At 41.7% G+C, this 72089-nt stretch overlaps 3 protein-coding genes across 3 annotated transcripts in view; all 3 read left to right on the top strand.

Moving 5' to 3' along the window:
- The first annotated feature begins 40309 nt into the window (after positions 1 to 40309).
- Positions 40310 to 49057, top strand: dera (deoxyribose-phosphate aldolase (putative)). The gene is made up of 9 exons (XM_071917289.1): positions 40310 to 40429; positions 41891 to 41988; positions 42783 to 42930; positions 43976 to 44071; positions 44243 to 44377; positions 45349 to 45477; positions 46755 to 46867; positions 47274 to 47423; positions 48502 to 49057. Exons 1-9 carry the CDS (start codon positions 40399 to 40401, stop codon positions 48556 to 48558), a joined length of 957 nt encoding a protein of 318 aa, XP_071773390.1. The 5' UTR covers positions 40310 to 40398; the 3' UTR covers positions 48559 to 49057.
- Positions 49058 to 67193: 18136 nt separating this feature from the next.
- On the top strand, positions 67194 to 69159 carry mgst1.2 (microsomal glutathione S-transferase 1.2). Its single transcript, XM_071917272.2, has 4 exons — positions 67194 to 67324; positions 68235 to 68367; positions 68474 to 68565; positions 68676 to 69159. Exons 2-4 carry the CDS (start codon positions 68251 to 68253, stop codon positions 68920 to 68922), a joined length of 456 nt encoding a protein of 151 aa, XP_071773373.1. The 5' UTR covers positions 67194 to 67324; positions 68235 to 68250; the 3' UTR covers positions 68923 to 69159.
- A 1215-nt stretch (positions 69160 to 70374) lies between these two features.
- The window catches only part of LOC139925769 (microsomal glutathione S-transferase 1-like), a 2643-nt gene continuing 928 nt past the window's right edge, over positions 70375 to 72089 (top strand). Inside the window, exons 1-4 of the mRNA XM_071917271.2 lie at positions 70375 to 70443; positions 70975 to 71120; positions 71228 to 71319; positions 71466 to 72089. The exon at positions 71466 to 72089 is cut by the window's right edge and continues 928 nt beyond it. Coding sequence (XP_071773372.1) covers positions 70995 to 71120; positions 71228 to 71319; positions 71466 to 71712 — 465 coding nt within the window. The 5' untranslated portion in view covers positions 70375 to 70443; positions 70975 to 70994 and the 3' untranslated portion in view covers positions 71713 to 72089. The remainder of the gene's footprint in view (positions 70444 to 70974; positions 71121 to 71227; positions 71320 to 71465) is intronic.

A 72089-nucleotide genomic window follows, 5' to 3' on the forward strand; every position in this document is an offset into this window, starting at 1 on the left:
GTGAAACTCTTTTTCCTTGTGCGCAGCCCCATTACAGTCAAGCTTTGGCTTTCTCACCATTTGGCCGCTTATGAGACAGGCCTGCCTACGGGTTGTCATGGCAATAAATAGTGACAATGGTAAAAACAAAAGATTTATTTACAACTGTATATCCTATTGAAGTTACTCTGGCAAGGAAACGCCGCAGTAAGACTACAAAGACAAAGATGATTAGTTGGTGTAGAGCGCTGCTCTGACAAGCAGGAGTTGCACCGTCCGGACTTGTATAGAATAGACTCGAAGGGGGAGAAAATATTATTCAGCATCGTTCCCTTCAGCGTTTGTGGTTTGCTTCCCTTTCCACCGGTCAGCCGGCTCCTCTCGCTCTCCCAGATTTGGAAGCCAAACTGCTCAGCTGCCCTTGAGCTGTCCTGCTGCCTTCCACACAGCTGCCTCTTTGTGTTTTCGCCTCTCTGCAGCCACATCCGAGGCAACTCACACCCAGGACACACTCATACCCATCTCCCCTTTCTGTGCCCACGCAAAAACCTCAGCCCGGCCCTCGCCGGTGTTAAATGGAGGCTACTGTGAAACTAACACCCGCCGCCGTGACCCGGCCCCTCCGCACTTAAATGTGCGGAAATGACTAAGTGAATGGGCGAGGATGCACAAGTGCCGGGGCATGAGTGTGTGTCGGTGGTGGTGGTGGTGGTGGGTGGGTGGGGGTTGATGTAGTGCGGAGGGGGAGAGGAAGTACTCCCATCTCATACAAGGCTTTGCTGCTCTTGGCTCCGGGTCAGACACCGAAGGCAGGTGCCAGGGAGTCGAATCAGAGAGTGGGGAAACAGAGAGGGGAGGAAAGTCTGGCAGAGGTGATGAGCAGCACGATTGGGAGTTCGTCCAGCGGCTTTGAAAAAGTAGCGGGGAGGCCTGGAAACCCCTCCGACAGTGCCAGAGTGTGAAAAGTTCTCCCTTTTTGAATGTGTGCGTATGTAAGGCAGGGGTAATGGGGGTATTGTGATGGGAATTCGGTGTCAGACATTAAAAAGCTTTTTATAGCCTCGGCATGCCTCGCAGAGAAAATATTGAACTTGGCCTCCGAGGTTCTCCGGGCAAGAGATCCTCTGGCAGCATTTGTCTCCAGTGTGAGTCAGTGGATGAATCAGTGCCGCAACAACCACTACCTCAGTTTGGTATCATATGAAGCCTCATTTGCAAAAAGAAAGATGAATGCGAGCTCAGTACATAACAGAACTTAAAGTGGTAATCCGTGAGTTACTCCTTTTTGAAATTTTGCCTCCGTCTTTGGTGCTAAGCGCTCATTGTTGTGGTGTTTCTGCACTGGACTTTCCAGAGATCACCTGTCAATCAAACAGTGTGGGCGGTACTGTGACTTCTTCTTCTTCTTCTTCTTCTTTAATGGCAAATTACCTCCTCACCGGGGTATCATCGCCACCAACTGTTGATTTAAGATTTAAATTAAATCCTGTAGATGTAACCAGCTTGTTGCAAATATTTGAAGATATGATTATCGATGACATTTCATCGTCATGATAAAAAACTGATACGAAGTTGAAGTCCTTAATCCCGTTCTGTTCCAGTTTTTGACGTAGTATGGGCATTCAAATATGACATGTTCTATTGTTTCCTTCTGATGGCATTGATGTGACGTATTTTTCCTTGAATTTCCTGTTGATGAAGTTTGAGTTTATAATGTAAATGCTTTCAGGAACTGGCTAAAGGCTCAATCACTATTGCAATTTATGTATTTATGTGAAAATGTTGCTTACTTTACAAAAGGGCCTCTAGTTCTGCTGTGCACTGAAAGCTCAGTACCATTTAGAATGGCTCATTCCTTTAGCTGGGGAGCGCGTAAATTCTTGCTGTTAAAAATACACATGCATTCTTATGCACATGACTCAAGAATGTAAATATGTTCTTGTGGCAAGACATCTCAGATCAGTAATTCTTACACTGAGGCTGTAATGACTAACATAAGTTGCAGTGACTTTTTGGATTTTTGTTTCAGCCTTGCAAGTATGCACTGCTGTGTACTTAGTGTGCTTGGAGGTTGGTGCTACACCGTCCTTCTGATCCTTCCCCAGGCTATCTGTAAGAGAGGGAGAAAGAGAGACAGACTGAAAGGGGTTTGGGGGTGGGGGGTGGGTGGGGGGTAGCTTTGCCTCATTCCCTACATTCTCAACCCCCCAGCCTCCCGCTCCCCTCAGCCAGTTCTTAGGCTGCGAGGCTGAATCCCCCCCCCCCCCCAACCAGGGGCGTCCGTTCAGACAGGGACTCCTGCAAACACCAGGAGGTTTTCTGGGACCACAGCGGATTTCCACAGGTCACCTCTGTGGTCCCCCCACTGCCCCCCCCCCCCCCCCTTTTTTTTTCCTGCTGCAGCCTCTGGAAGAGCTTTAATCATTTCGCTCTGAGCCTTCAGCTACAACAGCGGTGCCGCTCGTTACTCCGGAGATGAGGATGTAGAAAGCGGTGGAGGAGTTCATAGCTGCCAGAGAGGGGAGAGAACATTCTCTTCAACACATGTCGCTTAGTAGGTGCTAGAAGGGAAACTTGCTCAATAGTCAAAATATACATTGCCTTACAATAATAATCAGCAACATTTTCATATAAATAAATGTCTGTTTTTCTACTGTCTATCACCAATTGATATAACAATAGTGATTCAACCTATGGCCAGTTCATGAAAGCTTTTACATTCGCTGTAATAAGCACCCGGTGTTGTGTAGGTCTTCCTGGAAAAATCCTCTGGCGCACAGGAAGTGATGCGTTTTACATTTCCAGTTTGAAATAAATAGAAGAAGAACTGGGTAGTCAGCATGAGCAGTGATAGCCACCATGGATGAACAGACAAAGAAAAGAGCGCCACCTACAGAAACACAGACTTCATCAACAGAATATCCAAGCCCCGCCCACACTGTTTGATTGACAGGTGATCTCTGATTACCACTTCAGGATTACCAGTTTAAATAGTACTATATTAACTTTCCTGTAGTATGAGACAAGATGTGAAGTGTGATGTGCTGCATGTTTCTTTAAATGGAAACAATTGGAAACAAGTAGACATTAAAACTTCAGAACTACAAATGATCATATGCATTTGTAGTTTTTTGTTATTATACCCATATATGTTCCTAACTACTTTGGAATTTTTTTTGAGGATTTTTTTCAATTTCACACTCACCTGTGGAAGACACATTCACATGTGCGCTGTCATTTTGCCACAGTGAACTGCCATGATGAATTTGTGCAAAGATCAAATTCACATGAATTGATATCAGTCTAAAAACAGGACCAGACTAATAAAGACCACTAGCAAACAAATGCAGTCTGGGCTTCTGTGGGTAAATTAGAAACGAAGAAGCAGAGTTCCTCTTACCAAAATATCTCCAAACACCTAAAAGTAAAGCAGTTGTAGTAGAGTTGGAGTAGGAGAGGACTTCTAGTGCAGACAGTAAAATCAAAGAGAGCAACTCTCAGCAGTGCTTACTGTTTGTTTTACACAGGAAACTACAAAGCTGGCCTGTGGCGTCCTGGTTGTGTGTGCATCTGATGGCTTGGCTTTTTTTTCCTCTCTCTTCCTTTTTCACAATGCAGCTCTTTCAAATTCCTAAAATAGATATGGACATTTGTGTCATTAGAGTATTTCTGCTGCTACTATTATGAGGCAGGAAGTGAGCTGTTCCAGGCAAGACAGGTTAATCCATAACATCTGCAACGCTCTGTTAGAACGAGGCAGAGCTGAGTGCCATGCATGGATTCCTTCTTATTTCAAAGCAGCCATGCATGCATGCTCTGAAACAGCCACGGATGCATTTGCAACAAATGGTTGCGAGGCACTAAAGTTGCACACATTGTACATGAGTAATTCCACTTGAATTAGCTTCGATTAAAACAAAAAAAGCAAAACTTATTTATTTATCCAATGATTTTTTTTTTGTTTTTGTTTTAAATCTAATAAACAGAACAGGAAACAGTTGTGCCAGTTGTGAGTTGTGGCTACCAGCTTACTCAAAAGGGCCCAGTGTGCTGTATAAAGCAAAAACAAGAACAATAATTCCAACACTTGAACAACCAAGCCTCCAAAATCTGAATGGAAGAAACTAAAAGCTGAAATATTGCATCGCCCCCCCCCCCTTTTTTTTTTTTTTTTACTTTTCTTCCTTTTCCCCTTTGAGAAACTCTGGGAACTGATTTCACTTCAAACAGCGGAGGCTCCTAAACGGAGCCGATCCAATTTGTCTGCGCCTTTCTTTCCTTCCAGAGCACCCCCCAAAAACCTCCCAACAAAAGGCTGCTTGTCCTGCCAGGAATTTTCCACATTCCTCGCAGCGGCAGACATTTTTCTCCTCTACAAAGGGCCCTTCGGCAAATTCCCCCTAATCGCAGGGTTTAGTTGGGCCCTGATAGGTGCCATTCATAACTCTTTTTGGTGGTGGTGGGGGGGTGGTTGGTCCAGGGCTAAAGGGGGGTGGGGTGGGGGATTGGGCAGTGGACAGGGTGGGAGAGGGGTGACTTCCACCAGGAATCTTTTCAGGATCGACTGAAACAGTGGAGACGTTTCAGGTAGATCACAAAGCCGGTGCTGCTGGCTTCAAGATCGTTTCTATCGGTTTATTTCCACCAATTCTACCTGCAGCAGTGGAAAAGCGGTACTCAAATCCTTTGCTTAAGTAAAAGTAGCAAGACCATAATGGAAAAATGCTGCATTAAATGTAAAAGTTCTGCATTCAAAAGTTTATTTCAGTGAAAGCATAAAAGTATGAGCAGTAAAATGTACTTAAGTATCAAAAGTAAAAGTCCTCATTCTTTCAGAGTGTTAAATTATTGAAGCATTAACCTGTAAGAAGTATTTTAATGTTGTCGGTCTAACTGCTGGAGGGAAAGTAGAAAGTCTCACAAAATGGAAATACTCAAGTAAAGTGCCACGAACTCAAAATTGTACACAAAAAGTACAGTACTTGAGTAAATGTACTTAATGTACTGTTACTTTCCACCTCTGCTGAACACAACATGTGGCCTTTTTAGGTAGTTTGCATTGGTCAAATGAATGTTTGCTGTTGTGAATTGTTTTCTTCTGCGTGTTTTCTGAGGTTAAGCAGTGATTAATCAAGTCAAGAGAAGTAATGGATTGGATTCAGATAGGCTGTAAGCTTCTTCCTGTGTTGGTGCTTGTGCCTAAAGATCATAATTTCTCCATCCAAATGTCTGTAAACCTTCCACATACAGTTGCTCTGATTTGGAAAGAAAAAAACATGATGCAAGCAGGCATTGTCAGCAAAATGTTAAGACCTGCGTGTTGGAACAAGGGAAAGTGTCTGATGTGGAGACACCCAGACAACAACAGGCCGTGGAAAAGCTGTAATCAGACTCTTCCACAGAAGACGACGTGACAGTGACTCCCGAGGTGTTGCCCGATTCCAGATCATGTTTAATAATCCCTCCCTTTTTTTTTTCTTTTTTTGAGCTGCAAACCTGGTCGACCGCTCGCGTATGGAAGTGGCCCGCGGGGTCAAGTTTAACGACGAAGGGGGGAGCGGAGCCTTGTTGGTCCGCGGGGTCAGGAGCAAGGTCGCAGCCGTTACCACCGGCCCCCAGCAACTCCAGCAGATTTATTTTCTTGTTACTTCCACAAAATTGGGTCTCCCAAGAGCTGTAAAAGTAACAGTTAAAAAAGAGAAGGAGGAAAAAAAGGGAAAAGTGTGTACAATTTTGCCGTTGGTAGGGGGCGGGAGGTGCTGATAGGGCGGTGTGAGGGAGTGGAGATGCGACAAAAAACACTAGGTGGACTCAGGTGTGGCTTCATTAGCATAATACTAAACGATTGGTGTGGAGTAAATGCGTGTTGTCCAATCAGGAAGCTGTTCACACCAAAGATGAAGTCAAGGGGGATTACACACTACCTCATTCATTTTCATTTTCCCATTCGTCCAGAACAGTTCACTGTAAATACAAAATAGGTGTTCTACTGTTTTTTTTAGACTTCTTTGACTTAATTCATAATTGCATACTTATTTGGATTGATCCAGGCATGTTGCCATTTTATACCATTATACATGAGATTTATTCCTCCAAATACAATTGTATAACAACTTAACAACTGTGGAGCAAGTGGAGTTGGTAATCATACTGATGTAAACTATCTAGTGGATGTTATTAAATGTAACTCCTCTTCTGGTTCGTTCTCTTTTTCTTCGCCCTTGAGCTGAACTCCCATTGGCTGGATCTCTGTCTTGGTGAGCCTTGCACGCTTGGTCAGATTATCCTTTAGAGTGAATGGGTTGAAGATTCCCGACGCCTCCAGACCAGTCAGACTAGTCGTTTAGTCTCAACTGCTCTTGTCGGGCAACATTTGAAGAGTCTGGTAGTGTGACCTGGGCCATGTCAGAATTAGGTTTGGGCCCATGACATCAGCTATGCTATCATCTATTTGGTTTCCATGTACCCACTCTCATAGAACTGCTTTTATGTAATGACTCTGACCTCCTTTTTATATGTTGCTGTTGTATTCCTTGTTTTGCTTGGTTTTACTGTTGATTTTAGCTTAGTTGTTCACTCCTTTGTGAAGCACTTTGTATTACTAGGGGTTTGAGCACGTGTTCAACAAATATGTGTGCAAAAACACTTTAAAATTGTCCAATAGGGAGCGCCACAATTTCGAATCATTTATTTCTCACAACCAAATTTACCAAATCTCATGAAATTTTCTCCACATATTGAGTGGACAGGTAATAATAAAAAAACAAAATTTGGGGCAAATTACTTCCTATGACATTTTATCTTATAACTTACACCTGCGAAACTTGTTGAGCTCCTCAGTAATCCTATTTGGACCATTTGTAAGGGTTAGTTTTGTCCCAATCAGTTAAAGTAAGGCGGAATGGCAACGATAACAACCAAGTGTCTCATAGACTTCCATTGTATTTATAAGTCAGCCACTGACAACAGTAGAAACTACATTCAACTTTCTAAATACTCATTATCAACTGCATATTTCAAAATGACAACTTTCATAGTTTGAATTACATAATGCGTTGATGTCAACGAGTCGTATCCACTTTCATCTTCTTCATCATCATCTATCTTAGGCATTGTTTACAGCAGAATCTTTTTTAAGTGCTAACTATGATAAGTGTTTCTTTCCTTACCCTTCTTTTAAAAATCATCTCCTTCAGCATTATTTTTACATTTGGAAAGACACTGTTTATTGTCTTTTTTTGTCTTGGTCTCGAGTAGGACTTGATTTGCTCTGGTCTCCACCCTCTTTGGACTCAAACTCGACTGGACCTGGTCTTTGAATAGACTTGGACTCGACTAAGGCGGTCTTGCCTACAGCCTTGGGTTTGACAATTGCTGGGACATTTCACAGTGATCAAACAGCCCAGAGAACTTCAGGTGTGGCTCATTAGACTAGAGTTTGTACTGAGCCCCAGTGGGCCCATCCAGACAGACCAGCACTGAGACAGTAAGGATTAACACAGGTTTGTGGCCTGCTGATGTTCGGTGGACGGGAGGCCATGAGGAGAGGGAGATCTCTCTCTCCCTTCACTCAGCATCCTAACCCAACGTGATGAGAAATGACTAGGACGGCCTGTGGTGCTTCCTCTCAGTCTGTGGAGTAACACTCTCACACACTTGGAAAACTCTCTGATTCCTCTCATCGTGTGGGGAAACATAGGCTACTGATTAGCTGGAAAACTTTAAAAAGAGGTTGATGGTGGAAGAAGATTGAAGCACCTGTCCAAACTGCTGCTTATCATGTTATCTTATCATGTACTCCTCTGTGAAAGGAGACGTTTGATACGGTGGAGGGTGAAATCTTTGTTCAGGACTACAGGTTGTTTGACAGCAGAGAACCTTAGACGTTTCTGGTGCAGACATGAATGTTTGACTATAGTTTACTCACTGGTCTCTTGTTTTGATCCTAAACACTTTTCTTTGGTCTGAACCATAGTGGAAAAGTTGACTGATTCAGTTACTTCTGCAAAGCATGATGGACATGTCTGCTCTCTTTGCCGTAATGAACCTTCTGGTGTTCATACCAGTTAAGAACACATGAAGAAACAGCTGAATATGAGTGTCAGTCCAGACTTCATTTTGTTATGCTAGGCTCTCCAAGCATGAGGAACTGCTGGCTATCACATGTCAACATCCTTTTCCTTACACCCATAAACCCTGTAGCAGATTTGCATTACGCTCTCACTCCTAACGAACCACACCGCAGTTCTCTTGGAAGTTGGAAGAGGACTGACACTTGCATTCTCATGTGTTTCAGTGCTGCGAGTTCGAATGGCATCGCTTTCACCTGGCCAAATGAACCAAACTAAAGGAGGAAACGCTCCAGAGTTCAAAGGGTAGACAATCATGTCCGTGTAAATCATGTAATTTTTGGTCAGTCAACCATATCTAAACATATATTTTGCATTTTCATTAGCCCATCCTGAATCCCGTTTTAATATTTGGCTGTCTCCACTGTCTCATGGCACCTCTAGTATTGAAGATCTCTTTAGGGATCCAAGTAATTTTTATTGCCATGGTGTTTTTATCATTATTTATCCTCAAAAACAAATTAGGCCATATGGCAAATATTGTGACTTCCATCACAATTAGCACTAACAGCTGCATACATACAATAAACACAAAAAAGGCTCTAGTGAAGCCATGGGTAATGCAGTGTCCTGCCCTGCTTTTGGGGCTTGGTCGCAGTGTTTCCCACAGGTTGACAATTTACTTGTGGCGGTGGTTGTTCAGGATTAATTACTTGTCCTTACCTACAGTGAGAGCGGTGTGTCCAGTGGAATCCAACTGGTGATCAGGGGCAATATGCAATGAAGTCTCTGCAATGCATGTTAACTTTCTGAGTGTTGAGCAATTTTATGAATGTCAGATTAAAGATTTTTTAATATTCAATTTACTGTTTACAGATCCCGTTACTAACACATGCGAGTTTGGAGCAAATTGTGGAATTTTAAGTTTCACTTTCACTTTCACAATGGGAGGCTCTGTTGGATTGAGTATAATGCTATTGGTCTACTGGTCTGTACATCGCCAAATGACAGACATGACGTGATGCACACATTAGGCGCAGCGTTAGAGATAGATTTCGCCACAGATGAGCCTATGTATGGGAAACCTTCTTATGATATTGATAGAATCGACATTACCTAAAAAATTACAATTCACTTGTTTCATATTTTGCTAACATTTCCCCGTTTGAATGTGATTGTACCTGGCTATCACTAATATATAACCGGAATGCATGTTCTGTTGTCAAATTCTCTCCCGGAACATTGTTCTGGTACATGACAATGCTATCGAAATAGTCTTATGACAGGAATTGGATCAACAATTTGTTTTCATACCAGCATACTGGAGGTATGTCAGACTTATATATTTAGGCATATATGGTATGGTGACTTTAAAGCAAAATCTAAATTTTTTGGATGGCATAGGTATTATAGGATATAGGTATTGGTGTTGAGGTCGGGTTTGATACTGGTCCACCGATGCTGCAAACTGTAACTCCTGGAAGTCTTGGAACTTCACTTCACTGAGTCAATCTTCTCCCTGGAAGAGCCTGTCAGTGATTTTTACCATGGATGGTGTATGGATTTCTCTGTGTATCTTCCACTTTAAAGGCCCATTTTGGAATGCATGTCTAAACTACAAAGGCCTATATAAATGCAGCCAGGGCCCAGGGAGGATTATCTGATGGGGGTCTCTGACTGGGCGATGCCTCATTCCTCAACAGTCAACTGCCACTTCCTGTCTCACTCCTATAAATCTTCAGTCATTCCCCTGGTCTTCTTGCACAGGCACGGCCAGTCAGCCACTAGCCGGCATATTTAGCTGGGTGGTATATAGTGGTAGTGTAGTGCCAGATTATCCCCCATTGCCCCACCCTAACCCACTTGGTAACTGTTACCCAAAGGCAAAACAAGACAAAAGGAGTATGGGGACATATATGGGGAGTATAATCTTGATCTCATTAGAGAAGCATTTATTAATGAATAGGTTTACAAACATGGCTTCCCTATCACTGAAAGATTCCCTGACAGACGGTTCACCTCAACAGACTCTGCATTGAAGTGAAATGTTCACCAACTGAATGTGCTCTATTAGGCAAAGTTGTTAAAATTTAACAGTGTAAATGGTAGGCATTCCAGGTTTTAACAAGCCCCATATTTTACACAGGATTTAATCTGAAGCATATTCCAGTTAAATATCATGAGGCACTCCCCATGTTCGCTCACATACCCATTTGAAAAGAGTTAAATTTGCTTGTGATAAGATAGCTACAATCGCAGGGAGCTTAGCTGTTCTATGCTGTACTGTGTGTACGTTGTTAGTCAGCACATATTATTCTCATGACAGACTTTTCATCCATGTAGCCATTGTGTTTGTGGAGGGAAGGTTGAACTTATTTGGCCAAATTATCCATTTGGCTTCAAAGGAGGTCCAAAGGTTAGCGGTCCCAGTAACGGTTAACCAGAGCAAACAGCAGCAGCACCTTTCCCATCGGATAATTAACACTCAGACTGCAGGGACACCAGAGCAGGGCAGCAGGGACTCCTCACCACTTACACTAACTAACACACAGATAGACAGACAAATGACAGATACATAGGCTACATACATGCATGCAATGATACATACAATGATACATGCATGCATGCATGCATACAGTACATACATACATACATACATACATACATACATACATACACACATACATACATACTGTATATACATAGATGAAACTTTTATCCTCCCTATGGGGAAATAACATGAAAATACAAATAATAGTTTGCAAAGCCTAATCTTATCTGTCAAACCATGTTTCAATCCAGCCTCCTGATTTTTAAAGTTTATCATGAAAAATGCGTCTTTCCAGAACCTTGCCTAGTTTGTGTCAACACATTATTGTGATTTGATGTAACAGGTTAGAGGCTCAAAATTTTCCCTTGAAAATTGATCTAAAAATAAAGTATGTGTGTACTGAATTGTTTAATATTGACTTTTGTTAGAGTACTTTCCCTGAACCCCTGCATTGTCACGTGTTCAGACTTTGTAACTTGATCTTGTAACATAGTAGTAATTTGTTGTAAGAGTCTTGTAATAGATAATCATTATTGGCTGCACAGGATAGAAGTTCATTTTTTTATGAAAATGAAAAAGGCGTGATACCTGACAGTAAGATCTAACAGTGTTGACTTCATGCCATGAAAATCCTAGAAATACTAACTCATGATTGGTTGGATGCTTCTCTTCACCTAATACAATAACTTTTGTCCTTTTTTGGATAGCTTGAAATTGTGATGATTTGTCTCAGGATGAGTGATTGTACTGGTATAAATCAGGTACAAGTAAAATCTAACATATTTTAAAAATCAAGATAAAAATGTAATCGGTGTGCAAAGTTACACTAATTTCAATGTTAATGTCTTTTGCCATAATGCCTTAATTCAGTGAATTCAGAGCCCTTGTTTCTAAGCAGCATACCTGTACTGGCTGGGAGATAATTGATTACACCAAGCAAGAGCAGCAAAAGAGCAGTCTGCAATTTACAATGCTCCTGTAAAGCCATATTTCATTCTAACATATCGACAATGATGGCATGACTGCGGCCTCTCTGCGACCAGTTAGAGAAACAGTGACGGGAATCGAGTCAAGGCTATCGCTTTCAAACGCGGCGGAGACGATGAGGCCGGCTACTGTGCTGACGGCGAGGCCCGGGGCGACCTCTCCGCGATAGCCGGGACTTTTGTGAATGGCGGTCTGTACGAGGCGCTTCGGCGGAGGAGAGTCATTTCTCGCTTTGATCAGAGGAAGACTTCTGAAAAAAGAGGCCGGTGGGTGGCTGCGGAGCCGAGGGCCCGGAGCGGGCCCGCATTCTTGGAACAGCGGAGGGATTGGGTTTCGGCGGAGACGGGGGGCGGGGAAGGGGGGGTCCCATGCCGCGGGGGGCTCCTGCGAGATACTCACCTTCCGCTAGCATACCTTTAGCGTAGCCGAAGCCGCCCACGCTCCCTCACGCAACAACACCCCCCCACCCCCCACCCCCCTCTCTCGCAGGCCTGAGCAGCTGCTGGGGCCTAGATGTGATTCATAGTGTCAGGCCCAGGCGACATCAAAGAGCTGCCGCTGCCTTGTGAAAGACAATGCTGTGATTTCCCTTTTGTGTTATAGGGGAGAGGGGTTTGGGTTAGGGTGGGAGCGGGAGGGGTGGGAATGGGGGGTGGGCTTCTACATAGCGAGAGGGGCTTCTGTACTTAAAGGGATTGGGTTTCAATGATGGTTATTTTGGAATGCTTTGTCCCAGATGCGCTGCAATCGCAAAGGTAGATTTTATTACTTTCAGACTGCCCATGTCAAGGAACGGGACTCTTCATACTCATACTCATAATCCAGTACTGTAACCAGTGGTTGCGTTAGACTTTCTCGTTGTCCGTCATTTTGACGGACAGGGTCGTAAAAATTCCGTCATAATCTATTATTACCCGTCATTGTAATTTTCATTTTTTTTTATGATAATGAGACATAGCCTATTTAATAGCATTTAATTTTCAAAAACAAGCGATCACAATAACATTTAATATACAGAAGAACAAACTTAGATTATGCATTTATCATAGGCTACTATAAAGCAAGGAATCTCTGTCTGTCTGTCTGTCTGTCCTTCGCATATCTCGAGAACCGTTCATCCGATCTACTTCACACTTGGTGGGTGTATTACTGGGGACCCAAGGACGTGCAGTGTCGGATTTTGTGCAATTTGGACACGCGACATGTTCAATATTAAGAAACTTTGAATAAACAAGCGAACAGCGCTCTGTGCAGCAGGGGCGCGAACGGGCACTGCACTAGTAAGAGAGAAAAGATGAACGAGCGAAGACACCGACCGTCCTAAACAGGCAAATATGAACGATGCAGTTTTACAGAATTAGACAATTACAATTAAAATATGAACAAACCATTTACAAGAAATTAAATTGAACTCAATTGACCTGCTGTAGCCTAGCCTGAACTCAAACCTTCCTCCTGGTCCGCATGGACTTAAACTGGGTGCTCGCTTGAGCGTAATCAAACGCATCAAGGGAGATTGCTGCAGAGGCGATTGTCATTAGGTTTTGCGTCTTTGCCTCGGACAGACGGCTCGTCATGGCCGTTTTAATTTTGTTCTGAAGGCTGAACCCGCGCTCTGCTGCCACACTGGAGACTGGAATTACTAGCGCCACTTCAGCCAGAGTTTTGAAGTCGGGGAACATTTCTCCCAGGGAAGTGATCAGAAGTCGGCAAGACTCTCTGAACGTGGGATTTCCCGATCCTGCAAGCACTCGCTTCACCGGCAGGAAATCCCGCAGCATGCGCTCCTTCTACACCAGGGGCGCGGCTGCTGCACCCCTCTGTGACCCGTAGTGGTCACAGACGCGCTCCAAGGAGAGTGAGATCAAAGACAAGACGAGTAAACAATAGCTAATTAATATGCACACTCGCCATCAACTGGACAGGGGGGTCTACTACAGGTGGTCTACATGTGGTTATTGACAGTGTTGCATGTGAATTACTTAACGTTAGGGTAGATCGCCCTCAGTGTAATCTGTCAAAATGACGCATGGCCTTCAGATTTTTCCGTCATTGTTAAAAAAATTCTGTCAATGACGGAAAATATTCGGTTAACGCGACCCCTGACTGTAACTACATTGTGTTTCATGTGATGACTTGGACAGTGGATTACAGTATAAAATGTATTGTGTGAATTTCATGTTCGAACAAGGAATTGTTCTGACATTGTTTTATAGATTGGCGATGCTTTGGCGCACATGATTTAAGTGATTCAGAGAAAATTAGTTCTGAGTAGTTTTGATTAGGGTTGGATTTTCAAGGCTGATACCGATATTGTGAGATTGAAGCTGCAGATTGGCAATATTTTGTGCCGATATTCAATAAAAAAAATATTCAGTGAACATTCCGGGGGAAAAGTGGAAAAGCCTCTGAAACAGCATTTAGACCATCATGGGACACTAAAACTCTCCATTGAAACCAAAACTAATCTCCTTAAGACATGGTCATCCTGTTTTACGGAGGTAAAACAGGATGACCATACAGTGATACTGCAGTTGTTATTGGAAACTACAATACGTTGGCATACATTGATCTATTTTCCTTCTATTTGGAAATATCTGAAATAATAACTCTTAAAAGAAATCCAAATCAGATCAACCCCCCCTCACTCACACACACACACACACACACACACATACATACACAACCCTAGCAGTGATGTGATCTGAGACGCATTACTTTCAGATTAGTCATTAATCATGTGTCCCAGTAATTAGCATTGTAATAACATACTTAAATAGACAACTGAGTTTAAATAATCAAATGAAAATTTGATTGTAGTTTTGAATTATTTCCTATTTAAAAGCAATAGGATGCAACAAGATGGAGGCGCTTTACAATCTGCCATCTGAAAACGTGATTGTTTCGAAACGTCCAAACCAATAAAAATCGAACCGAAAAAAAATCAACAAACGTTAACACTGTCCGGAGGTTTCTGTTTATCGTTGTACCATACTTTTCCCAGAGTATGTGTTATTTATATATTATTTGTTGTTGCAGCCCATTTAGAATGTGTGCATAATTTTCCCAATTTTTTCCTTTATTGCCGCTTGCATTCCTTAGCCGGGACCCATCCGGTGTTGACATGGACTCCATTACTGTGTTTCAGCCTGCTGGCATTCCAGCCGGAGCTGGCATAGTAAACACCAGCTGTTCAGACTGATCTGGGGTGGGGGGTGGGGGGGGTTGGTGGTGATGGGGCTCTGTGTGCTATGCTAGGGGGCAGTGGCTGGCTGGGCTGCGAAAGACCGGGGACTCTTAATTTTCTTTTTTTTTTTTCATTCTCATAGCATTTGGAGTCCTCAGCTGTCCGGCTCCGGGTCTGGAGCTACTTCCTGTGTGGTTGTGATCTAATGTAAAGACGCACAATCTAAGCCCCCCCCCCCCCCCCCCCCACACACACACACACACACACACACACACACACACAACCTCCATCCCCTCACATGCACTGTGAATTAGGGTTCAACTGATATGGGTGATACCGTTGCCGATATTTTTGGATTGAAGCTGACGATAGTCGATATTTTGTGCCAATATTCAATATCTTTTAGATTGTTTTGGGGGCATTTTTGCTTTATTGGATATATTTGGCAGTGGAGAGAGACAGCGAAGATGGGAGCAAGGGGGTGACACGTGAAAAAGGACAGATTCAAAGCCAGGACATCACATCTACATGGTGTGCAGCTTAGCTACTGGGCTACGAGAACCCGTAATACCTTCAAATTTGACAATTTTCATGAAAATATTACAAGGATTCAGTGTTTCCCCCCAATAATTTTATTCTTGTCAGGGTGGAAAAGCCTCTGAAACTGCATTTAGCCCATCATGGGACACTAAAACTCTCAATTGAAAGCCAGACTAATGAAATGGCCAATATCTGCTATTTAATTCAAGCTAGTGTGAATGAAGAGTTTCATGCCGACCACGTACCTGAAAACGGCAGCTTTCTTTGAATATGAAATGAATGCTCATATTAATGTGTGAACGCATACGCAGCAATACAACTTTCAAAGGCAAATGACAGCAGACAATCTGTCTTCTTAGTATGTGGTGGGCTGGAGGTGGTGAAGAGGTTCAGCCATCCTTAGTGAGTCCAGCTTTCTCTGGACGGAGCGCTCGCTCGCTGCTGTTGAGACACTTTTGGATTTCACTCTTAAAGGCATACTGAGCAGGATTTTCCCCTTGAAATAGCATAAAATCATCCAAAAACAGTCCTACTCAATCATTAGCAGTGTGTGACAGTGTCTGTGTCGGCACCTACCTGTCCAACAGAAAACAGGCCAACTCCGCGTCGCTCTTCATCCCCATCTTCTCCTTCAATACTCGCCAACAGGAGAAGCCAACCCCAGATTCACTTTAGTTTTGGAACGAGCCTTGTCTGCTTGGTGTTTCGCCTCGCTGTACTCAGGGAGCGTGCGCTTTGCGTCTTGTTGAGCTAGGGAGTAGGGGTCAACTTTGAAAGTTGTGTTTACAAGCCACAACTGGCAAAATCTTCCTCAGTATGCCTTTAAATTTCGACTTTGTAATTTAGGCTAATATGGCAGCTGCATATTTATATAGAAATCTTGCCTAGTGTAGCTTTCAAGTTGTCATGATCATTTACATGTTGTTGATTTTTAATGCCATTTGGATGTTTTTACAGTTCCTCAAGGAAGAGTCAAAGATGATGGTATTTTCAGTTATCTTCTGATATTTTTACTTAAAAATTCAAAAGGTGGTCACTGGTCATCGACCTCACTCACGACTCGCATGTACTTGCAATTACAGCCAATGTTTTGGCTGTAATTACATCATTTTGATTGTGTGCACTCTGTCATGTTCCTTTCCACATGATGCATGAAGCAGTTTAAGTCTGTCATGCTAAAATGGATCAAGGCCAAGGAGAAATGCTGATACTTCTTGATAATGCTTCACATGTACACTGTGTTCATCATCTGAGCTACAGCAACTTGACGTACATTGTAACCTTTCCCCTCTCTTCTCTTGCAGCCACAGCAAGTCGTCCAGAAAAAGCCTGCTCAGGTAGGAGATCTGAAAGACCGTGTACACACACACACACACACACACGTACACACACACACACACACACAGTCAGTACAAATGTTGCTCTATAATCATCATCATAGTTTTTGGTGTACTGAAATACAGACTGATGGACGGTGTGGTCCATCAATCTGTATTTCAGTACACCAAAAACTAGTAGAACCAAAACAGTTTTGTATGTATTCACTGCGCTGCACACACTAAGAGTTAAGACAAAAAACGATATTCCTTCAACCTGTGGATAGAGGAAAAGACCTCAGGGAAGAGTAGGCGGTGTGTGTGTGTGTGTGTGTGAGAGAGAGAGAGAGAGAGAGAGAGAGGTCATTGAAGCAGTTTGTATGGGAGAACAACCCGTTCTCATTCCCAACTTGTCCTATGTTGACTGTTTGTCACATCCCTTGGCGTCGCTATAACGACACTAAAGGTACCCTTCTGCGTCTGTATAGGACGCACCGGGTGTTCCATAGGTTCCATGGTAAAGCCTCTCGCTTTGTATTGTAAAGTAGATGTAACGATACAGTCGTTATAAAGTGCTATATTTTATGGAGTTTATTGAGATGCCACTGAAATAACTTGTTATAGGTTATGAGCCAAATGTATTTATTTATCTAGCAGGTGACATCAAATGGTAAATGCAAGCGATATTTTTTTTTCATTTGGCCTCGAAATTGATCTACAACCATACTAACCTTTTTTTTTTTAAATTAATATTAGCACCAAAAAGCTCAAGCAAAGAAATTCATCAAAGCGGAATGCCTTATTTGGGCAGAAAATGTACGCCAGACTGTGTGTTCCATGGTCCAGGAGAGAAAGTTGCAGGCGTCCAATACTGCCGCGAGAGGCTTTACCATGGAATCTATGGAACACCCGGTGCGTCCTATACAGACGCAGAAGGGTACCTTTAGTGTCGTTATAGCGACGCCAAGGGATGTGACAAACAGTCAACATAGGATGAGTTGGGAATGAGAACGGGTTGGGGAGAAGAGGAAACACTAGCTGTGTTTCCATCCAACTGTCAAGTGTTTCACTTTTGAACTGTTGAAAAATTAACATGCTTATTAGGTGTATTTAGGTGTGTTTTTGGCTTACTGAACATCAAAAAACACAAGAAAAATGAATGGAATCTTTTAAGAATTGATTAGTATTGATTTGTAATGGGTAAGTTGTTATTGTTCTTTAGCGTCAGCTAATGTTGGCCACATTTCATGCTTTCATCTGAAGATGGAAACAAAAAAAAAATGCACTTGGTGATATTCTTTGTATCAACTAATGGTCATACAACCACAACGGAGACGTACACATTAGAAACAACACATATGATATTCTAATGTACCAACTAATGGTCATACAACCATGATATACGTGTTAGAAACAACATTTATGACAGACTGAACCATTTGTTGGGCAGATCATGCCAAGCCTACATCATTATTTATTTGACAAATCCATTTCCATTGCTGTTTGTTACATAATTTTATTTTATTTTTTAAATTTTGCCGTTTCTATTCAGCTTTTCTAATTCTAAACATAATTTGCAAAAAAAAACAACTATTTGGATGGACTAGGGACCTGGACTGACTGGGGATCCACATACACACTCAGAAGAACTATGTAAATAAATTTCACTGTGCCATGAGAGGAATCCAACCTCTCCTGCACCATATAAATCCATGTCATAGATGGAGATTCACTTTGGTGGAAAGGTTGGCCCAGTTTATTAGTAGGGCACACCAGAATGAGACTAAAGGCGGGATATGGGACAAGTCTTTTGTGTTCCTAGTGGGTTCCTAGTGGGTACTGGTTTAGACAGGAACACCCAAGGGGGATGTCAGTTCTTTCAGTCAACTGAGGTGACAGTTTGACTTTTCTTGCTTTTACGGAGGCCGTGAAGGTCAGTGTCACCGCTGCAACAGTAACTCTTCCTGTAGCAAAAGCTCGCACTAATGCTGGGGTTTTTGCTCATAAAGTTTTGGGCCAGATGGGAACTGTAAATCCAACAACATGAGAGCGGCTCTTTGATTTTTACAGAAGCTTACAGTTGCTTTTTGCTTTACATTTCATCAAAGAGGCGAGAAAAGGCATGAGTTATTTCTAGCCCTCTCGGTGAGAAATTCCCAAGTAAACTGCGCAGACCTGTATGGAACTGCATGACTGTTAACATCTAGCAGATAATTAGGTGTTGTTGTGTGTTGCTGGTGTGAGCCCTTAGATCAGAGGAAGAATGAAACCAGAAAGGTAATGAGTGAGTAAAACATGACACAGGAGTCCGGAGCGCGCCCCTCCCCTCCCCCTTTTCCCCTCACACTCCAGGAATCCACCAGCCTCTCTCTGTTCGCTGGTGCGGACCACTTTTCGGTGTGAATGCATAACTCAGCTCTGATTTGTTGCTATGTGGAAACAGGGCTGAGATGGCTTTGAGGCGCTTCGAGGCCCTGGGAGCTGGAACCCATAAAAATGTCACTGAGCACTCCCACTTTGATAGGCTGTTTTATCTCAGCCCCACCACCACCAGCCTGTACAAAACCTCAAACCCCTTTCATTCCAGGGCGCTGGGTGGGGTTGGGGTGCATGACCGACCCGGAAGCTACAACCTGACCCCTCTGCATAGCACAGGATCCTAATGAGGTTTGCACTGCCGCTAGTTAACACTTTTCCCAGCCTCCTTCTTATTTACTTCAAAGGGCAGGGGAGGGGGAGGCATGCAAAGAGCCATGCACAATGAACCTGCAGCAGGCGCTTAAAATTACTATTGTTGTTTAACAGTCTGGATGTCTCTCCTCATTGGTGGCTCAGCCAAGCTAAGCGTAGTGAACACAACGACTGGCAGAAGTGGGTTCTTCTTGGAGAATCTCAAGTGCTGCTCATGTTATGCCCTCTGAACCTGCAGGAAGCTGATTATGGAGATGTGGAGATGTTCCAACTTAGTTACAACTTCAAGCTCACACCTACCGCCTACTAGGTATAGTCCTTAGCTGTTGGCATGGAGCATCGATTTGATGGATGGGAAAACTTGTTGGAGGACTCAGAGGAAGAAATACAGCACAGTTTATGTGGGCAAAACCAGAATTAAACTAAAATTTTCGCTAGCTAACAATAGTAGAACAAAGGACTCCCGCACACTGTCTACTTCACTTGCAATTAGAAAAGATTTATTGGGAACAACGTTTCGGTACACAGACCTTCATCAGGTTATTTTATTTATTATTTGTTATTTTCGCTAGCTAACAATAAAATAACATTTTCCACCCCATTAGGCCTAACTGTACCGTTTACCCTGTTTACCCTGAAATGAACGGTTACACCACTTGATGTGGCTATTGTTGTCTATATTATATACTTACATACTTTGTTATAGATAACATAATTGTTTGTTGACGCGTTTCTCTCGCTTTTCGTGTTAACTTTTGTTAGCGATCTCTTTTTTCTTCGTTTTTATTTTTATGTTTTTAACTCTGTAGCACTTTGAGATTCACTATGAATGAAAAGTGCAGTACAAATAAAATGCATTATTATTATTATTATTATTGCATAGGTTAGCTAATATTAATTTAGGCTACCATTAACTTACTGGCTACAGAAGGTGAAAACATCACTGTCTGACTGTGTTTTGGTTAGTGGTCCCTTTACACTCTAGTTGTTACGATGTACCTTCAGTCTCCATGGTGCAACTAAACAAAGACGCAGCTTTGGTGTCAGACTAACTAGTTTCATTGTAACATTTAGTGTGGACTTTACACCTTAACGTATGATCTGACACACAGAGAACACAATGCATATAAACAGGATCTGAGAATACTGCAAAGCATCGCATGGGGTCGATGGAGGTTACCTCACATTTGCTTCTTACTAGTTAGCCTGTGTTAAACCTCTATGCGATGACTTTTTTGTGGTAAAACATTCACTTTTAATTGCTATTAGTGATGCAGTTGGCCTTTTTAAGCTCCAACGAAATCATCAGCGTAACATGAAACCCTTCCCTGGTGGGAAATAGTAGTGTCGCACAGGAAGTGATGTGTTTTACATAACATCCGGGCACTATGTTAGCAGACGCTAATGCTAACTACCGCGGCCGTGTTAGTATTGTAGCTATATATTTTAGCCGTTAGCTATTGTTTGTGAGTACTACTACAACGGCAGACACAGCACTTTATCCCAAGCATCTTACAGTATTGTCAGTGTTTGTGTACAAACAGTTTTATCCCAAGCATCCTACAGTGTTATGAGTGTTTACGTGATCATTAAGCACACGCTTGTTTGTTGTCAGACATCATTAAAAGTTCAACGACAGTAAAGTGCAGTTGCGTAGTCTGACCAGAGTAGCCACTGACGTGCCAAGTTATCACAGCTAGCTTTAAAAGAATAGTTATATAGTAGATATTATGAAAAGATGGAAGACACCTAGATGCTTTGAGGGATCAGTTCGGACGTACACAACGTCACTAGGTGGAATAAAGTGAAGGCTATACCCATGGATACCTTCTGCATTCCTTTGGAAATGATGGTGTGAATTGGAGGGGGGCAATATGATTAAAGCTTCTTTTTGTTGCCTCCCCCCTTCACCCCTTTTTTTTCTCTCTCTCTCTCTCTGCTCTCATTTGCCCATGTCACACATGGTAGCATTTAGCCGGCCCTTCACAGCTGAAGTGTCTGCAGCACTAATGAATGGAGCTTGAGTCGTATAATGCAGACAAGCTTTGGGCGCGGACCTCTGCTGAATGGGTGCACCGCCATGGCCTGGGAAAGGAAGAGGGTTATAAATTGTGTCAGTTAGCCTTCCCGAATAAAATGAAGCCATGTGGAAAATGAAATCCATTTCAATCTGAAAAGCGAGGAGGGACGTGTTTTTTCTCTCCACCCCCCCTCCTCTACTGTGTTTTTTCACGGTGGTCATCTTGGACTTTGGAAAAAGTCTGGCTGCAGTTGTGGTAGGAATAGAGGGGAGTTTTAGGAACCATCGCTACGACTGCCTCATTGAGGTCCGTCCCATCATGTACCTGATCATACGCTGATAGGAAAGATAAGCCATTCACTCATAAGCCATTCAGGAATATGCTCGTGTCACGATACGATTCGATACGCGATATGCAGTTCATGATTCATTGCAACCACGACACAATGTAATAAATATAAGTTCAACAAATCATTAATTTCTGAGCCACAAATCTTTCTAGCAATGGCATTGGCTTGCTAAAATGTAAACAAGAAGTTAAAAATGTCATTACAAAGTGAAAATAATATAATTTGGATGGAGAGCTTGTGAAACTGTGATGGTCAAGCAGTCTCATTTGTGATTACTACAGCAGAATAAAATGGAGCTAATATCGCGATTAAGTTTTCTGCCCTATGATACGTATTGTCACATTTTTGTATTGCGATGTATTGAATTTCGATATATTGTCCCATCCCTACTCTGGGACCATGTTGAAAGAATCGATTTAGCACTTTTCCACTCAAACACCTGTTGCATTAGCCTGGCTAACCTCGTCAACATGCTGGCCAGGCAACTGTTCTGTATTCTTGGGGTTTTTGCATCCATGCGGTTATCCTCATCTATATGCCATTGAGACAGCTGATATTAAAAGCCAGTCTGGACTCCCACAGGCATCTAAGCTTTTAGATAACAGAGCTGAAAGAGCTGAAATGACACAGATCACCTTGTTTATCGTTGCAGGAAGAAGAAGAAGAAGAAGAAGAGGCTGAGGAGTCCCCAGAGGAGGACTAAGCTCCCACACCGTGAAACCTCTACCTCATTCAGCTGTCAGGTCTTTCGAAGGGAAAAGACTGCCTTGACCACTTATTTTTGACTTTTTGGCTTTCCACTTTTTATTTCACTTGGTTTAATTTCAGTTCAATTATTGCCATCATGTCCATTTTTTCTTTTATTGGGTCTTTATTTTGGGATTTGGGGCTCAGAATATAGAGCATCATCAACAAATGAGTGACAGCATTAGCAGGGCAGCATCTATGTTAGGACAACATGTTTCTAACTGCTGTAAGCAGATCAGATGCACAGACAGTGCGACTGCGGTTACTCTTTCGCTCTCTCTCTTTCTCCTCTCTCTCTCTCTCTCTCTCTCTCTCACACACACACACACACATAAACACACACACACATACACTTTCACACACCCCTCCTTTGTTGACTGATTCTCCAGGCATTGACGGCAGAAAAGAAACTGAAACAGTCTGGTTTTGTCATTCAAAAATGTAGAACACATGGCTGTTGTTCCAATATATCAGCCTTTGGCTCTAAAACAGACACACTGCCCCCCCTCCCAGTCCACCCCTCCCTCCCCCCCAAACCCAGTGTTGGACCACCAAAGACAGGGAGACACAGAGATCTTTCCTCAGGTCAGTGGTTTATCCACGTTGGCCGAAAGCCCTTGAGTACAAAAAAGGCTTCTTCAAAAACTTGCTAAGCGATTGTTTTTGAAAGAGCTGAAATTGTTTGTATTGGCTCTTATATAGTTTTCAATATGAGATTGTTTCCCCATACGTTGTCTTTTAAATTTATCAGAAGTGGCCCGTCCACCCTCCTTTGGTTTTTCTGATAATATGAAGTGAAGAAAAGCCGTGCAACGAAGAGGTTCGCCAACACATTATGGTGCAAGACTGCACCTTTGCATGTACATGGTGGGACAGAATGTGACCATCCAGCCTGTTCTCATGAAATTTCGTGAAATGAGCACGAAGTTTTGGATCGTGAATGAGCGGATACAATTACCTCCGACAACCTGGGTTCAACTCCGAACTCGTGACAATACGTTTTCTGCAGTGAGTGACCAAAACTTTACCCTAACCAAATTGGTTTAGTTGTCTAAATCTAACCCTAACATTAACAATTAGTTAACCTTTTCATGTGATGAACACCTGTAAATGGCGTGTCCAATTTGCGCTTTTGTCACATAATCCTTTTTGTGGTGGAACAACGTAATTTTCACATTATTCGTGTCCACAACACTTAATCTGCATTTCAGAGTTCGCGCACATTTCACAAAATTTTGCGAGATTGTTGGAAACATCAGGGTGTCTCCAAGTAACGTCTCCTCTAGTGCACAAGCTTCATCAAAGAAGCGTATTATTTCCCTCAAAATTATTTACTTGAATGAGAAGCATTTCCGTGAAAATTAGATCTAAGCTTTAATGTTTGGGATAATTTGTCCTAGATTGTAAGAACTTTGGGAAGAGGTGATACAAGATTGGTTTTACAATTCTGCTAAATGTATTTACTTCATTGTCAGGGAATCAACAGCGCAGGGTAGAAAAGTAACAAGTTGATAATAAAAATAGTCCAGCAATGTCCCAAGTATGTATTTAAAGCTTTAATAGTGACACACTTATGGCCAAATTTCCTGATCCTGGGCGGTTTCATGTATATGCTATAAGAATCCGGACGTCAGGACTTACTTACTTGCTTTGCTCTCCCTGTCTTTGGTGGCAAAACCCAACTTTGTGGATCTAGAGATGGACATAACCTCTATAGATTTCCCCGTAGATACTCCACAACCAAATAGTTCCAAACTGCATCAAACTACTGTATATCATTTCTTCAGAATGGCATCTGATTAACCAACTCATGTACATAGGTTCATTCATTTTATGTTCTTTTTTTTTTTTCTTTGTGCAACATAGCTTTAAAACCTGGACTCCATCATTGATATCACACTGCAAAGAAATCCACCGACTCGGTCTGCCTCACAAAACCAACCTCAAGAACAAAAACCACAAGAACAAACCACACATTACCTCATGACACACTTGATACCTGAATCTAGTGGCAGCGTGACATAGGAAGACTCGCCTCGCACTGTAACTCCAGGGAGCCTTACATTTAAGGTATTCTACGAAACCTGATGATATGCCAGCACTTTTTGGTCGCTGATATGCAATATCTCCTCATCATTTCAAACTACCTCTGACTTAGCACAACCAGAAAACCAGCTCAAGAAATGCACGCTGCTGCTCAGTACACACACACACACACACACACACACACACACACACACATACACACAGCAATGCACAGGAAGGCAGTGTGCATTAAGATGTTGATGATGTGTCATTGCAACTTAATACTGTACGTTATAGCGATGTCATGCCAGTTGTTGCCTTTTCATGGTGGAATGGCAACTTGTCTGCAACTGTTTTGTTCGATTCAGGTAAAACCCAAGGAATCTGTAAAGAAGGAAAGTCAGATAGGCCATTGGAGACAAACACTTAGGTCTGCAGCCCAATTTGTATTGTAGTGGATGGGAAGTCGATACCTTGGTTCTTTAGAGTTTCAAATGCGTTCTACCTCGGCAATGACACCTACACCAATTTGTAATGTGGTTTAGTGGCTAATGTTTTGAGTGTTATTGCAAAGGTAGAATGTGCTTGAAACTAGGTATGGACTTCCCATCCACTACAATACAAACTGTACTGCAGGATCACACACATGGCTCTGACCTACCTGATGTTTCCTCCTTTATAGATTTCCTTGGTAAAACCCAAATTCAGTGGTCTGTTTTTTCATACTTAGAACTCAAAAGCAGCTAAGGGATTAAGTACTGTTTTTCTCATTCACCTTAACATTAGTTTGTATCTAACATTTGTAATGAAACATATTTTTCATTCTCTACAAACTGGGATTTCTGTTTGACAAACTGTTAACTTGAATATATATTTTGTACTGATTTACTCAATGGTTTAATAAGGATCAAGTGCTTGTATGACACTACATGATATTATTACAAATGTTTTTTTGTTTTGTTTTTTGGCTCTGAATAGTAAGATTAGTTTTTTTCCTGAGCTATGTACTACCTATATATGTACCTCAAACAGACTGATAAAAATGGACTAATAATCAATTGACAAATACCTACCTCCAGTCTTGAAAAGGAATGATTTTGCCGGATTACTTTCAGTATGAGCTTCAATGACGTATGATTTAATCTATATTAGGACTGCAAACGATCCATACTCAAAGTATTGTTGTATCAGATATCAAACTTCCGAACTGAGTAAATTTAGATTTCCACCCTGGGGAAGAAACCGCCTTCAAAGTGTGTTGAAGACTTTCAGGTTTTGAAATAGATATGTTTGGATTTTGTATATTGTATTCATGGATATGTTTTTTTTTTGTTTGTTTTTAATTAGTAGATATTGATATACTTGATTAGCTGTTTTGTGTACTTTACACAAATGTGATTTTCTTTTCTTGTTATATGGTTAAACCAGATGTATATGGAAATGCTTTTTACTTAGTGATGGATTATACCATTTTCCACCTGTCACCATGGCAACCTTTGAAATGTTAACATGGTATTCTGAACTGGGCCAGAGGTAGAGCCTCAGAGGAAGCTAGATCGACCCTGTCACCTGCCCTCACCAGTCTTACCAGTATGGAACAGTGGTCCAACCACCAGTTTAACAGTCTCTCTAACTAATGTACTATCTGTGCTTAACAGGAATATAGTGGAGGGTAAACCCCATTTAACTCAGTTCATCCATCTTTTTACCTTTTTGGGCTGACATTAATCTTCATGACCCAAATTCATAGTATATATTATAGTAAGTAATATCAAACTGATGTTAATTATATTAAGTTGGGGTTGGAAAAAATGTATAAATTAGTGTTTTTCTGAAAATATAATTGACTTTTGTTAATATTGGTGGTTGTTTGCCTCATGATCATGGGTTAGATTGATATACATATATATATATATATATTTGCCAATATTGGCCTTTTATTAAAAGTCAGACATTGTTGTCCACCTCTGATATGACGGCAGCTCCGCCCTTTTTTTTACTCAGTCTGCAAAACTTGCAATGAAACCTGCCTCACCCTGCCTTAAGAGGCTGCTAACCCACCTAAAAGACTTTCATTAGGCTTTCAGTGGAGAGTTTTAGTGTCCCATGATAGGCTAAATGATGTTTCAGAGGCTTTTCCACCCTGACAAGAATGAAATTCTGGGAGAAAAACTGAATCCTTGTCATTTTTGTGGGCATGAAAATGGCCAAATCTTAAGATATTGGCACAAAATATCGCCTATTGGCAGCGTCAATCAAAAAATTACCGTTATTGGCCAAAAACCCATATTGGGGTCATCATTTACCCTCCTTTTTATTGCCCCCCACAAGATGTCTGTCGCCTTCGATAACTGACAGGGCCAGACAGCGAGCAGGTAGAGCTATTTCTAACAATCCACCTCATCCAAACAGAGAGACTCGCAGGCAGCTGTTAAACTGAGCTTGTTGAGACGACCACATACCTGCGTGAGCTGGTGACAGCAGGCTGCACAGCAGCTTTGAACGTAAGGCTTTGAAACAGACGGGCTTTGTCGCCGACGTAGACAACACCACACCATCCATCAGCCAAGCAGCTGACGCCACTGAGGCCAGCAAGCTCCACGTGTGGCGCTTTGTTGGAGTTTGTCTTTTCTTTTCCGAGATTTGTACTTGAGTTCAGCAAGACGATAAAACACCAGCTGATGTTTTTTGGGAGGCGACTTTACCTCAAAATGTGTGTGGAAGCCACTGTTGATGAGCTTTCAGCTCTGGGAGTCTTAATGAAGTTGATCTTTTATCTTCATGATATCATGTTCTAGTACAATCGAATACACATTACTACCTCCAAAAGGGCCTACTGTTACCTCATTTTCAACCTTAAATACTGCTTAAAATTCAGGTGTCCGAGAGCATAGGGAGAACATCTTAAAATTTTATATATATATAGTTTATTTTTGTGGGGGATACATTTTATAAGACTGTTTTTCTCTGCCTCTCAGTCACCATTAGGTAAGACTGGACATTTAACTTTTTAAAAGGAATTTTCTTACCTTATGCAATGTTATGTAGTTATGTAGTGTTAGCGATGAGGGAGGCAGAGGGACCTACCAGCTTCTCTCTCCGCCTCTCTCCTTCTGTATAATTTCCAATGTCTTCTACAGTATCTAACTTTTATCGCTTTCTCTATCCACATAGTATTACTGTCTTCAATTACACTACAAATTGCTTGCTTGCTAAACAAAAGCATTTTCTTTATAGATATTCACTGCCGTATTCAGCACAATAAAAAAAGAATGGCATCCGTGATGGCGGTGTGTGTTTGAGTTTTTGATTTCTTTTATTCTCTTACGTTGCGGATGAATGTTCTGTTGACGAAATCAGAACTTGTTAAACAAAAACCACATTAATCATCCTGGGGGAAACAATTACAAAGACAACAGATAGGTGTCACGGTCTGGTGAAAACAAAGACGACATGATTGGACTGGACTTTTTCTGAATTTTTACATCCCACTCTGTGTCTTGATGGGACCTGTGACATCATGTCAAGACAAGAAGTGGAAGAAGAGAAGATGAAATGATCCCTGTGGGGAAATTGGGCTGCTGCAGAAGCAAATAGTCATAGGATACAGCAAAGACAAATAGGATGTAAATAAGAATAGAGCAAATGAGGGTTATGTACACTTAAACATGTTAAGAAACCAAACCCCTTAATTTTATCCCTGAAATGTCCTTAATTTCTCCATTACATAAACATTAATTATCCATTAACAATAACATAGCTTTAATAAAGTAAGGCTCGTATCATGGGTTTATAAGGGATTTATTCATGGGTTGGTTCACAGAGACACTAGTAATTAAGGGATTTGTCATGCCTTTTGAGTTATTAATGGAAAGTTCCTGTCTCCCTGAATTTTACATTAAATGAGAAAGCAAGGAGTCAAGATTAAGGGGGTGTTTAAGGAGGTTTCGATGGGATCTCCTCCATTAATAACTCCCTTAATTAATTTTAAGGGGATGTTGCATGAATTAAGGGATGAATTCATGTAAATTAATGAAAATGTAAGGTTATTTTAAGGGATTACTGGTTCGTAGAGTGTATGAATGGAAGTATGGATTACAGACAAAGAAAAAAAATAAATATGTACAATATAAGAATATAACAAAAAATTTGAAAGACGTGCTGTATGAAATAAGTTGGAAAAATATAAATATATTTACAGTATATGCCGTATATAAGAAAAGAGAGGAATATGAGACTATGAAGAAAAACACTGAACACTGAATCACAGCATGATGTGCAAAAATGTGCTGCCATTTACAGAATGGATGTGGAAAAATAGGACAGTTTTTCAGCATGCATGCATGCAGTTCCTGTGTGTGTGTGTGTGTGTGTGTGTGTGTGTGTGTGTGCATGTGTGTGTGTGGTAACTTGCTGGGTAAGTACAGTATGTCACTCTGCGGGCCTGTGCAGGTCGTCCCAGGGCAGGAACAATAGCGGGCTCTCTTGTTGTCCTTTCCCATTCTCTTCAATGAGTTTGGGGACAGATACAGGTTTTGATGGGAGTAAACCGACTTTTTTAAAGCATTGTGTCCCCCCCCCCCCCCCCGCGCCCCCCCCTTCCTCACTCCACCCCCCCGTCCTCTCGCCATCCTTTCAAAACCGCTCCTCCCCTCCGTAACATCTCTCTCTTCTCTTTTCCCTCCCTTTTTTTTTTCCTCCGTGGGACTTGCTCGCTCTCGGGGAGGACGCGGCCCACCTCGGAGCCCCTGACCTCTGACCCCGGTGGAAGGTCTGCGAATGGGGGGGGGTGGGCTCTCCCTCCCCCACATCAAAGCCGCACTCAGCTCCCCCGTTCCCTGACAAGCCCTGTCACTCAGCAGCAGCCAGCCCAAACACCCCCGTCCCCCCCACCACCCCCACCCCCCACCCTTCCCCAGCCGCCGTTGCTAGTGCCAGCGCTCGTCATAAAGCCTCGCGCTAATTCCTCCCGATTGACCCGCGAAGAAGAGGAGGTATGTGTGTGTGTGTGTATGTGTGTGTGTGTGTGTGTGTGTGTGGGGGGGGGGGTGCTAGAGGTGGCCTCCCAAGAGCTTTCCTTTGACTCTTTCTTGGTCTATTGGTGGTGAGGGACAGCCTAATACACCTTTACGTTTCGTCCTCTGTCTCATACAACTGTGATAATGGCTCATAGCTGATCTCATACAACCGTGATAATGGCTCATAGCTGATCTCATACAACCGTGATAATGGCTCATTCAAACCACAGCGGCTTGCATATGCAGACACAGTCACGCTGTGTGTGGACCACTCACTCCTCAGCCCACCCGCTGAGCTCACTTTTTTTTTACAGCAACAAACTGAATTGAAGTTGAGTGTTATAGATGTAGTGGTAGACTACAACGCACAGTCCTCATGGCCCCTAGCAATAGAGGAGATAGCCTGAAAGGCCTCAACATGGAGCTACAATTAATTTGCATTTACCTGTGGGTGGGTACATTTAACTGCGGGTGTAAAAAAATTACAAATTTCAAAATAAGAGTAATACGCAGATAAAACAAACCCAATAACCCCAATAAATAGCCTTGTATGACACAGCATTGCAGTTATGTGTTGGTTTTTGGCTTTGTTAGCTAGCTAACTAGTCAGCAGGCTAATTTATCCAAGCAATGATAATGCTAACATGCTACTACTAGCCACTACTAACCACACTAACTATATGTTAGCTAGTGTGCTAATCAGATGTGTGAAGAACAACACAGTGATGATTAGCTGACCGGATATTACGGCTAACTAGCTAAGAAGCTGACATTAACTGAACACAAAATCAATGATACAGATAAAAATGCAGATTAAAATTGGCTGTTGTCATTGGGTTGAATGAAGTGAAGGTGAAGCTAGATAAACTACAACTAACATTTGAAAAAAGTAAAGAAGCTAGAATGTGCTGCAAAAAGACAAGAGGAACCCAAAACTGAAACAGTAGCATATAAGAAGAGGATGGAGATTAAAATGATTGAAGTTGTCAGTGATGGTGAGGGGGAGCTGAAAGAAAAAGACAGGATGAAGAAAAAAACAACATGCATTTAATGAGAAGTGGCGAGCAGGTCGTGACTGGCTGGTGTTTGACCAAGAAAACAACATAATGTTATGTCAAGACTGCTGGTTTTACGCTGTGGGTAAGTCTAAAACAAATAACTTAGCTGTTGGGACGAGAAAACTTGTGTAGGCTAATACAAAAATGCTTGTTTTTAGGAGTAATGCAGGTAATACACTGATACAAATAAAATGCATTATGACCCTCTGTAATCAACCTCATCATTATTAACAAAGATGATGAAATACATGCAGTTGCATTCTCTGTAATCGTTGGTCGATCGATGGTTAGTGAAAATTATGAGTGGCTAGTAGCTCTAAAATCCACTGGCCACATTGGCCAGTGAGCCAAAAAATTAATTTCAAGCTTTGGTTCCCAGTCAAAAACAGCACAGAAATGAACTATTCTATTGAGACAGTCGTCGTTGCCCAAGAGCTAGGGACCTCCAATATGGCCGCCAGAGGCTGTGTTATGCCACCTGAAAGTCCTGTATTAGGATTTGCATGTTTGGTCCGCGCGTGACTCTTATTTTGAAATTTGGTCTGTTTTGAATGGCTTGTGAAGACGCAAGTCAGTGCCAACAAATGACAGCGACATCTTGAGGCTGTCTGGGCTACAGAGGAGAGGGAATGCGGTTTCCTCCAGGCCTGCTGCACCAGGACTCCCTTCTGTTTCTCACAGGCCAGCAGGAATACTGACAGTAACAATGAGCAGGGTTCACTGTGGCACTCCATGATAAACGAAAGCTGTCCACTGCCCCCCGTTGTAAAAATAGGATAACCCCCCCCCACCCCCCCCTTCTCACACACACACACACACACACACACCACACAGGCACTTCCCTAAACCTCTTGAGTAAATATTTAACCTAAATATCCCACTTTTGTGTCAGGAAGTGCTACTTCCGGACATCTCCGGAGAAGAGGGAATGAGACAATGACTTCCCTGGCCTCTCTCTTTTTTCCTTTTTTCTCGTTTCCCACATCCACCACTCCTAAACTGTTGACCTTGAGCTATAGCTCCACAGTGGATGACCTCACGTAATTTATTACCGCAAGAACTTATTTGCTCTCCAGATCCCGAGCTCCAATGAGAGCAGACCTTTCGGTGACCCACCTGATAAGAGGCTGACGAGACGCTGTAGGCATTTGTGGTGTGAGGAAGAGTCCAGTTGTATTATATCTCATCCCCTATAGCCTCCTGCAGACTATTTCATATGAATCCAATGTACATTTGCATGTACAGTATATTTGCTGCAAATGCACATTCAGATTCCCATATCCCTCTCATTGTCACATACTATATCACATTCATATATAGTGCGTGTTCGCTTTTGTTGTTTTGCACTTATTCAGCTGGAATAAATGTTCACCTTTTGCATTTAAGGCACTTCCAATCTCTTTATATTGTTCATTTTGGCTGCATATCTTTACATAAGCAGTTGTTTATATTCTATTTTTATTTATTTATATTTATTTTTTGTTGCTTTTTATTTTATTGTTTTTATATCTTGATTTAAATTTTTGTTGTGCTTATGTTCGACTTTTCTTTGCTGTATCCCATTACTATTTGCTCTTGCATAGATCCAATTTCCCCACATCAATAGAGCTTCATCTTATCTTATCTTATCTTATATGGGATTCAATATTTTAAAAAAATAGTTTGAGTATGTGAGTGATCAACAGACAGTAACATCGCACCAACAGAGAGGAAATGGAGCACTTCACAAATTCCTCTATATGTTTTATGGCTACTTCATCACATTGGACAGACAGATATACTTTGAATTCTCGAGCGTCTTGACAGTTGGGATGATAAGGAACTGCTTTCCTCTGATGCAGCCCTGCAGCCTGTTGCATCGGTTAAACTTGAGTTCAAACATAGGCTAGTTTCAACATAAATTGTAGTCGGGGTTTACGCACAACTAAAATTTTTACAGTTGTACCAACTGAAATAGCTCCAACAAAGACATAAGCAACAACTTAAAACTTACACCGAACTCCTGCTAGGTGTAAAATAGCCATTTGCATGGCACATCGATTTGACAGATGGGAACACTTGGGAAAACCTGGAGCAACAAATGCAGCATGGTTTATGTTGACAACATGAAATTAGATCACTGAACTGATGAAGAACCAAACTACTATTTTAGCTAGCTAACAATAAAATAAATAACATTTTTCCACCTTATACTGATAGGGAGAATTGCATTAGGCCCAACTACATATCATATCTCATTGAAATTTCCCAACTCTCTTGCAAGAAAGTGACTTTTGGCTGTTCAAAAAGTCACTAGATGACATCATATGCTAATTTGCACATCAATATATTTGCTACAGTTGTGGAGGGCGGGGCTACACTGTGTATGGGAAGCGCTGTGATCATCAGACCTCTTTAGATTAAACATGCAAGCCTAGTGCAAATCAGCATCAGCTGTACTGATTTGCCACAAAATATTTTGGGAGTCCACATTTTTTCACGTGTTTTCCAATCGTCAGAAAAAAGGCTAGATTTGTCGCTAGTCGCTTTTTTAGAAATAAAGTCGCCCTGGGGGTCTGAAAAAAAGTCACGTTGGAATCAGTGGTTGAAATGAATAGTTAAACCACTTTGATGTCACTTGTTGTCTGTATTAGTTACATCTAGTTAGTATATGTTACTGTAAATATGGTAAAATTGTAAATGTACAGTATACATTTTCCAATAAATGTGCACATTTACAAGTGGGGCGGTAAATGGAAACATTTCCCAAGGTAAATATGGTAAATGTGTACATTTCTCAGTTAATATGACTGGAAAACACTAGTCACAGTACCACGAGGTTCTCTCACAGTACTGTCAATACATTTTGTTGTGGGTACCATGTCCTGATTTTATATATTACTGTAATCCAACAGTGGATGCACTAGCCTACACAACTCATTTCCACCCATGTGTAAAAAGATGTGGATCCTCTCAATTAAATTCTGTAATTGTGCAGAACTGTAGCGTTTGACAGCATGCAGAATGCGTAATCATTGTGTTACAGATATGCAGTCAGCAGGGCAATGTGAGACTGTGACTAGCATTTTTCACTCACAATAACCAGGAAATGTACATATTTTCACATCAGAAAATATTTGTATTTACTGTACTAACTCTGGTAAATGTGCATACCATTTTCCCACAATGTACCACATTTTTGTCTGTGGTTGTAGTGGATATGGGACACAAACTACAAATTAATCCTCATATTTTGTGCTTGATAACCTACCTATTTGTTGACATTTGGTGATGTTTAATTCGCTAGATTTATCTTCTTTTTCACTCACTGCCTTCTCACAAGTTAGCTAATTGCAGGAGAAATACATTTTGGTTTGCATGCTATTGGCCACAGTTTCATTGGAATATTTAGTGTAGACTTCACACTGTAGGATCCAACATACGTTCAGCTGGTGCAACAGGCTGCTGCCTTCAAAAGCAGGCATTTGTTATCCCAGTATGGCAGGTCAGTGATCTCTGAAGAGTGTGCGTTGTGGATGAATGTGGGGTGTTGGTGTTTGGATGGAGCCGTCTGGATGTCTGGGAGTGAGGAAGCCCAGGATCATCAGGAAGGGGTTAAGGTTACATGTCTGTCTTTTAACTGCCTTATCACCAGTCTACACACTCATGCAGCCACGCACACTCACGTGCACAAGGCACATTCGCATAAACGTGCACATGCAGGGACACGCGCACGCAAACATCAGCAACATTATGGAAAAAGAAAGACACATGTCTATTATGTTGTTTCCTTATGGGGTACACTACAAAAGATGATGTCAAGTGATTTTATGTTGTTTCCAGACGTTTCAAGCTTATTTTGTGATATTTTTTCACTTGATACATGCCCAAATGACTTCTTTCAAGATAAAACAATGCTGAAAATTTTGAAACAAGAAACTTTCTCCAAGACAATTGTACGTTTACCAAGTAAATGTCCTGAAACAAGTTACATCACCCTGAAAAAAGTCAAATTTGTTGAAACCAGTAAAATTATCTGCCAGTGCAATAAGATGATTTCACAAAAAAAAAAATAAAAAAAAAAAATTCCTAAAGTAAGCTTGATAAGTCTGGATGCAAGATAGAATGACTTAACAAGTTTGTCTGTTTTTGCAATGTAGAATGTGAGAAATGGCTACTGGTTATGGTTGAACTGATATCAGAAAGATATTTAGGTATTTCAAAGAGCAATGCAGGCAGCAGCTATGGACGACTAGAGATATCTCAACTTAAATTTTGGCACTATATTTACACAGGTTTTCAATATTGGTGCAGGCTGCCCTATCAACATCCATTCACCATTTAAATGTTTGCTGGATACTGATTCATTTATATCCGTGAGAGGATATAACTGCTTCCTTTTCCATTTCCTCTCATCAGTCACACCCCTCCCATCTATGTATCCTTCCTTCCTGGATGGTGGAAAAAGGATGTCTGACAGGCAAAAGTTACCTGAGGCGAGGGATGGGACATAACAATAAATGAATCCAATCTCCTCTGATGCATAGCGGACGAAACACAAGTGGTAAGTGTGGAATCAGCATCTATCTCTAGAGTGTCCAACGACACTTCCATTGACCTGGATGAAGGGTGTGGTCTTCTATGATCTATGATGAGTAGTGAACCTGCGATGTCTTTGTCCTCACTTTGTCATCAAGACTGACAAATAACATGGATAGTATCAATAGAGATAGTAACAATAGAGTATCAGATCTACAGAAGAGGATTAGGGCCATATGTGAGTTCTGAGATTAAAGTCAGAATTCTGAGAATAATGTCAGAAATCAGAGAATAAAGTCAGAATTCTGAGTTTAAAGTCAGAATTCTGAGATTTTGAGTTTAAAGTCAGAATTCTGAGTTCATAGTCAGAATTCTGATTTTAAACTCAGAATTCTGACTTTAAACTCAGAATTCGGAGATTCATCTCAGAACTCAAATACATTTCTCGCATGTGGTTCTAATCCTCTTCTGTACAGATCAGTGTAACAGCAAAACATTTCCTAAGTGACACAGAAAAGAATCTGTGAATGAATAAGATGTCCATGCCTTCTGCCACTATACTATTGTCCGCTGCAGTAACTGGATCCAGTGTGATTGCTTCAAGTAGCTGTTTCCTGGTATGAGTCAGGTGACATGAAAGACTCTCCTGCCTATTTCCCTCCTACACACCCTGAAACTGGGTGGATGTTCACTTCTCTGGTTTCTATAGTCAGAGCCGACCATACGAACCTGCCTCTGCTCAGCGTGGGCGGCTGCAAGGTGTGTGTGTGTGTGTGTGGAAAAAGTACTGCAGCAACGTATGTGGGAGGATTTGTGGTGTCTAAAATATGTGTTGGTTTGAGTACAAAAATGAGTGTTTACAGTAGTAGAGGTCTTTGTGTGAGAGTGAGTAAGAGAGGGAGAGAGAAAAACAGAGGTGAAAAGATGAAGACGGAAGAATAGCGTTTGCCTCTTTTCTCCAAAATGTCAAATTTTCAAAAAAACAGCGTTGTTTTTAGCTTGGCGTCATGCATTTTTTGAGGTTATCCAACCTGTGTTAAATCCTGCAACCAGTGTCTGCCTTTGCCTTTATAGGCATGGAGAAGGTCTTTGTTGATCCAAGATTTAAATGTCCTAAGACAGACCTTTGGCATCTTTAAAAGTCTTTACCTAAATGGTAAGAATGAGGAAATTAATTTGAAAGATTTCCATTAGATGTTTTAATATTAGGGATGGGACAATATGCTTATCTCACGATACGATTCAATGCGATACGCGATACAACCACGATACAATGTAATAAAAGTTCAATGACAACAAAGTCTGACTGCAGAATTATGTTCATTTCTGAGCCACAAATCTTTCTAGCGATGCCATTGGCTGCTAGAATGTAAACAACAATTTAAAAATGTCATTACAAAGTGCAAATAATACAATTTGGATGGAGAGCTTGTGAAATTGTGATGGTCAAGCTGTCTCATTTGTGATTACTGCAGCAGAATAAAATGGAGCTAATATCACAATTCATTTTTCTGCCCCACGATACGTATTGTCGCATTTTTGTATCGCGATATCCCGCTGGAGCCTATCCCAGCATGCATTGAGACTCCCTGGACAGGTCTCCAGTCCATCACAGAGCTAACACAGATAGACAGACACTCCCATTCATACCTATGGGCAAGTTAGAGTCTAGAGTCTACCTGGCTGTGGGAGGAAACCCAGGAGAACCCAGGGAGAACATGCAAACTCCACACAGGCAGGACCGAGAATCGAACCCCCAGAAATGAAATGAAAACATGAAAATCTCGTGACAACAGCGATGTGTGCGTATGTGTTTACAGTAGTAGGGGGACTGGTTTCATTGGATCGAAGCGGCGAGCGGACATTGGGTGTGACACACGGATGCCATGCGGCTCGGTGACAGCGGGCCACTGAGTCACTTCCAGCTCCATCCGTCCCCGCTGGAAGCTGCGGTGACTCAGTGCCTCGTCACCCGGACCGGGACCCAGTCATCAAGGAACGATTTCCCTCTCCTCTCCTCTCCTCTCCTCTCCTCTCCTCTCCTCTCCTCTTCCTCCCTCCGTCTGTGACTCATTCTGGCTTGGGTTTGCCCCCTTCCTCTCCTCCTCCTTGGCTTTGCAAATGACCTCAGTTTAATGAAGCACAGACTCGGGAGAGGGCAGACCGAACCGCATCTGCGAGGAACCTCCCTTTTTCCACTTGCCGCTTCAAACCGCCCCTGAAGTGGAGTAACTGTGCACCATTCACATTTCTGCGAGAATCAAAGACATGCGTTGCTATTCAGAGATGCATCTGCAAATTCTTTGGCAGCCGAACAGTAAGATGAGTCAACAGGACTCGACTGAAGGGAAGAGAAAAAAAAGGCACATCCTCTGTGGATTTCGTGAAAAATGAGATTGCAATGCTCTTATGAGTCCTAGATGTTTAAACTTGGCAGAGAGAGCTTTTCCTTTTTGGACGGCTGTAACCTGAATCTGGTTTTGGGGGAATTCCGTCCCATGTGTCCCATGACAAAACACACGGGACACCAAAGATTAGAGAATGCAGCACACCCAGGAGCTTGGCAGGCTGAGTATGATTCTTTGCAATTTTGCACAGGGTGATCACTCGCCGGCTATCTGGATGTATTACTTATCGAATCGTTCTTATACTATTCATCCCGTGGAGTTTGTTTATTAAATCTGTGTTCCTCCTGTGTTTTCTTGAGGAAAGGCAGTAGCAGTGCAAGGTGCACTATTCGCGAAATTCTAGTGTTATACTGCCATCTAGTGTCGGATCTGGAACACCAGATTTAATATATATATATTTTTTTTAAATGGAAAATGCTTCACCTCCCTTCAGAAAAAGTTGGACAATTATGAATAAATCAACCTTGCTTTGTCTTATGAACAAAATGACACAACTTCTGCAGAGGAAGCAATTCAGATGAGTAGCATCTATCACTTTGTCACAAGGTAAACAGATGTGTAATTCTGGAACTGGCTCACATGCGAGACAACAAACAATACCGGCCTGTATTTCAATTAGGTGTGTCTTATGTGTGTCGAAGAAAAAAACGGACCCGCAAACAAGCTTGAACCTCCTCCGCACCACAAAATCAGAACCAGACAAACAGGGAAACGAATATATTGTGGCCGCGTCAGACTTTCACAAAGACTATATAACATTACAAGGTCTCCCTAACATATGGCTCCATAATATTGTGGAGAGGCTCCATGGTAACGAGGCAGGGTTTGGCTCGGGCCTTGGCTCTCCCAGCCGCAGCTCCTATGTGCCTCTGCATAACTCTGGTATGCAACAATTACTCAAGCATGTAAAACCTCGCCGGGGTCAAGTCTCGCAAGCTTGATAACTACTTGCAGGGAGACGGTCTATCCATGAACACTGGGCCTTCTTATGAGCTACGATGTGAAGCCTCTCTGCTCCCCATTGGAATGAAGCTGTAATGGTAGAACAAAGGCAGTTGTTAGTGCTGGAGAGTAGGTTCATACTAGTATGGAAGTATGGAATTAACACAGACATTTCAGCTTGGCTTCCCATTTATCACAATGGCAACTGCTTCCAAGAATGGGAACAAAGTGTATTAAGACACACTTTTTGTTTTGACAATAAAACTAACTCACCCTCTGATTGTATCTGGTTATATTTGCCATTTTTTACATACAGTTGGTGTCACTGTGCTATGGTTTTGGCAACAGCTATGCTTCAGATATGAATCACAACAATGTAGGCCTGTCATATGCTTGTGCAGCCCAAAGCATCAAAATAAAAATGTTGTGCTGTTTTATTTGAATCTCTGAGGAAGAGGAAGCATAAAAAGTCAAATCGCCATGCAAATTTGTAATTATAAATTTCATTACTGCACACATTAACTGACATTTAATCAGTTAATCAGCTCTGTTTACAATGTCACTTTTCCATTTTTCAGTGTATCACAGTTGAATGTCTGAAGAAACTATGAGCTGAATGGTGATTGGTGGAGAGAGATGGGCGGTGACAGTGGAGGGAAGTCAGAGGAGAAGTAAAGAGGTATCACTTTGACTCTATTTCCAGGAACCACAAATGGACCAGTGTCTGACGTAATGGAAGAGTAGTGGGATATGACTTTATGATGCAAATATTACTATTTAAGTAGTGAAATATGCACTTCTGTTAGATATTAATGTTAAATGAAAATATGCTTACCATCAGTCTGTGATGTTCATTGCATTCCACGAGTTATGTGTTTTGTAACTTACCTGTTGCACCAACTTTCCCTCACATGCCTCGTCTGCTTCTACTTCAGTTAATCATTTCCTACATTTCCCAGAATGCCTTTTGACATCCCCCAGTGTTTTAGGGTGGAGTTTTCCTTTAAAGTAGTGAGATATGGTCTTCTGTTGCACATTTTAATGTCAAACTAGTGAGATATGATATTCTGTTGTCTGTTAAAAACATCTAAGGTTTATTTAGACAAAAGTATTGTTAACATCGGGAGCTAAAAGTGACCTTTTGCGATGTGTGAATCAGATCGGTCCCTATGCTAACGGCTATGCATGCTGAGGGTTAAAGGATAACGCTGGTGTTTTTTAATGCATTTCTTCAACAAATCCTATGAAAATAACAAAATCAACAATGCGTTTGCTCTACTCCCATTACTTTCCGACTTCCCACGTTCCCTTTTTAGCCTTCAAACCGGAAGTCATTGGCTCCAATTGTAAGCTAAAAACCTTTAAATACAGCTCACAAAGACATAGTTTCAATTTTAAAAATCGCTAACTGTTACCATGAAAATTCAGGCTATTGTAGTTATTACCAAATCAAATTCAAACGGGAACAAATTTTTCATTACGCTGTGGACTATTTTCGGTGCTACGGAACTACTTTCCTGAGATGGAAAACGTGTTTACAGTCGGCTTATCAAGTTGTTTGAGGAAAAAATCGGCCGGCCCGGTGCATCGCGATGATGAAATATGCTGCCAGAGCAATGGCATGGCTCTTTGACATGTTTTTAATAGTTTTTTTTATTACAATGGAGTTCTATGGCTACTGGGACATGGCTTCATTGGGCACCGGCTACATGGACGAGACTTGTTGGCAAAACAAATTCATTGCTGATTTTGTTATTTTCATAGGATTTGTTGACGGTAAGAAATACATTAAAAAACACTAGCGTTATCCTTTAACGCCCATCTTTGCAGACCGGAAGCTCGGCCAGTTTTTACTGCGGAGTGATTCCTCCTTCTAAACACCAAGGACCTTTGTTGCAGTCAGGAAGAGGTGTGTGAACTGTCAGGTCAGCTAGCTGCGGTGGCTAGTTTAGTTTATCTGAATATCTGGACAATAATACACTGTGCTTCAACATGTCTGCCAGGAACCCGGGAATGAAGCTCGGTAAGATAAATGTTCTTCTTCAATAAGATTAACGTTGAGCTCTTCCTCCCTTAAAATGTAACGTTATAGCCTACTAATGTCAGTTCGTAACCACACACGTGTGGTCTTCTGGGATATTCCCTTGTTGCTTTACTTTACACTGTCTCCTGACCAAGATTAGCTAATAATTATGTAACGTTATGTGGGTTTGCACCTATCTTCGCACTCCAGTGTTTCATGTAAAATGTACTGAAGGCAGAACAGTCCAGTGGAAGAGCAAAGTACAGTAAATTTACTCTGCAATGTAGCTTCTTGTTCTTCCTGTCAGTTTAATAAGTAACATTAGCCAGGTAACTGACCTCAGCTGTTGGATATTAACACAGTGTAACACACTGTACCATGCTGTAACATACTGTAGCATGCTGTCATTGTGTACGTTGAGTAGCTACATTTTAAATGAGCTAGCTACTTTTTACACCAGTAATTTCACTTAAATTTCATGAAAGTAACAGCATTTCTACTGGAGTTGGACATTTTGGTGCCCCTGACCATACTGTAGCATATTGTAACATACTGTACCATACTGTAATATATTGTAATGTAGTGTACCATGCTGTAGCATGCTGTGACTGCATGCAGTCAGAACCCCTCATGACTGTTTTAATTCAGTTCTCATGACAACCCCATCCTTCCCCGGTCATGTGATTGCTAGTAACCCTACTGTCCATCAGCAAAGCATTAGTTTTACTACAGTAGCACCAGCTGGACATGCAGTGTGTAAAGCAGTAAACAATGGTAGTATTGCTACTGCTATTTTCATGGTTTTTCAGTCTGAATCTACTGTACTACGCATTTATGAAAAACCAGGAATGCAGTAGGTATTGAGTTGCTTTCAGAACACTGACAGTAGTGATTTAAAAGGTTAAAAAAAAGGTGGAAAAGAAAGCCACTGTACCCGAAAGAATGTGTGGTAAGGCTGGGCTTTTCCTGCATAAAGAGGATAGAAAAAAGCCTATAAACCATTTTGACGTGCCTTGATGAAAACCTAGATGGTCGAGACAAGTCAGCAGCTATTTTGACTTCCACAGTTGTCCTTCCTTTACTTCACTTTGACATAAGACACTGACATGGCCAATTTTCATTCATTTTTTACTCATTTTATGTATTTAATTGTTCAATACTGTTTCAATAATGGCTTTCTCTCCCTGACATGAATACAGTTCTGGGCGAACCACTGAAAATGTGGAATTATTTCGGCAAAAAAATCATCAAATATATTGAATATGGGCATAAAATAGCAGCTATTGGCTGCTTCAATTAAAAAATGTCCGTATCGGGCTTCAAAAACCCATATTGGCCCACACAACATAGCAGAGCCATTTGTCTTTTTGATGTAAAAGGTTGTTGAAGTCGAGCCACAGCAGACACAAAGTGAAAGCTGCTGTCTTTCCTTCCTCTAACCTCCCTGGTTGTCTCTGTCAGACCTGGAGAGGATATCCAAGGTGAGAGTGAACACCCAGGCCGTCCTGAAGAGAGCGCAGCAAGTCCAAGGATGCAAGCTGGCCAAGAAACAGTGGCAGGTGGGTTGGCTATATGGTCTTAAGAAATATACTGGGACATGACACATTATGTAACTTCAATGTGAAACAATAGGTCACACTGCTGAGTAATAGGAGAAAAAACATCCTTTCCACTGAGGCGTACAAAAGGAATATATTTTATTTTTCATTTTGGATGCTCAAAAAAATGCATAGAGCTGCTGTTCAGAAGTGCTATACAAAAACATGTCAATTCCTATTTATTGTATAACTTAAGAGGTAAAGATTTGACAGTTGAATACTGTCTTTGTATTGTATGATAATGGATATTGCCGACATGTAATATGACACACATAACACAATATTGATTCAGACTATAGCCGGTTCATGAAAGCTTTTACATTTGCTGTTCTAAACACCCAGTGTCTTGTGGCTCTTTCCTGGGAAAAATCCTCTGTTGCACAGAAAGTGATGCGTTTTACGTTTCTGGTTTGTTTGGAATAAACAGAAGAAGAACTGGGTAGTTAGCATGAGCAGCGATAGCCACCATGTCTGAACAGACAAAGAAAAGAGCGTCACCTACAGAAACTCAAACTTCATCAACAGAAAATCCAAGCTCCGCCCACACTGTTTGATTGACAGGTTATCTCTGGGAAGTACAGTGCAGAAACACCACAGCAATGAGCGCTGAGCAACAAAGATGGAGACAAAATTTAGAAAATGAGGAACTCGAGGATTACCACTTGCCCCGATGTGTTTGCAGTCACATCACCTTACGTCATCTCTCTCTCTCTCTCTCTCTCTCTCTCTCTCTCTCTCTCTCTCTCTCTCTCCAGGCCGCTTGGCTGCTAAAGGCAGTCACATGCATCGACCTGACGACTCTCGCTGGAGACGATACACCGTCCAACGTCCACCGGCTGTGTCTGAAAGCCATCCAGCCCGTCCGATGCGACCTGCTGAAGAGCATGGATATGCACAACAAAGGTACCAGAAACAAACTAGAGACAGGACGACAGGAGACAGGAACTCGAGTCACATGACTTGGCCTCAAGTCACACTCGCTGCATGAAGAGAAGACTTGAGACTTGACTTGACTGGGGTTCTGGTGACTTGGGACTTGACTTTGACTTGTACTTTGATGACTTGAAAAGGTTTCTAAAGTCTTGACTTGAGATCTTGTGTTTGTATAAATGACTTAGATTGAAAGTGATGAGATTTGTTCCAGCAGACGACTGAATTTAAATTTTGTTTTCTGGGTTAGGGTTAGTGGGTTAGGGTTATTTAAGTTGAAACTGATTATAGAAATCCAGCTCATGATGCTCTTACCAAGCTTTTATCCTATTAAAACCATATTGCATTGAACATTTTTCTTTAAGATTGATACTGGACTCCACTCTGATTTGACTTCTCTACATTTGGACTTGGGAGTTGACTTGAAACTTGTGCCTCAAGACTTGAGACTGACTTGGTCACACCTCTGATATTTATGAAATTCAAAGAAGAGATGATTTACATTTTTTGGTTAAAGAGTGACTTGGAACTCCTTTTTTTTCCATTGAAACAACAACACCAAACCAAAGAGCAAAATGGAGTTACAAAGTGATTTACAGATAATGAAACAAAGAATAAATAAAAGCCAACAAGATAAAGTAAGGGCCGAGACTCCAGGCTTGTTGAAAGGCATTCTGGGAAACAACGGAAATCACTAACTCAAGTGGAAGTAGACAAGGCAGGTTGAGGGAAAGTGGATACACCAAAAAACACTTCATCACAAAATAACTCCTGGAATGCCTTGAACTTGACAGATTGATATAGAGATTGATATATATATAGATTGATATATAAGTGATGATTCTGATTTTGGTAGCCAAACACAGGCCTAATCACCTTTGCTCTTCAGCCTAGACTGAGGCATAATAGAGTGTCAGGCCTTCTATTCAGTGCTGAATTCAACCAGAAGAGGGCGACACACGCCGCTTTTTCACATGGTCGGTTTCTCATTCTCTGCTGTGTCTGTCCTGTCTGCCAGGAGTGACCACCGCTGCAGTCTGTGTCTATCCGTCCCGCGTGGCGGACGCCGTCAAATCACTGAAAGCCGCCAATTCCAGTCTTCCTGTTGCCTCGGGTAAATTCACCTTTCACCAAATCAAACCTACAATGGTCCACTAGTCCTACATGGAAGAAATCAGAAGTGTGTATGTGCAAGCTTATTAAAAAATAAATCGGTCAGACTTTGTACTTTAACTTTGTTGACAGCATGTTGTTTTCTCTCATCCCTTGCTGCCTCCTCTCCCAGTGGCCACTGGTTTCCCGGCAGGCCAGACGCCGCTGAAGACGCGGCTGGAGGAAGTGCGCATGGCAGTGGCTGATGGCGCCGCCGAGATCGACATCGTCATCAACAGGACGCTCCCCCTCACAGGACAGTGGGAAGGTAGGCTGAGTTTATATGACTGGCAAGACATGAGATGATTATCTTCATAGGTAGTATTTAGAACAGCTTGGTCAATAGCTATTTATGTTTTTATTTTGTCTGGGGTTTTTTTGGGGCATTTTTGCTTTTTTATTTGGTAGTTAATAGTAGAGAGAAGTAATGCTTGACCAATCACAACTTTTAATGTGCAACCTGCACCCATGTGATCAACACAAAAGTTAAGATGGAGCAGCAGGCAGAGAATCCTCAGCGACCAGCAAAGTTTAGTAGAATGTATCGGTGCAATGTTTGCGAGGAAAATCCCGAAAATGCTGTTTTAGTTCCTAAAAGTGGATTATTGTCTGTCATTTGGAGATACTTCGGTTTTAAACCAGATGACAACAAACGATTACAACACAGATTGTAGAGTGTAAAGTTTGCCATAGGATTGTAGCTGCGCCCCAAAGTATTAAAGTAGTAATTATTCATTATTTTTGTAAAAAAATAAGAGTAAGACAGTAAGGGTGAAAACAAGACTTTCTAGCTGCTGCTACTTTGAGAAATACTACACAGAAAAAAGTGAAAATGTTGCAAAAGTGCAATAAATATTACAAAGATTATCATTTAGTCATAATCGTGCAGCTGACACTAAAGAACAATAACAACTTGCCCAATACTAATCAACACTAATCAAATTTTGAAAGATTCTTTCCATTTTTCTGGTTGTTGTTGGGGTTTTTTTTAAATTCAAGAACCCTATTTATTCACTTCAACCCAGTTGATGGAAACACACTTAATTAGCTTTTATTTATTGTTTTTTGCAACATTTCATTCATTTAAAGTTAGATGGAAACGGCCAATAAGGTGTATTGGCTGTAAGTGTGTATTTAGATTTGTTTGCGCTTTCAAAGCTAACAGATGGAGAGACGGCTGCTACATGGGATACTGTTCTTAAAGTTTCATAAGTGTGTGTTCCATGCCTCCCTCTGCAGCCATGTATGATGAGATCCGTCAGTTCCGAGAGGCGTGCGGGGACGCCCACATGAAGACCATCCTGGCCATCGGAGAGCTGGGGACCTTCACCAACGTCTACAAAGCCAGCCTGGTGTCCATGATGGCCGGTCAGTCTCCCAACGACTCCCTGTGGTTTGGACTGATCCAGTATCACTGATTACTGATCAAATTGTCACTGTTAAATCCAACATGTTCGATAAAGCCTGTAGATTTGGGACGCAGGACAGGATTGAGGTTGAAAGGGTTAGGGTTTAGGGTTAGTCTAATAGTGTTTACTTACCACACTGAACAGTGTAGTTTCCAGTGTTCTCCAGCTCGTGGCGCTGTTGCTCAGTTTTTTTCTCTTGCCGTTTTAAGAGGCTAACCTGATGAGGAGGAACTCTCCCTCTCACATGCACACACACACACACACACATACACTGTACGCTTAACTAGCCATCACGTAATAAGCCGATTACAGAACCAAATTGTCAGGGGCTCTGATAGAGATCATTATTAAAATGCATTGCTTTTGTCGCCACACTCGCTCCTTAATCTCCCCTTGTTCCTATGAATTGCGTATGAGATTCCTGAAATTGAATGATAATTTCACCTATTAATCTCCGATGCAGGCTATTTTACTCCGCTGTTCCCCGGCAGTATCCCCCTGCCCACGCAAATGAATAGAGCTTCATTACCGCCACCCGCGTTTAATAACCGTTATCCATTATCTGGTAATTAAGACTCCCCATAACGAATCTTAAGGATTATGCCAGTTTGAGGAAGAGGGGGAGCGAGAGTGGAAAAAAGACCTGACTGGAAAAATACATAGAACATGTCTTTAATGAACTGGAAAATGTTCATCTTGTTCTGTTCAGTAATGAACAGTCATTATACACCAGGGAGGCAGAAGGGGTGATTTTTTTTTTTTTCTACCAGTCCACAGTTTGTGGTTAATCTATTAAAAGAGCGTCATTTCATCTTCTATTTTTATCAGGAAAGCTGATAAAACATAATTGCCTCTGAAGGAAGGGGAAGGAAAAATGAAGGTTTTTATTGATGAGCAGGCAGCCGCCCTCTGTTAGCCATCAGCAGCAGCATATGTTCTTGTCTGGCCGGGCCAGACTCGCAGAGTAATGCCTTGTCCGTCCACTGCCTGGACTCTCATTCCAGCACTCTCAGACTAGCATTCTCAGTTGTCGGTGTCTCTGCTTTTCCTATTTTGGCAGCTCATCTCGCGTCGAATCTTCCCCGCAACGGTTTGAATGTGCAGAAGCTGAATAGGAAGCATATTGACAGATAGAACGATAACTGCGGCATGAAAATGTCTGCTGGACCTTATTACACGCTCCGCTCTGTGTGGAGACGTGTTGAGAACTGGATGTCACCTTTTTAAACCTGACAGGGTCGGACTTCATCAAGACGTCCACAGGGAAGGAGGCTGTCAACGCTACTTACCCCGTTGCCATAGTGATGGTGAGGGCCATCCGCGACTACTTCCTGTGTACAGGCCACAAGGTATGGTACTGACTCATGCTTTTCTGTAGGAACTGAATATTTCCTGGTTAATGAGGAGAGACAGTGTGATGGTTCCATACACTGTAGATCAAACTGTATGGAACCGTCGCTTTGTTCTTGTTCTCTTTTCTTCCAGCTTTGATTTTTCTGATTCATTGGCTCCATTCAAGTACCCAGCCATAGGATTTTAAAGGCCACCAAATTTGAATTCCGCTCAATTCCAGGATGGGACAAATGTCAATTATGACAGCTAAATAACACGGTTACCCAATGGTTTCTTACAGGGCAATTAGATGACGCTTAGTCCCTCGAAGTGGCGTGACAGTAACGATATAATGAGGGGAGTGTGTGTGCGTGTGTGAGAAGCCTTTGTCCCGCTGACAGAGGTGTGTGTCCCCCCCCTCAGGTGGGCTTTAAGCCGGCGGGGGGGATCCGGACGGCCAAGGAGGCGCTGGTGTGGCTCAGCCTGATGAAGGAGGAGCTGGGCGACGACTGGCTCTGCCCGCACCTCTTCCGCCTGGGAGCCAGCAGCCTGCTGGCCGACATCGAGAGGCAGGTGGGGTATCCACACACACACACACACACACACACACACACACACACACACACACACAGTAGTAGTAGTAGTAGCCGAAAGGTTAGTGAAAAAGGTCGCCAGTTCAAATCCCTAGGAAAACATGGATGGGGAAAGTGAAAGAAAGTGAACTCTCTCCCCTCGCTTAACATCTACTGTTGAGGTGCCATTGAGCAAGGCAGTGGAATTGCCAACAAGACCGTGGTTGCACTGGGCAGCTCCCATTGGCCAGCAGCAGAAGACTATGGTAATGTGTAGAACTGTATCAATGTGAAGCAGGACGTTGCTAGAGAAGAGCATGGAGCTCTGTTGACTTTCCCTGAATAAATAATGGTTGAAAACACGCAGACACGCACACACACACACACACATTTGCAGAGTGCAACAGTGCAAAGAGGCCCTTTTAGCATAGGTCTCATAATTTAGGCAATTATGACTAAAAGCAGCACTTTTTGACATTGGCGATGTTTAAATGTGACAAGACCTCACTAAACACAGGTGTTTGAGGCAACCATTAGTCGCAGTCTTGTCTCATTTATTTGCTCTGATCTTCGTTGCTCTTAGTTTGAATTAGACTAGTTTTTTAGCACTTTCTAAACCAGTGAATTATGCACAAAAAGTTAAAGGTGTTACATGTATCATTTCACCATCAATAAATCACTCCCACATTAACGAGACAGTATAATTACCGTAAACAAATGAGACCATAAGCGAGAAGATTGACGGCCTCTACGCTGCATTTTACGTTGTGCGTCGCCGGGTCGGATTTGGCGGGAAATCTGCTGGATTGCTTTATGGTACAAAACAGGGATACAGAGATAAAGCAGCAAAATTTGGCAGATGGTGTAAGGAGTGAAAGGCCTATGAAAAATCACTTCCAACATGTTTATCCTCTTCGGGGAGGGGGGAGCAGGAAGCAACAGAAACACTACAGGCTCCCAATCTCCATCATGGTCTCATTTGTTTACAGTAATTATACCAAAATAATTTGAAATGGATATATTGATGATTAAAAAAGATATACATAACACCTTTGTTTTTTTTTTTCTTGTTCCTACAGATATACCATTATGTGACTGGACAGTATGCAGCCTATCATGAGCTCCCTATGGCGTGAAGCGGCGGCGATCCCGTTTCACAACGAACCAATCAGAACCTCAAGCCTACCAAACAAGCCTATCGCTGCTCACGAAGCCTTAAGAAGCACCTCAACTATAAGTACCCTGCTACCAGGCTCGCATCCAGCGGTTTTGATTGAAGACTGGGGGCCAATTTACGTGACCTAGCCATATAGTACACTAATGTACTCACATACAAACACATATTAAGAACTGTGCAGACAGCTGCTGCGTATTTGTTAGTATTTTGCGCGTTGATATAAGTGAATATATCTCGTCTGTCAATCAATATGAAGGACACGCTTCGTTTTAAGTGAAGCGGCAACAACTGTAATGACTGAGATTAGAGAGAATGAGGAGTTGTTAAGAAAATAATATATCAATTTGCCAGCTGTGTTTTCTCATTTAGACACTGAAATTGTTCTAATTCAAATGTACTACTTCTGGATCTCTCATCAAAAAAGATGCTATACTCGGCCGAAATGAATAAATTTCCGAACACAATGCGACATCTGTGCTGATCTGTCTTTAGTAGGTTGTGATTAACTTAATGCACGGCTACAACTTCCCCGTTCCATTTTAGTTGTAGATGGTAGAAGTGGAGCAGGTAGCACACGGAGGCCTCCAGAGAGCCGGAGAGCTTCCCATCGCATCCTGGATGTCTTTGGCTCACATTGCCCGTGTGATTCCTGCGGATACGTTTCAAGTCTCCCACCTGTCCCAGCGATGCGTGCAGAATATGTTATGGAGGCTTCCTTTGGTCTTAATTTCATTAGCGGGAAGCTCCAGCAACTCGGAGAGTGTTGGGGATTAATCAGGGGTTAAGTGAGTTTAAATGATCTGATTGAACAGCTCACAAATTTGAGGCTTCATTTGAAGACAGAAAACTTTCTTCTTCTTCCTTTTCTTCTTTAATTAAGATATCACAGGCCTTGACCTTGACTGGAACAGAGGATAAATGAGTGAATTAATTGCGGAGGAAAGGGGGATGTGAGCTTTCAGGAGAGAGTGGAGGAAGGAGTTGGGTTGAAAACTCACGGGAGAGGGGTAGACTTCAGGACACCGGTGGATGGGATGGGAATGAGGCCATGCTCATTTTCTAATGGGTAGGTGGTGGTTTGGCAAGGTCAAAAGGACTCTCAATAAAGGAATAGAATAATTTTAAAGACAATGATTTAATGGACTTTGAACAACATAGTTTGGATTTGTGTATAGGAATAGGCCTATGTCAGTTATCCATACTGATAAGAGGACAAATGATATCTTAAAGATTTCAAGTGAATTCTTTTGAAGAGAACATTATATATAGCAACAGAAGAGGATTAGGGCCACGTGAAAAATGCATTTGAGTTCTGAGATTCATCTCAGAATTCTGAGAACAGAGTCAGAATTTGAGATTAAAGTCACTAAAAAATTCAGATTCTAAATTCTGAGTTTAAATTCAGAATTCTGACTTTATTCACAAAATTCTGACTTTGTTCTCAGAATTCTGAGATGTAAGAATAAAGTCAGAACTCAGAATTCTGAATTTAAACTCTTTGTGTTGTGAGATTATGACTTTATTCTTACAATTCTGACTTTGTCAGAATTCTGACTTTAATCTCAAATTTCTGACTTTGTCAGAATTCTGACTTTAATCTCAAATTTCTGACTTTATTCTTAGAAGTCTGAGATTAATCTCAGAACTCAAATACATTTTTCACATGTGGCCCTAATCCTCTTCCCTATTTAGGTCTACTGCACGGTATAGTTTTCTTATAGGCTGAATTTGCACCAATGCAACTGTTCCCAACTTTTTTGGTGCAATTGTGGGGTCTAATTTATATCTTTATAATTATATCTTTTTTTAATTTTATTTGTATAGCCCTTTATCACAAGCATGTCTCAAATATACATACATCTCTATATACCATACTGCATATATACAAACTCATGGGCAATTTAGAGGCAGAGATTTGAACCCACAACCTTCTTGCTCTGACCCGCTGAGTTCTGTGTTTATATTGAGGAGAGTCAAACCGTTTATGATGCCTCTTCTGGTGTAAAAAATTATGCAAACTTCCACAACATTACAGGAAAATAGTTTTTTTTAGGCTGGATTAAAAAAAAAACACCTCTGTGTGAGGTGTGTGCGCTGGAGTGATGGAGTGAGCATCTGTTGTCTGAGTCTTGATGGATTAGTCCCACTTACATAAAGGCATGTAGATCATCTCAAATCTGGACCATCGGTCAGCACTCTGCCACTTGATAAGACAGAGGCATGGAGGCTGGAACTGGATTGATTCTCCTGGCCATCCATAAAGATCCCTATCACACACACATACACACACACACACACACACACACACACACACACACACGCACAGAGTAGAGGGGTAGACTGCTACAGGACCATTAAAACTCTATCAGAGATGCTCACAGTCTGTGTTGCAGCTCAGGTTTAGATGATGCTCTTTGGTCCAGTCTGGTTTCATTTGACTGAGAGGCAAGTGTGTGTTTATTATTATTATTTTTTTTTAAGAGCCCTATTATAGCAATTGGAATTTTCCTATATGATCAAAGGTGCTTAATGAAGACACTGCTATAATGAAATTTTGTTTGAGTTGTTAAATTTAAAGTTATTGCATTTTCAAAAGTCCACCCCTTATTTTTAGCTGCGACCAGCAGCTCTATAGCTCGCTCTGTCTGTCGGTCGGTCGGTCGGTCGGTTGGTTGGTTGGTTGGTCCACAAAAATTTCCCCACACGTGTACGCATGCGTGTACGTGGTCGCAGCTATTGCGAATTCACGCTTGTTTCTAGGCAGTTTCAGACTAAATCCAGTAAAATGCATCACAACTGGATTTGGTCCTGATTGGCTCCCCTCACAAATGAATCACTGAAATCTGTCCAATCAGGCAAGTTTGTAGCATTTGGAAACTGGAAAGCCTCCAGTTTACCTCATTCAGAATTCAGAATCATTGGCTGACAGCTGCTGCTGTTGGCCAATCAGGGTCCAGTATTGTGAGGACTTCTTCACATTTGTTCAGTTAACTAATTCAATTAAACTTTTCATTAAACTGCATTTAACTACATTTATTTGCAAAACATCATGAAGATCATTCTGATCCTGAGCCATAGTTTGAAGACACCATCATGAATCTGAAAACACTGTCATGAGAACTGAATAATATGGGACCTCTTAAATTAAAAAATGTGAACCTTTAAAATTTTAATTTTGAAAGTTAGAACTACAAATGCAGTCTGGAAATACGTAATTACCTAACAAGTATAGCTTAATTTCTGCCTCACAGTGGAATAATAATAATTTTACATTCTGTCACATGGTACATTTATGGGAAAATTCACAATTAAATTTTTCAAATTTTGACCAAGCAGGACTTTTCTAACCTCACTGTGGATTTCAATGGCAAAAAAAAAGTTAGGAGCTGCTGTGTAGCTGCAGAACATGAGGCGAGCGGTTTGAAGTGAATTGGATAGTCTGTTATTTGACAGTGTGCGGGTTAGGTTGCACCTCCAGCCTCCCAGAAGTTCACATTGGTTTGGACGAACAGCCACCAGCAGCCGGGGCTGAATTTGTCATCAGGCCGGTGAGCCAGTCGCTCACACCTGACAAATCGGCTCACTCAGATTGATTGGTTTTCTGTTGTTTAATTCATCAGTGTTTCTTTAGCCTGAAGCAGGTGTGAAAAACGACACTTTCTGAACCGCAAACGCCCCACACATAGTTTATGATGAAGAAGAAATGGCCGGGCATGGGACAGCGTCAGTAATGGCTTGACTATCCATTATCAGCCAGAACTGGGATTTGTCATGCTGTTTGTGGCTTCAGAAGAAACACATTGTACATGGTTTTATAAATATCCCAGGATCCAGCTTCTCTATTCCCCTTCACACAGCAGGGCTGAAGAATGATGCCACTGTGTGTGATTGATATTTCACATGTCCAATGGGTGAGGCATAATTTTAGACTTAGTCAAATTGAATGAATAATAATAATAAAAAAAAACATTAGCAAAAAAATAATTGATTTTGGAAAAAATAATATTGAATAAAATGGCCTGTTAAAAAGTAAACACTTGAAATGTACAGAGGACGTTTTAAACAAGGACTTCACATATCCATATTTGTATCTTTTTTCATCTTTCCCAGAGCATCAATAAATCTTAGTGGTCTTAACAAATTCATATTGCATCAGAAGATATGTAAATAAATCTTGGATTCATGTCATTCCACATTCAAATATTCCTCTAATATGAAATGTGTGAAACAGCCACTATACATAAATAATCTTCACAAGTATTAAAGGCTTTAACAAAACTTCTGATGAATTTTCCTTTGGGCTAATAAATTCTTTAGCTATCTCCAAGACAGCAGCATATGGCGCAAGAGTGGCTAGCATGCTGTAATGGGAAATGCATGGGGCGAAATAAAGACATGGTAATGTGCCACACTGATGACCAGCGAATATGTCTACACCTGTCAGCTGTGATGGACCAGTGCAGGCCAGTATTGATTGGGCCTGTTTCCAGTGCCAGCACATTAATTTGTCTGGTACAATGTACAGAGGAACACACCTCTTGCACCAATTACATTAAGCATAATTAATAGACAATGGACCCTGTTGGCACAATGTAATGAAACCCATTACTGCATCCTAACTAAAATAAATGACAATATGTGCATGGCTGCCTATTTCCATATTTAATGAGTGGCATTATATGTAAAAGACCATATCTTAAATACATTAGGGGAGAGCGGGGTAAGATGAGTTGGTGGGTAAGTTGAGCCCCCTGTATCCTAACAATAATATACAATATATGTCATGTGACCAGGCATTTAGGAAGAGACTTCCATTTCAACATGGCTGCGATGCAGCCCAAGTACATTTTTTACATTCATTGTTTAATGGCTGTTGTCTCAATAGCAATTTATCTACAGTTGTGGGATGGTGGTGCAGTGGTAGTGCTGTCGCCTCACAGCATGAAGGTCCTGGGTTCGATTCCCGCCTGGGCGCTGTAAGCTGCCCACCGCTCCTGGCCTGCCCCGTGGAGGAAGGACGAGCCAGGATGGGAGAAACGCGGATGACAAATTTCATGGCACCATTAAGCGTGTGTGTGTGTGCATACGTTGATGGTTGCATGTGACGAATAAAGATGGGGTTTGTCCATCCTGTTTCGTTTTTGTTCGTCAAACATATATACAATAAATGTTGGTCTATTACCAATGACTAAAACCACACAAATAAATTGGCAAAAGGTTAACAGTGAACTAGTGTGTAGACTTTTTTCAAAGAGGTGGCTATGGGGTAAGTTGAGCCAAAAGCCAAGGGGTAAGGGATTTTAAGAAGTTGTATTTTCATTCTTCTTACGTTTAGCTGCATTCTTACCAGTTCATTTGAAAGTCGACATCCTGAAATATGGGTGGAAGCATTTGTTTTAGTTCTGTCTCATTTTTCCTTGCCAAGATAACACTTTGAGTAACAACTGGCTCATCTTACCCTGCTCTCCCCTATACTGCATGACTTCCTTATTAGAAAAAGCAAATGACAAAGTATTATTATTCCAGTTTTTAACATGGTGATGTATTACCTCTTCACTAGATATTGGATCTCTGCTCTAATTAGCTAGCTTACTCCTCTCTATTGGGAAATTGTATTATTTATGTCCATTACAGGCCACCTTTCTGACAGAAACCTGTCCATGTTGTTGCAATTCCTACTGGTCGCTGATAGAGGTTGATAAAAGTAATAATTTACTTAATGCCCCTTTAAATACATTATACAGCATGGCTTCCTTATTAGGAGACATTTGAGGCTTGTTGCACATCCATGTGGTAGAATTGGCTGCATCTTTAGGCAAATATCCAATATCCATACAGCTTTGATCACAGATGGCTCAAATCCTCTACTGTCATTAACACAGCAAGTCTGTACTTAGATATCCTAGCAGAGCCTAATTCAAGGTTGGGGCAGGTGAAACTCAGAGAGAGAATAATTGGCCCTCAGACTGCAATGATATTAATGATACAATTAGAGCGGGCCTTTGGTTTCCTCTGCGGCAGAAACAGGTAGTGATAGGTGATACCGGGGGACTTCACTAGTGTCAGTCCGATCCTTCTGATGCCTTGCTGATCCCACAAAAGCGGGAGGCGAGCGCACACTCACACAGGCTCATTTCCCATGGTGTACCCTGCCTTTGAGCGCTGACCTTGGTTGGAGGCTCCCTTGTGGTGGAGAAGAGATGGAATACATGTTTGAAAGATCAAAACAGACCGGGGCTCACCTGTCTCCACAGACACTGGCACACAGAGTTTCACAACTCTTATTCATTATAGAAGTTGATCACCATTGATTCAGCCAAGGGTCCAACCCGCAGAAGTGCAATGTGAAAGGTAGTGAAATGACAGACCGTTTACTATCAGACCTCTAGACTGACAATGACTTCATGGTAATGATTTATTTGCCTGAGCTATATTTGACTATGACTTGATTTAATTGAAATTGATTAGAAATGCTTTAAATTGCGTAAGATCGTGGAAATATGATGAAATGCTTTTAGAGACAGTAAAGCTCTCTCTCTCCCTCAACAATATAACAAATAGTAGTGAAATCTGTTGGATTTACAGGCTTGCTTGCCTGACAAACAGTTAGCCCGGTAGCAGATTCTGCCTCTGATGCAACACATCTCGAGTGGGCCTGGTTTCGGTTTAAAACTTCACCTGTGAATCCTCCAGCCATAATCTCAAATTCAGAATAAAGAAAGTTTATGCATTTATTTATTCAGCCATGTTTACTCAGCCTCATATTTCCTTCAGGACATGGCTGAAGCGCCTCTCTCTTCAGTGTGGGTGGTTACCTGAGGGAGGTGCGCTGCGTTTCAGTCGGGGCTTCTTTAAAGCACCATCCCTTGTTCTCATTGGCAGGTTGTGTGGGACCACTGCTGGGGAGACTTCACAACACTTTCCTATAGCAAGAGAGAGGCTTTCTTATCTATTTTGGATGATGCAGCCGCACACCATGAAAGACCCCCCGGCCCAGGTGGATGTCCCAGGTACAGAGGGCAGATAGGGTGGTGGATATCAGGGAGAGAGGGAAGAAGGAGGGTTGGGGGGGGGGGGCAGAGACAGAGAGTTAAAAGTTGCATAGTAGTTGTGAACTTTGAACTGCTCAGGCTACCTCAACCCAAGGGGAGCCCACAAACTCAGAATGTGAGGATGCAAAGCAAAGAGACCAAATGCAGAAATCGGCGCGATGAGAAATCTCCTGTATCTAAACTCGGAAATCAGCTCCCCAAATCTCAATCCTGGCCGGCCTGTTTGGAGTTAAAACAGATCCTAGATCCCTCTACAGAGAATCATCTACATTCAGCTCAAGGTTTGGGTCAATAGCATAACCACTGTGAAGCACAAGGCACCGCTGGGACAGAGAGAAATTTGATTCATGGCCTAGTAATATAAATCTAGAGAAATCTCTGTCAAAGAACCATGGACGGAATAATTGTTTGCAATGGGAAATCTCAATGGAGTCCTCAGAGCTCATTCCGAGGCTTTTGAAGTGAGCGCTGACATTGGAGAAACTCAAGGGCGGGGAGGGAGTGGAGGGCCTCTCAAATGAAGAAAGATGGAGCTGCATTCTCCTCAGAAATTATAAGCAGCGCTTTCAAGACGGCCTCAAGTTTGTGAGAATAAACGGAGGTGCGGGAAGGGGGAGGGGGGGTGTCCTTAAGCGAAGGAAGACCTGAATATCTGCACTTGAGGAGATCATTAAAAATGAAACAACTTCTGTTTGCAAACTGGGAGAGTGAGATGGTCTGAACTGCGAGGATTCAGCAGAAGACCTTGTCATTCCCTTCAATACAGCACAGTGGCAAAGCAAAACAGAGTTGGGGAGTCAAAGAGAGAAACATTTTTTTCTATTATAAACCTTGATAAAAAGAAAAAAAAAAAGGACTTGGTTCACTCTGGAGCACATTAACAACCTTGAATTTGTTATCAAATGCTTTGATGCCGGCAGTCCCCCCCACAGCACGCAACACATAATGTGTGATGCTGATTGCCTTGTTGTGGTCAGGAACCAGCTCCAGCTCCCCGTGCATGCTGGGGAAAACGGTAGGGAGGCTGATTAGGACTGGATTGCCCTTAAGCTTCACTTAGACCTATTCTCCTTTCCTGTTGGCTTCTTCTCTCTTAAATTGGTTCCATTGTGTAGCCGTGGCCCAGGATTCAATAAAGCCTTGATGCAGTGACAAACCAATCTCTCATTTATCTTACAGCAAAATCAACATGCTCCTTTCAGAAATGGCTCATGCACTACAAAGACCGCGCTATTACAAAGTGGTACGAATTCCATTGAAAAGCAACACTAAAATCACCAAATAATACTAGAACTACTGGAAACAAAGAAAGAGATTGTGTGCAAATGTGATGCTTCTGTAGCTGTGCGGAGAGCACAACACAGCACACAGTAAAAAGAGGACAATACACAAGACGACGCTGAAAAAAATCTGTCATGAAGAAAACATGAGTCTTTCTTATTCCAGAGATATATTAGGAAAGAGCAAACTGCTAACGATTAAACAAATCCATGCTGGTGAATGCATCTGTTGGGAATTTAAAGAAAACTTTTTTTCTATCAATCAAGGCTATGACAGAATTGTCACAGGCTCTTTGAAGTGTGCAGCGGGAGTCAACAAGGGACTGCGAACAAGTAAATAAAACATGCTGCTTTACTTTGCCTTTGCCGGTTAACAGGGCAGCCCCGCTGATCAAAAGAACATTAGCTTTGATTAATCAATCAATGCCCCGGTGGCCTCCGTCCTGTCAATTGATCTGCTGGCGGAGAGATCGCTGTATGGAGGTCAGTGTTGGGCTCAGCGGCATGTGAAATGCTCTGCTGTATTTTTCACACTGCGCCGCTCAGACTAAAATCCACCCTCATTGATTTTCCTTTCATTTCCTTTCTTCGCCTTTTTTCTTTTAATGTTCCTCCATTCAAAGGTTATTCATTTTGAGACAAAGTTGCGCAGTTCAACCACTCGTGTGTGACGTTGATGACTTAACAATGCAGTTTGCAGAGACCCGCGCACGGCCCCCCGAAATAGTCTGTTCAAGCTAATGACAAAACAACTGGAAGTGGGACGCGGAGTATCCGATGGTCGCACCCGAATCCTGAAGCAGAAGATGAAGGCAGATCTCTGGAAGCCATCTGGATACGTCTCTCCGTCTCCTGCATTACTGATTCTTTAAAACACTGTAGGGGTGATCACCAGACAACACTGCACATCCCATTGAAGCGCTCCGTGGTTCCATTTCAAAAGATGCGCCGCGTCTCTTCTCGCCCCTCTTGGTGGCATCATTGTTTTTCATGTGGCCCCGTTCTCCCGGCAAATGCAAATGAGTGTAATTTCAAATGACAACGAAAGTAAACTTTCTTTTCGGAGTTGTGTGTGCCAGGTTCCCTGTGGGGGACAGGGAGCTGAGAAACCCTGCTCTAATTCTGTCATTGTCAAAGTTTGACATAAGCGATTGTTCAGTCGCCTTTGTTGAGTGATACAACGGGTAACAGGGTCCCAATTCCTCCACGTTAATTTTTTAAAAGAAAGCACAAGACATGTATTCCTTAAAGGAATGTTTGGCGCTGCTTATGCTAAATATTATAACGTTCAGGCAGTGATGTCTTTTGTTTTTTTGCTTTTATCTCCTCTTATCCACGGGAGGCCTTTACCTTTGCCACTGAGCCTCATAACAGTATCTCGGAAATAATTTAAGTAGCCCTTTTTAAAAAACTAAGACAAGTCAGGAGAATTCGGATTCAAGATCAAAGTGTGCCGTTTCACTGCTGCTAGGACGAGGGGCTGACTTCCTCTAGCTTCCTCTCCTACAGTACATGATCAAGTACACTCTTTTGTTAAAAGGCCTGTCCTGGATTCCCAAGATTTGCCCACAACAGAAATGTCTGCATATTTACTGCCGTATGTATGTGTGAACAGCAAATTAAGTGTCAAGTTGAATGATGTACTGTGATGACAAAGCCACACAATGAGCACATTATGTTCTGCCACAGCACTAGAGCACTTTTGTCATGGTGAATAATGTTAATATTATGTTAACAATGACCATTTGTCCGCCTGTAACCTTTCCTTAAATTGATATAAGCTTGACTTGGGGCTTGAGGCCAGGTGAGGAATGTATACACGGTTCCTCCCATGGGAATTTATGGAGTCACCGCGCTGTAGAAGGAAAAAGTTTCTCAGAGTCTTAGTTTCTCTGTTCCTTTTCTTCTTTTTCCCTGACACATAAATCTGGGGATAAATCTGGGGGAGAAATTTCACAGAGAACAAGTTCTTTAATTTCATCAGCACTCCTGACTGACAAGCATCATTACGGATAAAATTATCTCTGTAATTATCCTGCCCAAAGGAGATTTATATCCCTTTGTGAGGGGTGAGAGAGAAAGCAGGAGGATGTGTGAGCCGCGGTTACATGCTGCTCTGCAGCGTGGAAGGAAAGCGCTTTGTTAAAATAGCGCCCTAATGAGGCGCAGCCCCCCTGCCGCGCGGGGGCCTCGCCGGCCTGATCACCCAGAGTGCATTGCTTTTGTTCTGCTGAACACCGGCGAGGAAAGGAGAGCCGCGACCGACGAAAACACCCTGACCACTCAGTATAGCCCGCCGTCCGCAATTATCTCAATTTGTGCAGGAGACTTGGTTGCATCGATATCAGCTCCTCCAGATTACCCCATGGTTCCACGCTGCCTGCTCGCTCACTGGGAAAAACTTAGAAAAGTACTTTGATATGTTGAGCTTTTATATGAGGATCCTTTGAGGCCGTTGACAACGTTCAACTGTAGCTAATGTGTCACTGACAACGTTGTTAGGCATTAGTCTAAGGGTGCGATCACACCCGCATTCGGCTTTCTTTGGTCCGAACCATAGCGGAAAAGTTGACTTTGTTGCATTTAAGTATTCGACTCATCTTGAGTCCAAATTTGGTGCCAAGCATCTGGTGCCATCGGAGTTCGAATAGCATTGTTCTAGCCTGGTTCCAGACTCCTGAACCACGTCCCGCCCACTTTTCAGATCTTGTTGAGCGATTCAGAGAGTCTGGTGTTGCTCTAGTCAACGGCTTGTTCTCAGAGAGAAACGATTGAGCCAATCAGCACCTTTGCGGGCGGGACTAAAGTATGAACCATTCGCGCAACGGTTTTCCATTGCCGTTTTGGCAAAATAGATTTGTTGGAATCACCCCCTTACCAACATATTGTCTTTGCAAAGATGATGTTTTTGTCAAATTCGACCAACATTCTTGGTAAAGTTCATGATGGTGATGTAGTGGCTAACTGGCTGCCCCCTGTCAACTGAACATAAGTCAGATGCGTCAGTCACTAGTGATTGGTTAGGGGAAAATCAACCCCCTGCACACACTATCGAGGAGGCAATCTCAGGCTGAATAATGGAGTGGTAATGAAATGGCCATTCAGTCTGAATATCAGACTAGTATTGTTCTCACCTGACCAAACAAACTGAACTGAAGGAGGAAATGCTCCCAAGTTCCAATAAACTGCTCCAAACATGCTTGGTGTGAATGTGCCCAGAGAAGGAATCTCTGCAAAAGAGTGCGGGAACATGACTATGATGAAGACTTGTAAAAGCTCACTGCGCTAATGCCAAGTGCCAAGGTCATCAATGCACGATGTGATAAATAAGGAGGTCTTCAGATGAAAGGGACGCCCAACGTGAATGCCGTCTGCCATACGTTAACAGAAGCCTAGCGCAGTACATTATGCGTGTGACCACACTCACAGTAGGGCCAGACGCCTCTGCTAATAAGGTCTGAAACAAGATCACTTGGGAGAAATCATCCATAGGCATGTCCTTCTGGTCACTGGCGAAGCAGGGCACATTCTCTCAGCATGTAGAATAGCCAGTAATGCTGTTTGAGACTTCCTTATTATTCACTAAACTCAGCCGGCTGGGCAGATGAAGGCCCAAAGTGAAAGAGAGATACGGAGGGTTTGATGACACATCCCTAATCACTTAGAGTGCGATGCAGGCATGACTCATTTAGATTTTCTATCCACGTCCGCCCATCAACCTTCTCTAAAAGGCTGCCCCGGCAAGTGAAGGAAGTTCACTCTTATCAATGTGCATCCCTCACAATGTATATTACATGGGTTGGAAGCAGTTCAATTATCCCAGCATTTAATAACAATGAGATTGTAGGCAGCAGGGATGATTGAGCTGTTATGTCTTCGCCATGTTGACGTCTTATAGCAAAAACCATGCTTGTCTTCATCGTTAGACCTATCTCTGCTGCTGCGTCCTGCAGGCAGCAACTCACCTTTATCACTAATAGATTGTCAGTGATCGTCTCGGTACCGGTAAACAGAGCAGAAAGATTCCAACGAAGAAGAAGAACTTCTGAGATCTTGGCCCCTGGTCCTTTTACAGTTTTTCAGTTTCAAACACATCTGCCCTTCAAACAGCCAATGACATTGCTTTTATTGAATGCCGTCAGATGTGCTAAACTTGCCCGAATGTCTGTTTTACTTGCTAAACGGCCTCCCGCAGCCAGCCGAACCAGCGACACGTCCGACCACCTCAACAGAATAGGTCGCTAAATAGGCGGATGTAATGTTTTTAGGTGCTGCGCTGATGTATTATCAGTGGTTGGTGAAAAGACAAAGCCTAAAGGCCTGAGCCTAATGAGCAGCTGTGTGGCCCTCATTAAGAGTGCAGAGCAACCGCTGATCCTTAATGAGCTTCTTCATTAAGAGCCATTTGGAAGGGAAAGGTCCGCGGGCAGCCAGTCGCAGCACCCCAAGCACCGGGGCAGGCCACCCCCATTAGGGAAGACCATTACAAACACACTATGTCTTTGTGTAAGAATGTGTGTGTGTGTTAGATTAGATAGATTTGTGTCTTATTTAAGTGTTACTACATAAAAACATCACTCATCTATTAGGGTTACACTGATATATTAGTTTGCCGATATTGGCCTTTTATTATATATCAGATCAGCTACTTCAGTGTCATCTACCTCTGATATGATAGAGGTTCCACAGCTACAGAAAAACCTGACATGACATTGATTTTCTTCACACATTTAATTTATTCATTTCATAGTTCAATAATGTTTTCTGTAAATTCATTGTACATTTAAAGGCAGTAATGTATCCTAGAGTTTCCCTAGCATTGAATAGGTGTGGTGGGTCATCCTGCCTTAAAGAGTTTCAATGGAGAGTTTTTGTGTCCCATGATGGTCTAAATGCTGTTTCAGAGGCTTTTCCACTCTGACAAGAATATAACTCTGGAGGCAACACGGAATACTTATTTTAGGCATGAAAATGGAAAAAAATACATAAATATTAAATATCTGCACAGAATATCGGCGATTAACAGCTTAAATCCCAAAATATAGGTATTGGCCTACCCCCACTGTGGACCGCTCATACAGAGTGTGGAGACACAGTCAGCAGAAGAGGCATTACTCCTATCAGATGTACAAATCAAAATAAACAAACATCCGATGACATAAAATATTAAAGCGCTGAACAGTTAAAGAGTCAGAGAAGTAAATCTGTGGTGGTGAATGTAGTGGCAGGCATTTCGGACAAATCCGATTCTTTGATTTGTATTTTTACCCGACCAAATATCTAATTCTCAAACTTTGAACTTACATGAAAGTTACACTTTTATGATAACAACGTACAACAACTATGTATTTGCTCGTTCAGCAAAACAAAACCATTATTAGCATTGCGGATTTAACCATTATTTTAGTGTCATTATGTGACTATACTGGGAATGATTCCTCTGCTCTGTGGTTTAGGCTGAACAAATTACTACCAACCTATCATTAATAGAGTCTTATCTTAGGAGTTTCTACTGCCTGGGTGCTGGTCTGATTCCTTATTCGCTCGCTGCCCTCGGGCCACAAAGATATGAATAGGGTCAAATGAAACCCAATCAGACAAGTTAATCACTCAATATCTACGCTTTATCCCACAGGTTGCAGTGAAAACACTCACACTTATCAATTCTGTCAATCGGGGTCACCTTCCAAACCCTGATTATATGCCGCCAAATTTATTGCACCCCACTGTACCTATGCAATCCCATGCACTCAGCATTCTGCTGCCATTGATTGGCTGCATGTGACAGTGCTGAAAGTAATGTGGACACCGCCGCTGATCAATAAAAAAATGTATGTGCCTAGAACCTAGGAGGCATTCCGTAATAAAATCAATACCTGTGCTTGGCTTCTGGCATTAAGATCATTGGCCGGGCTGTTATTTAGTCATTGTTGTCCTACACCACCAGCATAACCTGGCTACCATAAGAAATCAATGGCAGCATATCGCAGCCAGCATCCCAATTACTGGCCAGGCTGGTGAGGAATCAATGCAACTGTTTGCCATTACTGCTCTTTGTGGGAAATCACAGGACATTATTTTTCCTGGGGAATCTGCTACACAAAGGATGACGACTATGATGCGGCTATCTAAGATCCATCTGTGACATTTCGCTTATATTTCATTTGGGTGTGCTTCGGATTGGAAAGCATAGACAGTGGAGTGAATGTGATCAGTGCAGGGAGTGAAACAATCAGATTCCGCTGCCAATAGGTTTACATGATGTATGATCACTGTGCATTGACCTCTGATAGCTCCCAACAAGACAAATCAACACAAATAGTAAACTGGCTGATGCGTTTGAAAATTAAATTTTACTGCCAAAAAAACTTGCAAAACCTTATTTTTATTCAAACCAATGTTTTTCCCATTTTTATCTCCTCCTCCTATATTTTATTATTCTTGTTTTTATGCCTTCCTATAAAGAACTTTGTAAACTCTGCTTTTAGATAGCTGCTATATAAATTATAAATATTATTATTATTACTAAACTAAAGAGTATTCTGTTTTTTGTGTTTTTGAGTCAGATGACAGCTCAGCCTGATTAAGAACATGAAGTCTTGCCAAAGTTATTTTGTGCTTTGAGCTGTTTTACATAAGTCTGTGGAAATTGCACAGGCACTTATGCCACAAATAATATTATATTTTCTGACTCAACAAATAACCAACTGACCAGAAAAATGTCTTAATTTGTTCTTACTGTAATTGTGATTGATTTGCCTTTTTAAATGGTGTGAAAACATTGACGAATGATAACCAGAGATTGAAAACAGGCCATGAGAAAAGAAGAGAAACTAGCAATTCACTCAACTTTTAGGCAGAATAGAAAAAAGCGCTGTATTTGTCATTCATATGACTTCTAAGATCTCCAGTGAGGAGTCATGAAACGGTCTACAGGGAGGAACTAAAGGGCAGCTTGTGCAGCATTACAAAGTCCTACCATAAACGATCATTATCGCAATCACTGCAATAATCAACCAACCATCACTATGTAGGGCACAGTGAGAATGAGAGTAGTTGAGAAAAACTAACATCGTCTCTGAGCTTGTCACCTGTCATTAACATCATGCTTGCAGATGTATCAGCATGTCAAATCATGGAGAACACGCCTCGGGCCAAATAGAGACATTCCCAACATCCTGTTCCTCTTAGGCAGACGCCGCTCAGTCACAATTCCCCGTAACAAGGCAGCGCTCCTCCTCCCCCCACCCCCCCCTTCCCAAACTGGTAAATACCCTCCCAGCAAAGACTATACTGGGCTTATTGGGACGTCAGAGGGAGTGGGGCTGGTTGAAGGGGGAGAAATAACGAGATCGGTCTCTTTATAGGGTGTTTTGCGCGTACTTTTCAAAGCGTCTCACGCTGGCAAGACATCACTCTTTGTTGGAGCTGAGGCTGAGCGTTTCCAACACCTGGCTGACAAAAAATACAGACGTGACACACGCTTGATTAAAGGAAAATGACAGGGATTTTGAGACAAAAGTGATTCTGACTTTACCCAGCTGAAGTCTAGCCAAACTCTGGAGATGGTGTGTTCGGTGAGATTTGATGGAAGGATGAATAAACAGAAGAGAGACATTGATTGCATTGAAAGCAGCGGTGTAATCCACAGAGGCGTTGTCATTAAAACAATATAGATTCAATTAAATTTGATTTCATTTATATGATCCTCATGGGGAAATGGGGTCGTTACAGCAGCAAATAATAGGATACAGCAAAGAAAAATTGGATTTAAATATAAAGAGTAGGGCAAATGAGGATTATATAAACATACTTGACCAACAATTCCAATGCTCAGACAGATTAAGTAGAAATGTGTGAATGAAAATGTGTAAAAAGTCTGGATTCCAGCATTAATAGGATGTAAAAAAAAACAAAAAACAGTGGCAGTAGAGACAAAGACAATGCGAGATTGATGAAAAATTACATCATATATATACTGTATATAGGGTGTGCAAAAATGCTAGTATAACCTGAGAGTACACCTTGAATATCAGTATAGTCCCTAATGGTAACTGTAATTCCGACAGCCAGTTTGTTCATCAGCTGCTAAATTAATTTAGAGAATAGTTTTGGCTTGGATAAGACCAAAATAGGCCAACCAACAACAAAAGATGGGCATCATGAAAATAACAGTTCAACAATTCTGACTACACAGTGTGACTCAGCACAAACACAACATGTGACCTTTGGAGCCTGAAATATGAAATATAACCCATTAAAAGTGACACAGAAAGCACACATAGACAGACATGTGTACAGGGATGGAAGCAGTATCAAAGTATGTTACTCAAGTAGAATTACTGTTACTATGCTGAAATTATTGGAATGAGTGAAATTACATTGACTTTCTAAACCTGTCAACACCAAAGTCCACAAAGAGAATCGCCTAGAGCGTTGACTTAGCCACTACAGTTAGAAAATCACCGAGCTACTTCCTGGTTTGTGGTTGTGAAGCGCATCCTCCAGTTGATTGATGCTTGTTTGACTTCTACTGTACTGCCTACTGTTGTATGCAGGGTTCTTGGGAATGTGCACAGCCTAAACAATGCATTCAAAACGGCCCTACAGAATCCTGTGGGTGACGTCACACTCACTACATCCATCTTTTTCCACAGTCTATGTCTCAAACAGTTCAACACTGTAATAACTTCGAACAACACAAGTCAGGAGTAGTGTGACAGGACCTGCAGAAATTACTCATGGCCATGTGGCATGACTATCATAGCGCTAGCCTACTAGAAACAAGGCTGAATCTCTCTCTCTCTGTGTCAGCTAGCTTAAATCTGCTCTCTGTACATATACTGTATATTCAGAATAGAATCCAGAAAACACCATAAAACTACACCAAATCTAAGTGATAATCCAAGTGATAATTTCTCAGCGGCTAAATTAGCCACAGTTAGCATCCTGCCACTACAGCGGCTCAACATAGCAACAAGCATACTAGCGTTAGCCCGATTAGCTCTGTATCTAATGGAAACTGGGCAGTTCAGCAGGTTCTGACTAATGGAAATGTGGTAATAGATCTAGTTAATCTGGCTACACTAGTTTCCAAAGATAATAATATTCCAGATAACAAACTAACCTCAACGTTTATAAGGTGTGGTGCTTTTTTAAGAACATTAAACATGGGGCTGAATGCAGGGGACAACAACAAACCAACTGGGGAATGAAAAGATTATAAATTCATCCCTCCACCATATCTTTTGACCTACTGAGAATACTGTAGGCTAGGTAATCACAGTAATGAGAATAATTATAATTTATTACTTCCAGCCTTCAATATGTACAGTACTGTATTACTGTGGTTGTATTTACACTGCAGGCCAAGTAATACAATCTGACCTTCTAATCAGACCTGCTAGTATGTCGAGGGTCTTCACTCTATATGTGGCACAGGTCAAACTGAAGCATGTTGAAACAGCTCACATGCATACTGAATATTAACTAGTGCCTCATTCATAATAACAGAGCCTACTTCAATTTCACCTTGAACTTAGTCTTTTCATGAAGTACACTGATGAGCTGAATCCAGGTAAAAGCCATTATCCCTTGTTGATTTGCCCTATTAAATCTATACCAATCACAAAGAATATCCTCCTATCCAGTCTCAGGACCAATTCTGACTCTTACTGAACATTTATAATGCAGGCTGTTGGAATGGCTGTTCTCTTGTATCTATTTGTCCCGTAACATTAAACCACAGCATGTTTCTGTGGGTCGCCATACAGCATCATGGGTGGCAGACTGTTAGCCCTCCATACCTACCTGTCATCAGATATGTGAATCAATAATGTCACATCATGCTGTGAGTTCATGTTTTGCTCTTTATATTTTCCTGTTTTAGTCCATGGACACACACACACTGCAAAAATATAAATCTTACCAAGTCATTTAATTAAATAGTCTATTTCTTTTTAAAAAAAACACATGTTAAAAATCTGCCAATGATGTGAGACAGATTGACTTGTTTCTAATGCATATCAACTTGTTTCAATAATTTTATGCTGGTCATTTTTTCATTTTTAAGCCGAAAAACCAGAGTAAATAATTTGTTAAAATGGACATTTTTTGCAGTGTGTATTACTATACTTATGAGGACCTTCATTGACTATGGTACATTCATTAGAGGATTTATTTATCTTTCTGTCTTTGTGAGGCCATTTGATTTGCATAAGCATATAAATATAAGCACACACACACGCAGACACACACACACAGGTTTCTAATGCTCCTCCAGTTTGTTTTGCAGATATAGTTGGCCCGCCTCCTCAGTTACTGGGTGACAGGTCGGCTTCCCTTTATGTAACAGATCCCAGCCTGCTCCACTTCTAAACAGTCACCACAGGTGGTAAGACAAGCTTTTACAGTCTAAATTCTACCTTATTTATTACAATGGATAGTCTAGCTATGTTTAGTTTGGCTATACCTCTAAGAATGTCAGGTTTTGCACATGAATTTACTTCTTCCAGGGGGGCAGTTTGTTGTGAAACTCCTATGCAAAGAAGTACAAGCTGAAACCTGTTTTGTCAGTAGTTTTGTTGCAGCAAGAGGGAAAGGCTGTTTCTGTTTGCCTTGATCGGTGTGCACATTCAATGCATTTATCATGTTACACATTTATCATGTATTTTCCATTCACTATCATGAAGAAACAGAGCAGAGGCACCGCCCACACTGCGGTCACATTTCTAGTAGGATAGACAGTTTCTAAAGGCTGATACTAATACTGTCTGAAATTTTTTTTTTAATTGTGTATAAAAGAAGAACCTTTTGCTCAATTTTTTTTGTACACCTTTGTTATTACATTTTAAAATTAGAGTTAGATATTGACTAAATTTACATGAACAACAATAATCCGACTATTGGCCTTATTCTAAATAAGACAAGTAAGCTTAAGTTTACATGGTTCGCTTGTAGAACTATTCCATTCATATTCCTGTTTACATGCTGCGGAGCAAAGTCCGATTAACAGGACAAAGGAGAATCACTGGAGCACATGGACAGTTTAAGCCTTTATTGAAAACCTCATGATATCCATTTCCCTCAAAATCCTGATCATGATAAATGTTGGGGCTTGTTCTGCTGGTCTGACTTGTCATCTTTTTCCTCTGTAAACAAGTTTGCGAGCGCTGGAAGGCAGAGCGTACATCGTCAAGCAGTTGGCAAAAAGCCGCGAATCCTCTGATAGAGTCAGTTGGATTAAGGTGTATACATGTCTACATGCCCTTCAAACCTTCATGCGCTTCCTGTTTGTCATCCAGGTTAAAACCAGCAGAGATGGCACAGTTGATGGAAGACGAGGTGTTCCTGGCCTTCTCTACCTATGCCACTATTGTCATCCTGAAGATGATGCTGATGGGGCCCATGACCGGGTACTTCCGCTTCACACGAGGGGTAGGCTACACCTAGTATCTTAAAGTTAGTTAAACAAAACTGCAATGCCCTCAATACACCGGCAAAAGTAAAACCTAGTAAAAAGAATCCATTCTGTCCCATAAAGGCCTTCGCAAACGAGGAAGATGTGGTTGGAAAACCTGAAGAGGAGAAGAAGAAGATGCTGCGAAGCAATTCGGATGTGGAGCGAGTTCGAAGGTACGATCGACACAGCTTTGAAATATAGACATTACACTGACTTGAGATTTCAACTTTTGACTTTAAACTTTAGTCTGTTATGAACTATATCTTGTGCTTTTGTTCGCCAGATGCCACCAGAATGACCTGGAGAACATCATTCCCTTCATTGTGGTCGGTCTGCTCTACGCTCTGACCGGACCGGATCTTTCAACCGCCTTGCTTAACTTCCGGGTGTTCGCCGGCTCTCGGATCTGCCACACCATTGCCTATGTGACCCCTCTGCCCCAGCCCAGCAGGGGTCTGTCCTGGATGGTGGGCATGGGGATCACTTTCTCCATGGCTTACAGGGTGATCAGCACAGCGCTCTACCTGTAGAGGAGATACTGTGCCTCTACCAGGTACAAATATCTGTGTACACACATGCACATTCCGATGTGAAACCGCTCTACTTTTATACATTTTGCAGTAAATTCATTCCTTTTTTGATTTCTCTTAATGTCGCAGCAATCTAACTAAGTGAACTTCAGTGTTAAAAGTTCCTTGCATACACACTGACTTGCTGGAAATATTGTCATGCTAGGAAAATGTCTTTCTAATAAATGTTTCTATCAACTTTGTGTATTGTCTTTATAATTAACAAAATAAAATATTAAAATATCCTACTCAAGTAGAACTACTATTGCTTGGTGGAAATTTTACTTAAATGTAAGTAAAATTACTTTTGTAAAAACTGAGTTACATCTTAATAAAGCAGACATTTTTACATACCTTGCAATGTAGAAGGAGAGAGTTCAAAAAAATAATCTTAAAAATAAGATTTTGAAACTCAGGTCATTATTCAATCTGTGATTAAAGTAAATTCCCCATCTCTTTTATTCAATAACCTTACTACACTAATGTTTATTTTGCTTCTTGTCCTATTTATCCATGTAGCTAGCAAGGCTAGCAAACTAGCTAGCCAACAACCAGGCTAACACAAACCAATAATACTGTAGCTGGATGGATGTTTAATGTTTAACTATATGTGTTAATACATTAATTAATGGTGAACAAATGCTTAACTAAGGCATGAATAAGTTACTTCATGTTAACTAAGTAATTAACAAATGCAATTGTAAATGCTGTAATTAAATTCTGTTCATGACCTATTTACGACCGATCTGTCTCAGTTTTGGAACTTCCTCTTCCATTAATAAACCATTTAGTAACATTAACAAAGCATGCCCCAGACTTACAGAGACATGAATTAATGTCTATTACCAATGGCTTACAAGTCCATGTGAAACATTACTTAAGGGTTCCTCGACAATGAAGCATCCAGTTGGTCTTCATTAAGTATAATACTAATGGTTTACTACAGTGAATAAGACCTGAATCCAAAAAAGGGACAGCTCTTTATGCTTCACAAAGGGCTACTTCAGCAAATCATCAATCAAATTAATTTCATGTTTTCACATGCTTGAACAGGTTTGATGTAGATGTATTTCACAATTACACCAGTTTATGATGCAATGCGTATAGAGAGCTAACAAAATGTGTACTCTCTAATGGATGTGATTTAACATGTTGCAAAGTACAACACTGCAGTCAAAGCATACTTGAGTAAAAGTAAAATTACTGACTCTAAACAATATGCTCCAAAAGTGCAAGGACACAAAAAGCTACTCAATTCCAGCACCAGGAGTAAATGTAATGTGTTCCTTCCACCCTTGACATTAACAATAGTAGGTCTAGTGAAAACTGTTAGTGTTCCAGGGCAAGGCTCCTACCGCACATTACGTAACTTGGTTGAATTCCAAGCATTCATGTCTATCTGCACTTTGGACAGAAACGCCCACCAGAAGCACTCGCTTTTTTTGCTGTTCACCGTGACGGAGCAAAAGTCTCAAAGACAAGGTAAGACCCAGTTACTGCATGCTAAGCTCTGAACTGCACACATCACGTTGTTGTGTTTGCTAAAATACGGATACGCCATTTACATTTGTGCACGGCCTTGTTTTCCCTCCTTTTTAGGTAATGTGTGTAGCACAATGTTTATGTGGAAAGGAGGCATCCACTCCACTGATGCTTGATAAGTTTTTCTATCTGCAAAATCTGGTGGATTCCTTTACATGAAAACGCCCGCAGAGCCCGACTTACTCTGTGCATGCACATTGTATGTCGACTGCAATAATAATGTTAACAGTAAGATTGGATGAGACAGCACAAGTATTAAAGGTAGAAAATGATGAAAGTGTGCAATATGCTGTAGGTTGTTGTTGCTTTACAGATCATAGGTCAGTTTTCTTTCCATAGCTGCTAGGTTTGCCATTGAAATATTTATGTTGTAAGTTGTAACTGCCACGTTGTAATGTTTACTCTGATACAATGATGTTCTGACATGTAGACTGTAGCGGCATTAAATATTCATTTTCTGTTGTTCTCCAGTGTGATTTCTCTGAGGCAGAATGGCAGCGCTGACCCACATGATCGACAGCGAGGTCTTTCTGGCCTTCTCGACCTACACCACTATTGTCATCCTGAAGATGATGCTCATGGCACCTATGACCGCTTACTTCCGCTTGACGAGAAAGGTGCCTTTACATCACCATAAAGCACGGTACACTGTAACTTTATTCATAAAGAGGAGTAGTTCCATATAGTTTCAAACCTGACCCCCCCCCCTCTCATATCCCTTCAGGTGTTTGCGAACTTAGAAGACACCAGATTAGTTTCCTCCACAGAAGACAAGAAAATGATCCGTGTAGATCCTGATGTGGAACGAGTCCGCAGGTACAACCAACGACGAAAACAGAGACATTAAACTAACACAACATAAAGTGCTCTGGAACTAGTCCATCTTTGTCCAGAATAATTTTTGCTTTTTTGGCACCTGAATGTAACCAGTTGTTGTCCCTAAACTGATATTTTTTCTCCAGATGCCACCAGAATGACCTGGAGAACATCATTCCCTTCGTTGTGGTCGGTCTGCTCTATGCTCTGACCGGACCGGATCTTTCAACCGCCTTGCTTCACTTCCGGGTGTTCGCCGGCTCTCGGATCTGCCACACCATCGCCTATGTGACCCCTCTGCCCCAGCCCAGCAGGGGTCTGTCCTGGATGGTGGGCATGGGGATCACTTTCTCCATGGCTTACAGGGTGATCAGCACAGCGCTCTACCTGTAGAGGAGATACTGTACCTCTACCAAGTACAAATGTCTGTACACCATTTCCATTTAGCAAGGAGAAATGTCTGTATACACACACACATACCTACATGACTGTATAACTGCTCTACTTTTATATATTTAGCAGTAAATTCATTTCTTTTTTGATTTCACTTAATTCTGCAGTAATTCAAGTTGGAGGTTGTTTAAAGGTACCATATGTGGCATTTTTAACCATCAATATATCATTGTCAAATTAATTGTCATACCTTGGTGTAATTACTATAAACAAACGAGACCATGGTGGAGACGATTGGTAGCCTCTATCTCACACCAGTGGTATTGTCATGCCATTGACATTTAAGTAGGGTTGATTTTATTAGTCTGAATGTAACT

This window comes from Centroberyx gerrardi, chromosome 24, assembly GCF_048128805.1.
Source record: "Centroberyx gerrardi isolate f3 chromosome 24, fCenGer3.hap1.cur.20231027, whole genome shotgun sequence".
NCBI classification, from domain to species: domain Eukaryota; kingdom Metazoa; phylum Chordata; class Actinopteri; order Beryciformes; family Berycidae; genus Centroberyx; species Centroberyx gerrardi.

Bases quoted from the DNA above. Each gene is read 5' to 3' on its own strand.
- dera (XM_071917289.1), top strand. From the start codon at position 40,399: ATGTCTGCCAGGAACCCGGGAATGAAGCTCG. The intron at 40,430-41,890 runs GTAAGATAAATG...TGTCTCTGTCAG, and splicing joins GAACCCGGGAATGAAGCTCG to ACCTGGAGAGGATATCCAAG. The intron at 46,868-47,273 runs GTATGGTACTGA...CCCCCCCCTCAG, and splicing joins TCCTGTGTACAGGCCACAAG to GTGGGCTTTAAGCCGGCGGG.
- mgst1.2 (XM_071917272.2), top strand. From the start codon at position 68,251: ATGGCACAGTTGATGGAAGACGAGGTGTTCCTGGCCTTCTCTACCTAT. The intron at 68,368-68,473 runs GTAGGCTACACC...TGTCCCATAAAG, and splicing joins ACTTCCGCTTCACACGAGGG to GCCTTCGCAAACGAGGAAGA. The intron at 68,566-68,675 runs GTACGATCGACA...TTTGTTCGCCAG, and splicing joins GATGTGGAGCGAGTTCGAAG to ATGCCACCAGAATGACCTGG.